General features: G+C 44.4%; 1 protein-coding gene and 1 pseudogene across 1 annotated transcript; one reads left to right on the top strand and one right to left on the bottom strand.

The window, feature by feature from the left end:
• Positions 1-21,891: 21,891 nt before the first annotated feature.
• LOC116655410 lies at positions 21,892-25,018 on the bottom strand (annotated as a pseudogene).
• Positions 25,019-37,909: 12,891 nt separating this feature from the next.
• Positions 37,910-39,619, top strand: LOC6503365 (protein phosphatase 1 regulatory subunit 36). The gene has a single exon (XM_001967613.4). The coding sequence runs from the start codon at positions 37,977-37,979 to the stop codon at positions 39,438-39,440; it is 1,464 nt and encodes a 487-aa protein (XP_001967649.1). The 5' UTR covers positions 37,910-37,976; the 3' UTR covers positions 39,441-39,619.
• The last annotated feature ends 32,470 nt before the right edge of the window (positions 39,620-72,089 follow it).

Genomic DNA, 72,089 nt, shown 5'->3' with positions numbered 1-72,089 from the left:
CATGCCTGCGATGGCGAGGGCTGCGTCGTCCGAGATGGTGCGAAAACCCGAGCAGACTCTCAGGGCGCATAATCGGTATGTGCCTTTCACACCTTTAACGTAGGATTTTGTCTTTGCGGCTTCCGCCCAGACTGGCGCTGCGTACAAGATTGTGGCTCTGCAGACGGTCTGTAGAAGGAGCCTGCGTCCTTGCTTTGGGCCTCTGCAGTTTAACATTATTCGCGCCAGGGCTCTGGCTACGTTTGCCGCTTCTTGTTGGCTTCGATCAGGTGCTCCCTGAAGCATAGCCTCGTGTCGATCATCACACCCAGGTACCTAATCGCTCTGGAGGATTTCACCACGTGCCCGCCAACCTGGATTGTGGCCGTCTCCACTCGCTTTCTGCTAGATATCAGGACGGCCTCCGTTTTTTGATGTGCCAGGTTCAAGCCGGCTTGGGTAAGCCACTCTACCACCCTTTCTATAGCCGCGTTGCAGGAGGTCTCCGCCAATTGGAGAGTCTTGGCAACCACCACTATCGCAACGTCGTCTGCGAACCCTATAATTTGTGCCCGTTCCGGCAGTTCCTTGGGTGCCAGAGTAGCCTGGTCGGAGGGACTTCACCCTGAAGGCCTCCTCCTGCGTGCTCATTTGGGCTACGATCGCTGCCACTAGTTCGTCCTTTGTGGTGAGGTCGTCCAGATCGCGGATCTCAATATTGGTCTCCTCTGTGACCGCTCGCACGCTCGCTGCCTCGCCTAACACCTGGGATAGCGTCTGCCTCAAATCCAAAACTTTGGCGTCTTTTCCTGCCGCCAGTTCTAGCAGGAGATCACCTTTTGCCGTGCGCCTGGTTTTTTTAACGTTTTGACAGACGTCGTTTAGCTTCCCATCTTGACGGCGAGTGACTAGCTTGAGAACATCCCCATACGTGCTTCCTGCGTTGCCCGTGATAATGAGCGCGTCGGGACGGCTTTTCCTGGCTAGGCTTTTCTTGGCGCCCTTAATTTCAGCGGCCTGTTTGCCTTTTTGTGGAGGAAACTTCTCCGCTGGGCCTGTCGTCCTCGCTACCTTGCTGTATGTAGCTCGCACGGGCGTGGTCTGCGTTGCTTCCTCGACGTGGGCCTTATTTCCGCCTGCTTCTCTGTTGCAGCTGCACCTATCCCCTGCTTCCTGATTTGGGGCCATGAGGGGCCTTCTGACCCTTTGCTCGTTGACCTTAGCGAGGAGGTCCAGGAGGATGGCGCCCATCTCATCGATGGGAGATAGAGGAGCTTTTAGCTTTTTCTCACGTTGGGAACTGCTGGGCGGTGAATTTGGTTCCCGATACCTTTTCGGGGTGTGGTCGCTTGCCGTCTGTCGGGGGGGGGTTCTTTTTATTTTGTTACCCCGACCGAAAGCTTGTAGCTCCTCCGCGGTCTCACTTGTAGCACATACTGAGCCACCGGCCAAGTGTGCCACCGGTGAAGCAGTTTTGATTGGAATGATGGTTAGGGCCTCCAGAATCCTTGCCCTAGCCGCGGGGATTTCCGCGGGTGGATTTCCACTATTGTGGGTGCCACCTGGAGTAATTTTGTTTTTTTCCTCCATTCCTTTTTTGGTTGTTGTTGCATTTTATACCTGCTGCCAGGCTTGCAGTTTATACCTCCTGCCAGGTACCGTAGCTGCCGGCCAATGTGGCACAGACGCAGACCACGCTGCCGCCCAGTATGGGACAGACGCAGCGTGGATTTTAGGCGGGGGAGAGGCACAAGAAGAGGTGGGACATCCATCGAAGCATCGATGGGGGATATACCGCCCCTGCTCGGTCGCCAGTGCCCCATTACCAGGGTGTACCGCCGCGGCGGTGGGGTTGGCAATCGGTCCGATCCGTGACCTTGTACACCTTGTCCGCAACCCTCTCAGGGTGTCCTCTCACTCTCCGGGCGCACAGGTGCTACCATATGTCGCGCCTAAATGTATGCTCGCATGTAGGAGACAAGAGAGCTGCTAACGGCGCCATCTGTCGGCGACGGCATTTACTCTCGCCCTCGGTTGCGCTTGATGGCGCCCTCTGCCGGTGTGTGAAGACCGTGGCAGCCGTTCGTTGCCCAGCACCGCACATCAGCTGCTTGAGCGATCCGTGCCAGCAGAAAGCGTTGCCGCGGTTTCTCCGCGGGAAAAAACAAATTTCCACCCGAAAGAGAGGGAAGTGGAAATCTAAGAGACACTGTGTGCTTACCCCTTACACCCCTGGCCTTGGACCAGACACTTGGCGAGTTGGTGACCGGGGCCGGGACGCCTGGGTACTGGACCACTCGTCTTGGATAGGTGAGCTTTGCTTGTGCCTCGCACCAGCCACCTGAAGTCTTTTTGTTCTATTTTCGCGTACAGGACAGCCGACTCGACTGGATCTACTAGGAGCTCCGGCGCGGCACTTCCACTCCGTTCGACCTCACTTCAACCTCCCCTGTCTGCCTGGCTATCTATGCCTGTGCCGCATGCCTGCTTACTAGCATCTGTTGTTATACAAAATTCTTTATTAAAATCTGGGTATTTTAATAGTATGGGTTGGACTAGTGCGTTTTTAAGATATTTAAAAGCTTCTTGACACTCAGTAGTCCAGATGAATTTTATGTTTTTCTTGCACAAATGGGTAAGGTGTCTTGAATAATACGAGAAATTTGGTATGAAACGTCTGTAGTAATTGCAAAAGGCTACGAATCTTCTAGATTCATCTGCATCGGACGGAACAGGATAATTTGTTATTACGTTAAATTTTTTATCATCGGGTAAAATTCCTTTGCTTGTGCATTTGTGTCCCAAAAATGTTACTTCGTGCATAAAGAAAGAGCATTTTTCAGGGTGTAACTTAAGGTTGTGTTTTCTACATAGATTGAATACATTAGTTAAATTTTTTATCATATGATTTTCTGAACAACCTATAACTATTAAGACGTCCATATAAAGGAAAGCTTGGGATGATTCTAATCCCGAAAATGCTAATGTCATCATTCTTTGGATTGAATTTGGTGCTATTTTTACTCCATAAGGTAGTCTTTTAAATCTGAATGACCCAGAGCTTGTAGAGAAAGAGGTAATATCTCTTGATTCCTTTTCTAGAGTAATTTGGTAATATCCAGACATTAAATCTAGACAGGAAAAAAATTTTTCTCTACCAAGTTGATCTAAGATATCTTCAATTCTTGGTAGTGGGAATTTATCAGCTAGTAGCTTTTTGTTTATTTGACGATAGTCAATAACTAGTCTCCAACGTTTTTGTTCTGAGCCAGGAAGTGACTTTTTGGATACTAACAGCAATGGGCTGTTGTATTCTGATACTGATGGTTCTACTATATCATCTTTTATTAGCTTTTCTACTTGTTTGTTTATTTCATATTTTTGGCTATGTGGTGTTGGATAGTTTTTTATGTGGACAATTTGATAATTTTCCAATGGTTCGTACCTTATTTTGGAAATGTTTATAATTTTATCTTTATCGGTCGTATTTAATATTCGGACAAATGTGTTGCTTGAATCAGTTATAGTGCTGGCTATAATGATGCCTTCATCTATACACTGATTTTTAATAAGGACTTCTTTGTGGGTGGTTATTATATTAATTTGTCTCACGACTTCGGATCGTGCTGGGATAAATAAGTTAGTATTATTTGAATGCGTAATTGAATATTTATGTCTTGATTGAAATCTGATGGTATTGCTATTAACCAATCTTGATCTATTTGAAAATCTAGTTGACAATTGAACCTTTTTATGAAATCCATTCCCAATATGCCATCACATGGTATTGGGAAGTCATTGTTTACTAAATGAAAATGAAATGGAATTATGAATTTTCCTACTTCATTATATTGATCTGAATTTATTTTTAAAATGCTAATGTCTGAGCCTGTATCTATTAACAGAGTTAGGGATGTTTTGTAACGTAATTTTTAATGGTTACATAAATATTGAGGCTGAGGTTTATTTTATACAGTTGTAAGTTTTGTGGCTTTTTCTTAAGGGAAGTCTTTAGTTTTCCGGCTGGGATTCAACAGTTCGAACTTGGGAATTGGTATTTCCACCAGTGTTATTGTTATTGTAGCCGTTATTTCCACCACGGTTGTTACCTCTAGAATTTCCACGACCTCTATAATTATTGGTGTGGTTATTATAGTTTTGGTTATACCCATTATTTTGGTTATAATCGTTGTTTTGGTGGTAATTATTGTTATAATAACCTCTTCCGTAACCTCTTCCGCGGTTGTTGAGGAACGGAATGCATTTGGGCAACTTTGTATATATTCATGTTGCTGAGATTTAGGCAACATGAATCTTATTTCCCCTTAAGAATATTGTTAGAAATTCTATATACAAATAACCGTGGCAATGCTGATCGACGCGTCGCCATTTTCTTATATACTTAATAATTTTCCTTTCTCACACATATGTAAATCCATGTATGTATACCTAAGGCGTCAATGCGCTGCGTCGCATTTAGTTTATGCTAATTCAGTTTATTCAGTTATTTCTTAACCGTCAATCAATAAACACCACAGAATTCATATACAGTCCACTGAGAAGCAGTTTCATTTCTGACCATAGTAACGTTTGGTCCTTCGAGCCGGATTGACTGGAGGAATAATTCACCACTACACGGAATATTGCCTTAAATGGAGGAATACAAGTTGCTGGTTGTAGGCCGCCGCAGACTGAAGGGTACGATCACGAGGATCGTGACCTTAGCTGAGCGTTTACCTGCAACACAAACGAAGGATGGAATCGATGTCTTGTTGGATCGACTGGATTTGGCATGGAGCGAATTCGAGAAGATTGGCGACAAGATATCGCTTCACGATGCGGTCGATGGGTACGTAGATCCAGCCAACGACTACGAGGAGTACGAAGGAAGGTACCTGAGGGCAAGGGAGTTACTTGTCTCAGGAAAGCGCTCACTGGAGCCAAAAACAAGCACTCAAAGCAATGAGTCAATGCCGGGTAATGGAGATGCACTTTTCCGGTTACTACAACAACAACAACAGATGCTAGAACGAATGGCTGTTTCTGAAGCAGCAAGTACACCTATTTCACAAGATGACGCAATGAACGCGGTAGCAACGCATAATGAACTACCGAAAATTCAAATCACACGTTTTTCGGGAGACTACAAGGAATGGCCGGCATTTTGGGATATCTATAAAAGCACTATCCATAAGAAGCGACAACTATCAGATACACAGAAGTTTCACTATTTGAAATCACTATTGACCGATGAAGCAGCGAATCTAATTGCACATTTGCCAAAAAAAGCAGCAAAAAAAAATTCATCTGGACTACTGAGTGTCAAGAAGCTTTTAAATATCTTAAAAACGCACTAGTCCAACCCATACTATTAAAATACCCAGATTTTAATAAAGAATTTTGTATAACAACAGATGCTAGTAAGCAGGCATGCGGCACAGGCATAGATAGCCAGGCAGACAGGGGAGGTTGAAGTGAGGTCGAACGGAGTGGAAGTGCCGCGCCGGAGCTCCTAGTAGATCCAGTCGAGTCGGCTGTCCTGTACGCGAAAATAGAACAAAAAGACTTCAGGTGGCTGGTGCGAGGCACAAGCAAAGCTCACCTATCCAAGACGAGTGGTCCAGTACCCAGGCGTCCCGGCCCCGGTCACCAACTCGCCAAGTGTCTGGTCCAAGGCCAGGGGTGTAAGGGGTAAGCACACAGTGTCTCTTAGATTTCCACTTCCCTCTCTTTCGGGTGGAAATTTGTTTTTTCCCGCGGAGAAACCGCGGCAACGCTTTCTGCTGGCACGGATCGCTCAAGCAGCTGATGTGCGGTGCTGGGCAACGAACGGCTGCCACGGTCTTCACACACCGGCAGAGGGCGCCATCAAGCGCAACCGAGGGCGAGAGTAAATGCCGTCGCCGACAGATGGCGCCGTTAGCAGCTCTCTTGTCTCCTACATGCGAGCATACATTTAGGCGCGACATATGGTAGCACCTGTGCGCCCGGAGAGTGAGAGGACACCCTGAGAGGGTTGCGGACAAGGTGTACAAGGTCACGGATCGGACCGATTGCCAACCCCACCGCCGCGGCGGTACACCCTGGTAATGGGGCACTGGCGACCGAGCAGGGGCGGTATATCCCCCATCGATGCTTCGATGGATGTCCCACCTCTTCTTGTGCCTCTCCCCCGCCTAAAATCCACGCTGCGTCTGTCCCATACTGGGCGGCAGCGTGGTCTGCGTCTGTGCCACATTGGCCGGCAGCTACGGTACCTGGCAGGAGGTATAAACTGCAAGCCTGGCAGTAGGTATAAAATGCAACAACAACCAAAAAAGGAATGGAGGAAAAAAACAAAATTACTCCAGGTGGCACCCACAATAGTGGAAATCCACCCGCGGAAATCCCCGCGGCTAGGGCAAGGATTCTGGAGGCCCTAACCATCATTCCAATCAAAACTGCTTCACCGGTGGCACACTTGGCCGGTGGCTCAGTATGTGCTACAAGTGAGACCGCGGAGGAGCTACAAGCTTTCGGTCGGGGTAACAAAATAAAAAGAACCCCCCCCCGACAGACGGCAAGCGACCACACCCCGAAAAGGTATCGGGAACCAAATTCACCGCCCAGCAGTTCCCAACGTGAGAAAAAGCTAAAAGCTCCTCTATCTCCCATCGATGAGATGGGCGCCATCCTCCTGGACCTCCTCGCTAAGGTCAACGAGCAAAGGGTCAGAAGGCCCCTCATGGCCCCAAATCAGGAAGCAGGGGATAGGTGCAGCTGCAACAGAGAAGCAGGCGGAAATAAGGCCCACGTCGAGGAAGCAACGCAGACCACGCCCGTGCGAGCTACATACAGCAAGGTAGCGAGGACGACAGGCCCAGCGGAGAAGTTTCCTCCACAAAAAGGCAAACAGGCCGCTGAAATTAAGGGCGCCAAGAAAAGCCTAGCCAGGAAAAGCCGTCCCGACGCGCTCATTATCACGGGCAACGCAGGAAGCACGTATGGGGATGTTCTCAAGCTAGTCACTCGCCGTCAAGATGGGAAGCTAAACGACGTCTGTCAAAACGTTAAAAAAACCAGGCGCACGGCAAAAGGTGATCTCCTGCTAGAACTGGCGGCAGGAAAAGACGCCAAAGTTTTGGATTTGAGGCAGACGCTATCCCAGGTGTTAGGCGAGGCAGCGAGCGTGCGAGCGGTCACAGAGGAGACCAATATTGAGATCCGCGATCTGGACGACCTCACCACAAAGGACGAACTAGTGGCAGCGATCGTAGCCCAAATGAGCACGCAGGAGGAGGCCTTCAGGGTGAAGTCCCTCCGACCAGGCTACTCTGGCACCCAAGGAACTGCCGGAACGGGCACAAATTATAGGGTTCGCAGACGACGTTGCGATAGTGGTGGTTGCCAAGACTCTCCAATTGGCGGAGACCTCCTGCAACGCGGCTATAGAAAGGGTGGTAGAGTGGCTTACCCAAGCCGGCTTGAACCTGGCACATCAAAAAACGGAGGCCGTCCTGATATCTAGCAGAAAGCGAGTGGAGACGGCCACAATCCAGGTTGGCGGGCACGTGGTGAAATCCTCCAGAGCGATTAGGTACCTGGGTGTGATGATCGACACGAGGCTATGCTTCAGGGAGCACCTGATCGAAGCCAACAAGAAGCGGCAAACGTAGCCAGAGCCCTGGCGCGAATAATGTTAAACTGCAGAGGCCCAAAGCAAGGACGCAGGCTCCTTCTACAGACCGTCTGCAGAGCCACAATCTTGTACGCAGCGCCAGTCTGGGCGGAAGCCGCAAAGACAAAATCCTACGTTAAAGGTGTGAAAGGCACATACCGATTATGCGCCCTGAGAGTCTGCTCGGGTTTTCGCACCATCTCGGACGACGCAGCCCTCGCCATCGCAGGCATGGTGCCAATAGACTTGCTAGCAACGGAAGCAAAAGTTGTCTACGAGGCATTGGTAGATCAAAGGGAGGAGCACCCAGCAGGCCACCGCCAGGGGCTGAAGCGAGACGCCAGGGCCGCAAGCATGGCTAGCTGGCAAAGACGCTGGGACGAATCCACCAAGGGCCGGTGGACCCACCAAATAATCCCCAACATCTCGTGCTGGATGCGGAGAAAGCATGGAGAAGTTAATTTTTGGCTAACGCAGATCTTAAGCGGCCACGGTTGCTTTAGAAGCTACCTCTACAGGTTTAGTCACGACGAGGACCCAAGGTGCCCTAGATGTGGCATTGAAGAAACGGCGGAACACATCGTCCTGAGCTGCCCGCGCTTTACCGGAGCGAGGGACGAATTTCTCGGAGGTATGACGACGGCGGAGCTTCTAGGTAGAAGAATGATCGAGGACGCCGACGCCTGGAGCAATGTGTGCAGCTTTGCCGTAACTGCAATGAAGGAGCTGCGACGACTCGAAAGACAACGAGCAGTCGCCAGATCAGCCCGAAGCGAGCCCTAGAGCGGTGACACACACCCCAAACCTGGCCCTGCGAAGCAAAGCTTCGCGGCATTACCGCAGGAAACCAGGACTCCTCCACTATCCTATCGAATTTCCACTAGCTTTCCCTTTATTTTACTTTCCCTTATTTTACCACCGTATGCCTAGTACTGAAACTTGTAAATAAACCGATTAAAAAAAAAAAAAAAAAAATAAAGGCATGCGGCGCAGTTCTAACCCAATCATATGATTTCGCCTTTTGATTTACAAAAGGCGAAAGTAATAAGTCCACAACTGAACAGGAATTGACAGCTATACATTGGGCAGTTAACTATTTTAGACCATATATATATGGAAAATATTTCACTATAAAAACAGACCACAAACCATTAACATATCTGTTTTCAATGAGAAACCCAACTTCCAAGTTAACCAGAATGAGGCTAGACTTGGAAGAATATAAATTTACCGCAGTATACCTTAAGGGAAAAAACAATTATGTGGCAGATGCCTTATCAAGAATAAGCATCGATGAACTAAAAGAAAAGAACAGACAAATACTAAAAGTCACTACTAGATCCCAAAGTAAACAGAAAAATAACTGCGCAGTTTCAACATCTAGTTCGGATTTGCAAAAGCAACCGACAGCTTCCAAGCCCAACATATTTGACGTCATTCACAACGAAGATGTTAAAAAAGTAGTGACCTTGCATTTAACAATATCGAAGTGTTCTCTCAAGAAGGGAAAACAGATATATGCAAGAATAAACGTTGATGATCTATATACCAATGGAATATTCGATTTTAATCAATTTTTCCAAAGGCTTGAAAAAATAGCCGGTATAAATAAAATTAGACAACTTAAAATGGCACCGAGTGAAAAAATCTTTGAACTCGTTTCAATAGATAAATTTAAAGATAAGGGCAATGAAATATTATTAAATTTAAGAGTAGCGCTACTCCAGCCGGTGACCATAATAGAAAATAAAAAAGAAAAGGAATCTATTCTGTTTACATTACATGACGATCCTTTACAAGGCGGACACACAGGCATAACAAAAACGCTAGCAAAAGTAAAAAGACATTACTATTGGAAAAACATGACACGTGACGTTGCAAACCACGTAAAGAAATGTCTGAAATGCCAAAAATCAAAAACCACAATCCATACAAAAACGCCTTTGACGATAACAGAAACCCCATTAAAGCGTTTGATATAGTATTAGTGGACACGATCGGTCCATTACCTAAATTAGACGAAGGTAACGAATATGCAGTCACTCTAATATGCGACTTAACAAAATATCTCGTTACAATCCCTATACAAGATAAAAGTGCTAAAACAGTAGCGAAAGCCATATTCGAATCTTTTATTCTAAAGTACGGTCCAATGAAGACGTTCATTACGGACATGGGAATTGAATATAAGAATTCAATTATTAATGATTTATGCAAATATCTCAAAATTAATAATATAACATCAACTGCACATCATCACCAAACATTGGGGACAATAGAAAGAGCCCACAGAACATTTAACGAATACGTTAGATCATACTTTTTGTCAGATAAAACAGACTGGGATATTTGGCTTATATACTTTACATATTGTTTCAATACAACACCCTCTGTTGTACATGGATACTGTCCATATGAACTAGTGTTTAGCAAAACCCCAACCTTTAACATTAAATTCAATAGCAGTGAATATATTACACCACTGTATGACGTAGAAAACTTTGCAAAAGAATCAAAACTCAGACTCGAAAACGCTTATAAAAGAGCGAGAATGATGATTGAACAAAATAAGCAAAAACAAAAAGAAACCTATGATAAAAGATCAAATTATTTAAAATAAGAAATAGGAGATAAAGTTTTATTAAATTAACGATCGGAAATGGCACAACTGCAAGGGTATATCAACTTCGGCTCCGCCCGAAGTTAGTTTTCCTTTCTTGTTATAGCTACCCTTGCTGAAGATTTTTGCAGATCAAAGCTCGAAAGATGCTTTTCTCTCTGAGAGGCTTTGTTTTCTGAAGGGAATAGATTCAGTCGGAACCTTTTACTTGAGGTGTCAGTTGACTTGGAAGGCTTTGGGTCTCAATAAATCGAGGTGACAAGAAAAAGTGAAATTTCCTGTAAAGTGGGTTCCCATTTAAGAATTGTTTGAGTTGTTTAGTTTTAATTCACTTAAAAGGAGTGAGAAAGATTTGAGTCGGGATTCTGTTTACCAAAATTTTGTTTTGGTTTTTAATCTGAAGTGACTCTTAGAAATTGGAAATCTGAAATGAGGCTGTTTTCAGCCGAATTTGAATAATTAAAGGTTTATGTTTTTACAAAAATTGGAATGAGGCTATTTGCAGCTGGGTTACGAATTTCAATACAAAAGGCTTCAGCTTCGGTTTACGCAATTTACTGATATACACTTAAAGAAATTTTGTTTATATGTTACTATATATATATTAGGGCGGTTCGATTTGTAGGGGGTCAAAAAACTCGCCTAGGCACATATGATTTTCGGATTCTAGGGATCAAAATAAGAAAATTTGCTCTAGAAACCATACCTCTAAAATGAATTCTAATTTTTTTGCGCGGTTCCCACTGCATACGTACAGCCCACCTCCCGTCCAACCGACCGAGGGACGCTGCCGCGTAACGTACGGCTCGAATCGCGGGAATAGATCCGAGATAGATAAGCGAGGATTAGGAGAAAGATATTACGAGGAAGAGTGTTGCATAGATAAGGCGGTTAATATAAGCGATTTAAGATTGTTAGTAGAGCAAAGTGATAAGATGTGGTAGAGACCATTGTAGTCCGAACATAATAACCTGAACGGATCGTGTTGGGCATATGTCGAACTACAATGGCTGAGAAGTAGAGGACGAAAGTTTCTGGTCCTTCTACTAGGAATGTTAAAGTTTAAACGTGTTAGTAAATGCTGGCTGTCTATATTTCCATAAATAAGATTATATAGAAACATGACACCCAGCATCGTTCTACGATTTGTTAATGTTGGTAAGTTGATTAGTAAAAGTCTACTATGATAAGAGGGGAGGTAAAGATTTGCATCCCAATTAAGTCCCCTAAGAGCAAAAGAAAGGAAGTTTTTTTGTACAGATTCAATGTGATCTTGGTGTACTCCATATTGAGGACTCCAGACACAAGATCCATACTCAAGAATCGGACGGACCAGTGATGTATATAACGTTTTAGTTATGTACGGGTCATTAAATTCTTTTGACCATCTTTTAATAAAACCAAGCACACCCATAGCTTTATTAACCATGGTAGATACATGGTCGGTAAAGTTAAGTTTCAAATCTAATAGGACACCTAGATCGTTAACCTGAGTTAATCGTTCTAAGGCGTTCCCATAGAGAAAGTACATAGCCTGGTGAGGACTAGATCGGTAAAAAGACATAAGTTTACATTTCGATCCATTAAGCTTTAGGTTATTTGCTAAACACCAATTTTGAAGTTTATCCAAATCGGATTGAAGTCTAGACTGGGCGCTAGTGAATTTATACTGAAGGCATAGCTTAACGTCATCAGAGTACATAAGTACAAGTGAATTAGTTAAGGCAAGGGGCAAGTCGTTAATAAACAGAGTAAAAAGTAGGGGTCCAAGATGGCTTCCTTGGGGCACCCCTGATGTGGCGCGGACTACACGCGAGGTAACATCTTTAAAGAAAACACGTTGGGTTCTCCCTGATAAGTAGCTCGAAATCCACATAAGAAGATCAGTTGGGAATCCCAAAAGACTGAGTTTACTTATAAGAAGCGAATGGTTAACAGAGTCAAATGCTTTACTGAAGTCAGTGTATATGACGTCTGTTTGTAAGCCATTCCGGAAGCCATCCGTGATAAAAGATGTTAGCTCCAATAAGTTGGTAGTGGTGGAGCGGCGCTTCATGAAGCCATGCTGGCACGGAGTTATTAATGAACTACATAGGTGTTGCAAATGTGGAGTGATAAGTATTTCAAAAAGCTTTGGAATTGCTGACAATTTAGAGATGCCTCTATAATTAGCAGCGTCGGATTTTTTCCCTTTTTTATGCAGCGGAATAATGAAGGATTCCTTCCACATAAGGGGAAAGATCGAAGTTTCCAGCGATAGATTAAAGAGTTTAACAAGCGGTTTGCGTACTGCCTCGGCGCAGTACTTCAGAACACAGCCTGGTACTCCATCAGGGCCTGGCGAATACACGGGCTTAACCTTAAGAAGATCCGATAACACAGCACTTTGATCGAAAGATGGGCAAAATATAAGGTTGGCTGATTGGATATTATAAGTGTAAGGCTGAGCTAAACTGCTGCTAGGTGAATAGGTAGTTTGAAAAAACTGTGCAAAGAGATCGGCCATTGCCTGATCGGTGTTCGCATAAGAGTTCTCAAACGTAAGCAGTGGGGGAAAAGATACAAGTTTACGCTTAGTGTTTACAAAGTTATAAAACTGCTTCGGATCCTGAGTAAACTGAATCCTGCAGCGGCGAATATAACTCCTATAACATTCTGCGTTATGCACGGTGAAATTGGACCGAGCTACTAAGTATCTTGAATAACTAACTGTACAGCCAGATAATCTATGTTTGTTTAAAAGTCTACTCATACTATTCTTTAAATTTATAAGGTGCTTGTATACCAAGGCGGATTCATTGAAGCGGACGGATATTTCCACGGCACGCAAGCGTCGAAAAATATGTTCAAAGTGTAATAAAATTTTTGTAATGCGATGTTTATATCCTCGCATGCCAGTAAATCAGACCAATCAAATTCCAAAATTAACTTGTTTAATTTCATAAAGTCAGCCTTACGAAAGAAACGAACTTTCTGAGATTTAACTGTAGACTTAAGGTCAAAAAAGTAATTATTTTCGATTGAAACCTCAAGAGTGGGATGATATGGATCCTCAGGGTTAGAAAGGGGCAAAGTTCTGGAAAGAGTAATTCCATCAGGATCAGAAACGAAACATTAGTTCAACAGCCGACCTAAAGAATTTCTAACGTGGTTAATTTGCCCGAGTGACATGTCGAACATGCCCTCAGGGAAGTCATGGTGGGAGTTAAGCTGTAAAGACGGTGAATTATCAACATTTGACCACATAAGTTCTGGGATATTAAAGTCACCCAGAGCTATCAGCTGGTCACCATCAGACAGACGATCGACAACCAAACGAATAGCGGACAAATGTTGCCAGTAAGTTGGCGGTTCGGACGAAGGTGGTATGTACGAACAGGTAACATACAAAGATTGATCGGACAAAGTGATTTTGATGCAAAGAAATTCAATGTCACCAAACTCTTGTGATTTTACCTCTTCAGAAGCGAATTTGGAGTCTACAGAAATTAGCACTCCTCCTCCCCTTCGCAAAGTTCTATCACATCTAAAAGTGGTGTACCTACTAGGAAAAACTTCGAAGCTTAAGATATCCGGCTTTAACCAAGTTTCTGTAAATACAATAATGTGGGATGCAAAAGAAGAACTATCAGAATACAGTTTGGGAAGTTTACTACGTAACCCTCTTCTATTCTGATAGGTAAGTGTTAATGAAGACATTAGTGTTTTGAGATTGAGGAAGATGAGGTGGAAGGTTGATCAGTGGCCTTAACATGTGGGAGTTTTACACCCACAGGTTTGGTTATCTTTTTTTTCACAGTACTTGGCTGATGTTCTTGGACGAAAATGTTCTCTGGCCAAAAGCTGGCGGAACAGATCGTCTTGAACATCTGCAAGGGCACACGTATTTTGAAAGATGACATGTGCCTGGTGTAAGAATATTTGAACTTTGTAATATCCACCACCTTTATGTCGGCTTTTGCTTTGGCTTTGATGTAAGCCGAGATATCAATCTCCGAAGTATCAGGGGCAAGCCGGGAAACAAAAATGTGTTTTGATGGTGGGATCACCTGCAAGGGTTTTGGTGCCGCCGTAACTAATACTGCGGCATCAGTGCGTACCGGGGGTCCGGACGGTTTATTACCCTGTTTGGTGACTGTTACAGGAGTTTGAATTATTGGGTCTGGGATCACTTGAAGCGATGCCACAGAGGACATATCGGACAATTGCTCATTGAGTCCGAGACATTCGGAAGCCGAATTTTTCTCAGGTCCGGCCCTTGGGGTGGCCAGAGATATAAGCGGCTGCATAGTTGTCGGCTGAGCAGGCTGAAGATTATTCGACCCGAGCACATCACTAAAAGCGGATTTCTTACGCTTTGGAGACTCATTTAGTAGTTGAAGACTACTAAACTGTGTATCAAGCGCACAGAGTTGGTCATTAATTTTTCGAAAACCACTAATCAACTCCTTGAAACCGCTTTTAGTCTGCCTCATGAACGACCTCATTTCGTCCTGAACAGCACGACAACCGTCACAGCAAAAGTGGAGTCCAGACCTACGCGAGATTGCATCCGACACTGAGGCCGTGAACCCGGCACACTTAGCGTGTAAAACGTTTTCACAGAGCCAGCAATGGATGGTAGGCTGGGAAGACGAGATTGTCTTATTGCAAGACTTTAATGCACAGACCAATTTAAAATCCATAATTATTAAAAATTTGAATAATTAATTTATTAAAATTTATTTAAAATTAAATAATTAATTTATTAAAAATTATTAAAAATTTAAATAATTAATTTATTAAAAATTATTAAAAAAATTAATAATTAATTTAAAAATATTATATTATTTTATTAATGAGGAACCTTGAACCACTGTACCAAGGAAACGAGAAGGGGAGATTAAAGAGAGCAGTTAGTGCAAGTTAGTAAGATTTAAAGAAATAGAGATAAGAATCTCTATTGAGCGAGAGCAGAAGCAAAAGAATAGCAACAACACCGTAGGAGATGAAGAAGCAGAGCAGGGCTATGTTTGGAAAGTAAATTAAATAAATAATTATTTTACCTCCAAATATATCACTGCACACGCGTAGCGATACGGATCTAAAAAATTGCAATTTGTTTTTATATCAGTAAAGAAATAAACACCGATTGTTTATAGAAAGTCCGTCCGCTTTAAGATAAAGAGAGGAAGTATGATGTCCCTCGTTTTAACGTGTAGGTACCCAAAAAGGTCAAATTCCAAAAAATCCTGTTTTGATCCATTTAGAGTGCCCCAATCGAGACCAAATGTATGAACGACCCACTAACTTTGGAGGGTCGACCCACCCATACAAGTGGTACCCCCTGGGACCCCCCTAGAGATTTTTCCTTACAAAAATATCACAAAATCACAGCACCTAAAAAGGATGCTATGAAAATTTAATTCAAAACCTGTTGCTCCGCCCACCGCTTTTTCTCCCCCTTTTCGTCCCTTGTGCGCCCCAGGGGGGTACCACTTGTATGGGTGGGTCGACCCTCCAAAGTTAGTGGGGGTCGTTCATACATTTGGACTCGATTGAAGCACTCTAAACGGGTCAAAACAGGATTTTTCCTTCACGTTAAAACGAGGGACATCAGAATTCATTTTAGAGGTATGGTCTCTTGAGCAAAGTTTCTTATTTTGATCCCAAGAATCCAAAAATCATATGTGCCTAAGCGATTTTTTTGACCCCCTACAAATCGAACCGCCCTAATGTATATGAATATAGCCGCGACTGATCGCTGCCGAGCTTTTGTAGGCAGCGCAGCCGCGAGCAAGAGAATATCAAATCACTCTGGATTTGACTTTCAAAGAATAAAGTTTACATGGCAAAAACCCAAAAACACAATAAAGATTATATGTTGAACTAAAGTTACAAAAGATTATATATATGTTGAACTAAAGTTACAGTAGGCTGATCCTTATGCAATTTTGTTGATAAGATAATTTGGCCAAATATAACATTGTAATATGCACATATATGCACAATTAATATCTTATATATATATATCGACCTCCCACTGTACCAAGAGTACTTAAAGGGTACACACTGTAACACTTTGTCGCAGTGTTTACGTTATTCAAGGATTCAGTCATAAACCTAAGTGCACCGAAATATGAATCGCCCGCTGTTCCTTTGCTGTACGCCGAAAAGTGCAAATGTCCGCATATACGTAACACGAGTGGACCTTATGCATGACCACACACCCCGCCTAAGCGAACATATATACTGTTCGTCCGTAGAGCGTTATGCGGCAACTACGTCAAACTTGAACTCACGGGAGTAACGGTAGGTCCCGGAGTCGTAGTCAAAACCGTAAATAGTCCTGACTAAATTTACCTGGATTCTGCAAGGGACTGCTCGGGTTGGCCAGACGCTTGCTGTGATCAGGCATGAGTTGATGTGCTTGAAGTCCTGGGGTGGTTTTCCTCAAGTACCGGTGGTATGGTGGTTCGGCTGATTCCTTATCGGCCGGTCCTACTGGCGGTCCGTTTCACGGGAGCAACACTCTAAGTAGGTTAGATAGCGCGGGGTCTGCTGGTGGTCCGTTTCACGGGAGCAACACTCGAGCTAGACTGGTATGCCGCGGGGTCTCCTCGTGGTCCGTTTCACGGGAGCAACACTTGGAGTAGTTAGGTACCGCGGGGTCTACTGGCGGTCCGTTTCACGGGAGCAACACTCGAAGTAGACTGGTATGCCGCGGGATCAACTCGTGGTCCGTTTCACGGGAGCAACACGAGAAGTAAGGAGGTGACGCGGGGTCTACTTGTGGTGCGTTTCACGGGAGCAACACTAGAAGTAGACTGGTATGCCGCGGATTCTACTTGTGAACCGTTTTACACAGGATCACTAGAAGTAGGTTGATTTTAAGTGCCGTGGTTCAGACACTGAGTAACGAGATGATTGACTCTGATTTCGGAACTGTCTTTATTTCAGAAGAATAACTCTTATATAAGATGCTAAATTATACATCATTAAATCTAAGAAAGGTCAAAGTTCTGGACGTGCTAAAACTAAGGTTAATGCCAGGGTCACCCACCTCTGAGTCTGCTGACTCAGGGTTTGTTTGTTCACGTACTGCTTTCCACACGCATTTCGGCTTAGCTGGCTGGTTTCGGTCAGTCGGTCATTTTTCCCGCTGATCACGCTGATTCTGCTTCCGGAGCCATCGACTAGTGCCGAGTTAGTAGGTTGGGTATTGGCTTATGCTTACATTATTAATAGGCTAGTAGGTCTGATGCTTGTATATCGTGACCTGCTGATGCATCTTGATTAGGTAGTAGGTCTTGGCACTAGGTGCCAACATTCTCCCCCCCCATTGAGGTACTCAATAATAGGGGCTGTGCGTTGTTGTTGGACCGTCTTAGTGAACTGATGTGTACCCTTGCGCTAGAAAATACTGTGTATCTTAAAACTAATTACTAAAAATCTGAAGTTAAAAAAAAAAAAAAATTTTTGAATCATATGGGTGAGATCTCTACCAACGATAATTCTATCCGACCTGTTGTCTCCTTCGCCTTGTTGCGCGCCCTCGTAACCATTCTCCTTGGGCATCCCATGAAGTACTACACCTTTTTTCTGGTTGGTCAGTGCGCATACAGGACTCTTGGTCCTCTCTTGACCTTGCTTCTTGCTTACTTTCGGAGATGCATGTTACCCATGCCAGATAGGAGGTGACTTCTACTCCTTGAATTTCCTTGGTTACTGGCCCTTCCACTCTGTGCTCTTCAGTTGTGAGTTGACAATCTTGGGCTTGTGGATTGGGGTCCGTCTGCGGCTCTCCTTGTTGATCTTGTCGTGGCTCGTTAGCCTCTTGTTGATCCGCAATGAGTGGGGAACTATGTACTCTTCCGGATTTTACTATTTGTCCCTTGCCGATGCATGCAATCAAACTTTGTCGTGGCTCGTTAGCTTCCGGTGTCCAAGCCGTCGTATTACCGACGACTTGTTCTGCCTTGCTATTAGGAGCTGATTCCGGTCGCACTGGCCCCATCACAATCCATCCAAGCGCGGTATTTTTTAGTAGTGGTTGTCCTTCTCCCAAATATGTCTGTTGTGGCCTCATAAGCTGGGAGATGATTTCGGCGCCCAACAACAGATCAATATTCTGGGGCTGCGTAAATTCAGGATCGGCTAAGCGCAACTGAGGTGCGATATTTCTTGGCGCTTGAATAGGGTGGGATGGTTGATTGGGCATTATTTCCGGTAGTAGATCCGGTAGATCTTCGAAGTCAGTGGTTAATGATGATAGGGTCACCACAGCCTTTTTTCGTAATCTTGTTGTTGTGCCTCCCAGTGCAGCGATGTTCAGGGTTGATGGCTCCAACTGTAGTCCAAGTGTGTCAGCCATCCTTCTGGTGATTATGTTAATCTGTGATCCAGAATCTAGGAGTGTGCGGCATTGCTGATGGGTTCGGGCTGGGCCATGTATTGCCACTTGGGCGGTTGGTACCAGAACGGTGGGCTTATCTGTAAGCAGGGCTGTGGCTGAACACACCCATCGTGATGAACTGGATCGAAGTGGAGCAGCCGACGTATTTTTCTGCATTGTTACTTGACTGGTTGCCTGACGTTCAAGGTTTTCTAACATCTGCTTCAGAGATTGTCGATTGGTTGGATCGGTGACGGCTAGCTCTAGAGCTGACAGCGTGTGTGGATCCAATCTTTCCTCAATGATGTGTATAAAGATTGGGTCCCAGTTGTCTGTTGACACTTTGAGTGCGTCGAGAGTGGCGACCGTTCGGAGCACGGTATCATGTAAGCTGCGCAGCTGGTCCGCTGATCCATTTGTTCTGGGGTGTCCGAAAAGCTCTTGAATCGCGGGTTTGATCAACAGCCGTTCATTGTGGTATCGATTCTTTAGTCGTTGCCATGCATCCTGGTAACTGGTCTGCCCGCCAATCGACGTTGCGATTAGGTTTTGTGCTTCACCTGTTACATGATTCTCCAAATGACGGAATTTTACTGCATCACTGTAGTCTTGATCGTGGATGCATTCCGTAAAAATTTCGTAGAATCGTAGCCAATGCCGGTAGTCTCCGTCAAACTTTGGAATTTCTACTGGTGGTATTACAAACGGAGGTGCAATCGCGAGTTTTTGTGTTGATGCTGAAGTTGATTTCGATTCTTCGCTCAAAAACGAAAAATATTCTGCTCGTACAACCTGAAATCTGTCATCGGTGTGTCCATCATTTTTTATGGCTGGTTCCAGGTCGATGAGATCATGGTATCCCGTGACGATTTCCTTCCATAGCTCCTTCATGTGTTGTCTGACGTGTGTGGACACTTCCCGTCCTTCGGTGCGGTTGCACAGGAAGTCTTCCATATCGTCTAATCGTCCTTCATGTCTTCGTTTTAATGATGTTAATCGAAGGTCTTCTCCTTCGATTCCTCGTGATGATTGTGCCTTTGGCTCGAGATTTTCGCCTGTTTTGCGGGGCCTTTGTGACGGGCCTGACACTGATGGGATTCCATCCGAAAATATTGCTTCATATTTTTTCACAAGCTCTTCTAGCGCTTTGGCCTTTGTGAAATACTCATTCTCAGGACTTAGTGCTAGCTCCTGGAGCTTGGCATCGTTTTTTTTAAACTGGGTCCATGAGTGAGTGAGCTGTCTGAGTTTCTCTTCGAAGTATCCTCCCTTGAGTTTACACTCTGCGGAGTCCTTAGTGAAGTTTCTTATTAGCCTTTGGATGACTATGTTGCTTTCAATTTGCTCATCAATGAGAATTTGGATTACGGGGTCTGATTCTGATCCCATTGTTGCAATGTATCTCTCCTCTCTCTTTTTTTTTTTTTTTTTTTCTCGTTGAGTTAAATTGCGTTGAGGTTTGTGTTCAAGTTGTGATCCTAAAAGATCACGTCGGGGTCACCAAACGTTCGTCCGTAGAGCGTTATGCGGCAACTACGTCAAACTTGAACTCACGGGAGTAACGGTAGGTCCCGGAGTCGTAGTCAAAACCGTAAATAGTCCTGACTAAATTTACCTGGATTCTGCAAGGGACTGCTCGGGTTGGCCAGACGCTTGCTGTGATCAGGCATGAGTTGATGTGCTTGAAGTCCTGGGGTGGTTTTCCTCAAGTACCGGTGGTATGGTGGTTCGGCTGATTCCTTATCGGCCGGTCCTACTGGCGGTCCGTTTCACGGGAGCAACACTCTAAGTAGGTTAGATAGCGCGGGGTCTGCTGGTGGTTTCACGGGAGCAACACTCGAGCTAGACTGGTATGCCGCGGGGTCTCCTCGTGGTCCGTTTCACGGGAGCAACACTTGGAGTAGTTAGGTACCGCGGGGTCTACTGGCGGTCCGTTTCACGGGAGCAACACTCGAAGTAGACTGGTATGCCGCGGGATCAACTCGTGGTCCGTTTCACGGGAGCAACACGAGAAGTAAGGAGGTGACGCGGGGTCTACTTGTGGTGCGTTTCACGGGAGCAACACTAGAAGTAGACTGGTATGCCGCGGATTCTACTTGTGAACCGTTTTACACAGGATCACTAGAAGTAGGTTGATTTTAAGTGCCGTGGTTCAGACACTGAGTAACGAGATGATTGACTCTGATTTCGGAACTGTCTTTATTTCAGAAGAATAACTCTTATATAAGATGCTAAATTATACATCATTAAATCTAAGAAAGGTCAAAGTTCTGGACGTGCTAAAACTAAGGTTAATGCCAGGGTCACCCACCTCTGAGTCTGCTGACTCAGGGTTTGTTTGTTCACGTACTGCTTTCCACACGCATTTCGGCTTCGCTGGCTGGTTTCGGTCAGTCGGTCATTCTTCCCGCTGATCACGCTGATTCTGCTTCCGGAGCCATCGACTAGTGCCGAGTTAGTAGGTTGGGTATTGGCTTATGCTTACATTATTAATAGGCTAGTAGGTCTGATGCTTGTATATCGTGACCTGCTGATGCATCTTGATTAGGTAGTAGGTCTTGGCACTAGGTGCCAACATATACATAACATAAATATATATATAAATATAAATATTTAAGAATACATAACCGTCTCTCCATCTCAGCTACGAGACTTAGACCTCCTTTAACTCCTAAGTAAATTTGTAAAATCAGAAACTCCTATGAGCTCGGAGCGGCAGCAACAGCTGCTCCTGACCCAAATAAAGTAAAGAAGATCAACCTAAAACTCTGGCTACTTATTACATATAAAAGTCAATGGGACCTTCGATGGAACAAACTACAACATGTGTGAAAAGTCCGAACCCTTTAACTTAAAAAACAGCAAAGTTATGGCATTTCCGATTAATCAGTTATATGGGCAGCTATGGGATATAGCCGCCCGATCCTTATGAAATTTGGCAGATCGGATTATGTTGCCCAAATGGAATCTGTACCAAGTCCCATCTTTCTAACTTAAAAAACACCAAAATTATGCCAATTCCGATCCTTCTATGACATATATAGGATATAGTTGGCCGATCCTTATGAAATTTTTTAGATAAGATATTTTTTGTCAAATATAACTTAAAAAACACAAAAGTTATAGCATTTGCGATCAATCAGTTATATGGCAGCTATAGGATATAGTCGACCGATCCCGGCCGTTTCGACTTATGTACTGCCTGCAACAGAAAGAAGGGTGTGGGCAAAGTTTCAACTCGATAGCTTTAAAACTGAGAGACTAGTTTGCGTAGAAACAGACAAATAGACGGGTACAGATTCTATTTTGGGAAAAAAAGTCTGATTTGTCGAATTTTATAAGGATCGGCCAACTATATCCTATAGCTGTCATATAACTGATTGTTAAAGTTTCAAGTTTTTCAAGTTAGAAGCATGGGAGTTTCAATGGATTCCTCTTTTGGCAAAATAATTCGATATGCCAAATTTCATAAGGATCGGGCGACTATATACGATCCGCTATATATCTAATAACATAAGATGCGTGGCGCCACCTAGCGGACTGCGACTCAACTGCAAGGGTATATCAACTTCGGCTCCGCCCGAAGTTAGCTTTCCTTTCTTGTTCTAACTTAAAAAACACCAAAGTTATGCCGATTCCGATCGTTCTATGACAGCTATAGGATATAGTCGGCCGATCCCTATTTGTACATAAGATTTTGTACAAAAGATATTTTGGTCAAATATAACATGTGCATAAAGTCCCAACCCTCTAACTTAAAAAACACCAAAGTTATGGCATTTCCAATCAATCAATTATATGGCAGCTATAGTATATAGTCGACCGATCCCGGCCGTTCCGACTTATATACTACCTGCAAGGAAAAAAAGGATGTGTGCAAAGTTACAACTCGATAGCTCCAAAACTGAGAGACTAGTTTGCGTAGAAACCGACAGACAGACAGACAGACAGACGGACAGACGGACAGACGGACATGCTCATATCGACTCAGGAGGTGATCCTGATCAAGAATATATATAATTTATAGGGTCGGAGATGTCTCCTTCACTGCGTTGCACACTTTTGACCAAAATTATAATACCCTCTGCAAGGGTATAAAAACAAATTAGCCAGAATAGCCAGCAGCCTGTTGGGGATTTGAGAGGAATGCGGGCGTGTCGACAGTCACATAGGTATGCAGAGCCGGCATAATGTCGATGAAGTAGTCGATGCCGTCCTTCTTGAACACCTGGTAGATCAGTTCCAGCATCTGCCACATCTCGGGCGAGATGGTCGTCAAATCGTAGACAAGAGAGAAGGTCTCCTCATAGAAGTCTAAAAATAAAATTAAAATTTAATATATAGACCTTCATTGGGAGAAAATCCCAACCCACCAGTAATGTTGTGCTGGAAAATGTGTCCCACCACAGTGATAACAATCGGATGAAGATTGAGGAGGACGTCGGGATGCTCCTCCATCACACTGAGCAGAGTCGTATGGCGGTGATGGCCTTCTCGTCGGATCCCTCCTCCGACTCCAACACGTGCTGGTGGTTGCCAAGTGCTTGCAAATGTCGGTGGCCACCGGCAACAGTTGCTCCGTAAAGGTGGACACGATCTTCTGCATTTTTACGAATAATGGTGAGCAACTCCTTGGTGATCGCCTTAATCTGACCCTCAACGTACTGGGGCGCCTCGTCCTGGGATGAGAGGAACATTTGCAGGCCAAAGGCCGTCTCCACTTTAATGGCCGGCGGGATTCTGGAACTCCACTTGGTCCCGGTATTGAGCCTTCTTCAGCAGGCCATCCGCTAATGTTCCAATCATGTGCAGAGCACCATCCTTTTGCTTGTTGTCCGCATTTGGCGACGTGATGACCTGCATAATTGTGTTCATGGCCTTGGGCAGAAGGCCCTTGCGTTTCTTGCACATGGAATGAAGCATCGATTGGACAGCCAGAACTGGCTTGGCATAGTCCACAAATATATCTGAAAATTAGGGAATTAAGTAGGTTCCTATTACTTACTATTACTTCCTATTACTTACCAAACTTCAGGCGGATATACTCGTAGGGATCGTTCTCCCACAGGTCCTGATCGGAGTCGGTGAATGACATGATGGGGAATATCATATCCTGGATAACTGCCACCATGTGCGTCTTGATTAGCTTCCAGGTATAGGCGTAGCTTACACTAAAAAAAGTAATAACATAAATAATATAGTACAATTAGGGATAAAGTGGCAAGTACTTTAGCATTCTTCAGATAGTTGAGCACATTCGTGAGGACACGCGGCGGCGCGTAGATACGATTACAGTACTGGTCGAGGATCTTGAGATACAACACCAGGACACCTTGGCTGAGCGTTGCCCACCACTCAGCCAATTTTTTGGTAATTTTCACTAACTACGTTGCTGGGACTTCCATACCTAAAAAAACACAGAAAAAACACAAATTTATGTTTTCGGCAAACAATTTGTGATTCTTTTGGAAACTTACCTCTCGAACATGCGAACCATGATGTGAAGAGCCCACTTCTTGGTCTTCCAGTAGGGGAATTCGGTGTGCTCATCATGGTCCAAATGGGAGCTATCGGGCACATCCCGATCAGCAATTTGGGGACAAATCAGGAGGCGCACCAACATAGGGAGCAAGAGGTTTATGGCCTCGTTCAGGGGCGTTCGCTCCTTGCTCCGCTTGTACTCGTAGGTCTTTACCGGCACCAGGTACATAAGCATCAGGGCGCCATTCCAGCCGTTGACATCATGATTCTGCAGATAGATAGCTGATGTTGTCGACCACCTGGGGTCATAGTCCCGGGAAGTCCCTCTTGATGATGTGATTCACACAGACAAGAGTTTAATTCTAAAATGAAAGTAACATTAGATGAAGTCGAAGTGGAATCTACTAATCTTACCTGACCAAGCCGACTACACGGCAATGTTGTAAAAGGGCGTAATAAGGGGCCTCATTCTCCTCCGCTCCGTCGGGACTGGCTCCTTTCGAGATGGCCGTAGCACTGACCTTTACCCGTAGTCCCATGGCACAGATGTCCAAAGAGCCAAAGCTGAGTTTCTATAAGATTGCGAGAATTATGATATGAGTTATTTCAAAATTTCATGTAGTACCCACATTATTGGCCAACTCCGACAGATAGAGCTGACGTAGTGGCTCCTGCAACCACTGCAGGCTCGTCCCTTGTCTTTCAGCGGTGGTGATCCCAGGCAGGTGACATCGAAGCTACAAATGGCGTCCTTGGCCACGACCGTGAAGAACTGCTCGATCTGGGCCTGCACAATGTTGCTGATCCGCAAGCCACGCCCCTTTGAGCGCCCACAGTAGAGACGAAGAATAGTTCGAATCACTGCTACCAAACTGGGATTCCGAGTTGCCGGATCGGCAAGACACATGTGGCTGTTAACATTCTGCTGTTAACACCTGTAAAGCATGTACAAAATTCAAGACATGATTCCATCGAATCGTAGGGAGCGATTTTAATGAAACTGCCGGTATTTGATTAAGCATAAAATTAGCTTTCACGTGATATACCGTGCAAAATGGGGCATCCTCTATAAGGGGAGATAATGGTTAAATTCAAATTCAATCATGGCTGCCGCCGTGTTGGGCAGCGTTAAAACATGCGATGCGGTTATGGGGACAGTATTGGTAAAATAGGTTTAGAAATGTTCAGAGGATGATTACATCAAATCATAGGGAGTGATTTTGATAGAAACAATCTCATTCGATTCAGAAAAAAATTAGCTTTAAAATGGTACATGTTGGCACCTAGTGCCAAGACCTGCTACCCATTCAAGATACATCAGCAGGTCGCGATATACAAGCATCAGACCTACTAGCCTATTAATAATGTAACTCTAAGCATAAGCCAATACCCAACCTACTAACTCGGCACTAGTCGATGGCTCCGGAATCAGAATCAGCGTGATCAGCGGGAAGAATGACCGACTGCCCGAGTCAAGCCGAAACCAGCCAGCGAAGCCGAAATGCGTGTGGAAAGCAGTACGTGAACAAACAACCCCTGAGTCAGCAGACTCAGAAGTGGGTGACCCTGGCATTAACCTTAGTTTAGCACGTCTAGAACTTTGACCTTTCTTAGATTTAATGATGTATAATTTAGCATCTTATATAAGAGTTATTCTTCTGAAACAAAGACAGTTGCGAAATCAGACTCAATTATCTCGTTACTCAGTGTTGAACCTCCGGCACTTAAACTCAACCTACATCACATGATCCTGTGTAAAACGATTCACAAGAAGGACCCGCGGCATACCAGTTTACTTCGAGTGTTGCTCCAGTGAAACGGACCGCCAGTAAACCCCGCGTTACCTAACTACTCCGAGTGTTGCTCCCGTGAAACGGACCACGAAGAGATCTCGCGGCATTCCAGTCTAGCTCGAGTGTTGCTACCGTAAAACGGACCACCAGCCGACCCCGCACTATCTAACCTACTTCGAGTGTTGCTCCCGTGAAACGTACCGCCAGTAGGATCGGCCGATAAGGAATCAGCCGAATCACCATCCCAACGGTGCTTGAGGAAAACCCTACCCAGGACTTCAAGCACGCAACCGCAATTCCAGCCTGATCACAGCAAGCGCCTGGCCAACCCAAGCAGTCCCAGCAGAAATCAGGTAAATTTAGTCAGACTATTTACGTTCTTTGACTACGACTCCGGGACCTACCGCTACTCCCGCGAGTTCAAGTTTGACGTAGTTGCCGCATAACGCTCTACGGACGAACAGTACACCTCCATAAAAAAAGCATGTGGGGCCATTCAAATTCAACATTGGCGCGATTTGTGTTGGGAACAAGGTATGGGTAAAGAATGTTCAGAAATTTTTAAAGATAAATTTCGTCAAATCGTAGGGACCAATTTTAATGCAAATAGTCTTAATACATTATATGAAAAATTAGCTTTGCAACGGCATACCGTGCATAATGGGGCATCCTCTATAAAGGACTCAATAATCATATTCGTGCCTAACAGAGGCGGTCTGTTGATTTGGATCTTGTGGAACGAACTTGTTCGTGGACTGGTTCCGGTTCACAAGTTGGCGCTTCACTTATCAATTAAAATCAATGGGGAACTGTAAATCGGTTTTCTTAAAATTGTAGGGAGCGATTTGAATGATTTTTGCTCCAGATATACTAGAAAAGGTGATACATCGCCTCAACTACCGTGCATATGGGGCATCCTCTTAGAGCTTCACAATATTAAAAACAATTTTTGGTGGTCATTTTTGTATGGGCTGTTAACGAGATTTTCCCTCTTTTATCCGATTTTCTCCAAAACGTAGGCAACGATTTTTATGAAATTTTCAGGTATTATCCTCAATATTTTCACTTATTACCTGCAATATCGGGCTTTTTTGGTCCTCCCCTTATTTCTGAGATAGGACCCAAAACAGTGTGGGGCCAATTTTTGAAATGTATTTTAATGGTATTTTAAGGATGTAGATCCCGCCCAAAAGTAAGAGAAAACTATAAATTCTTCAATTTTTAACAATTCTAAACTTTATTTAAATCAATTTAGTGGCTAAACTGTTATGACTAACTTCTGGTCCGACGGTCCGCCAATCCCGTCCCGACCAGGGCCGTGGTTTCCCTGACCCATCTAGACCGCTAACAATAATAAACATCCAACATATACTAAGAAATGTTTGACATTTCACAACACTAAATTCCCCACAAAATTTAAATTCAAATTCTAACATACCGAGACAAACAAACTTCTAACACTCATCCTCACCTGATCAACATGGGATCTCTATCCTACTCCTGCTGACATGGAGTAGTTGGGCCTGCCCTCCCTTCCGTAGCGGAACGCTGGCCACTTCTTGCGTCCGCCCCTATTCTTTCCTCTCAATCCCCTCTTACTTTCCCATTATCCTAAATTCAAATTCTAACATACCGAGACAAACAAACTTCTAACACTCATCCTCACCTGATCAACATGGGATCTCTATCCTACTCCTGCTGACATGGAGTAGTTGGGCCTGCCCTCCCTTCCGTAGCGGAACGCTGGCCACTTCTTGCGTCCGCCCCTATTCTTTCCTCTCAATCCCCTCTTACTTTCCCATTATCCTATCCTTAACCCGTATTTTAACCTCTACTCAGTCTTCATTCTTTCATTCAAATTTTTATTAAATAATCTATACAAATTATGCTTAATCAGTTTTCTATCTTCATCCTTTACTTTTTCTTACTCTTATTTATTTCTACTCTAAGTCCTATCTATTTACCACAGTAATTATCACAGTTCATTCCTTGTTGCGCAATCGGCCATTGGTCTATTCATGCCCGATATCGCATATGGAATTCCAATTCAACCGTGAACTGTACTGCCATAAATTGACTCTATTTCCTTTCTTCTTTCGCAGTCCAGAAACATACTAATTGAGGACCTCTCGAGCGGTTCTCTATTTAGCTTTATTGACCGACGAAAGTAGAGGTTCCTCTTGTGGAGGCTATAGCGTTGGTTTCAAAAATTGGGCGCCATATTGTTAAGACCAACTTCTGGTCCAACGGTCCGCCAATCGGCATGGGTCTTGCTCCGGCTAGCTCATCCAGGGCCGTGGTTTCCCTGACCCTTCCCATATAGACCGATAACAATAATAAACATCAAACATATACTAAACAGCACATGTTAGACGTTTCACAACACTAAATTCCCCACAACATTTAAGTTCTAATTCAAACATACCTAGACAAAAAAACTTCTAACACTCATCCTCACCTGATCAACACGGGATCTCTATCCTACTCCTGCTGACATGGAGTAGTTGGGTCTGCCCTCCCTTCCGTAGCGGAACGCTGGCCACTTCTTGCGTCCGCTCCTATTCTTTCCTCTCAATCCTCTCTTACTTTCCCATTATCCTATCCCTAACCCCCACTTTATCCTCTACTCAGACTTCATTCTTTTGTATAGATTAAATAATCTTTACAAATTATGCATAATCAGTTTTCTATCTTTATCCTTTACTTTTTCTTATTCTGACGCTTTACTCATAATAATACGGCAACTATCATAATATTATAAAAAACGCACTTTCCGCCCGTGTTTATATCCCTACCTAAGAGAGCTCTCCTTAAGACGTAGGGACTACCGCCAAAACAAAAAGGAAATTTATTTAATTTCCTTGGGAAATTGTCAACCGTTAGCTTCTACGGCCGCGATCGGAACTCACATTTAAATGTACAAATAAAAAGAAAATTAAATATATATAAAATAAGAGTAGGAAAAGGTTAGGATTAAGGAGAAGGAGGAAATACAACGCCTATATCTTAAACAGCAAAGGATACATAGGCGTTGATAGAAGAATAGGTTAAAAAAAAACAAAAAAGAATATTTTTTTTTATTTGTAGGGGTTCTGAACGAAAAACGGAAGTCCCAAACGGCTAAACGGGTATAGTCGACAATGCCGCTAATAACACTCACCCGGTGATCAAGGAAAACACGGTTCAGATGGAAAAGCCTCAATCCAGAACCCCCAAAACATGCTTTCTGATAGCCCCCAGATAGGAAACCAGATATAGTTGTGTTACTGAGAGAAATTTTATAGAAGTGTATTAGTCCAAAATTTAAGTGAGGGAGCGTGTTTATGTAATTATGTATTTATGTATTTCGACATTTATTAATTCATTAATTTGTTCATTTGTTTATTTTGGTTTAATAGTGTTCATTTATTGTTTTTTTTTTGAAAATCAATTATTTATTTATTTATTCACTTATTTAATTTGTTTATTGATACATTTCTTTTATTTATTTATCTATTTATTTATTTATTTAATTAATTGGGTTATCGGGGACTCATTCTGGTGGTACCAGCCGGTATTGAAATTAATTAATTCAGTCAGTCAGCGCCTGCATATAAATAGATTGGATAATTGCTTATTGGAAAACTTGAGTAAAATAAATCAAGGCTCGAAGAAGGGGAAAGAGATTTGGACATGGAGTGAGGAGCACAGGGCGGTACCGAGCAAAGCAGAGAGACCACTCGACTTAGCGCACATCAAAGGGGGGCAATCCCGAGGAACCTCAGCATGGAACAAGCATCAACTCCATTCGGGACGTACTCTCATGTCCAATTAGATCCCATTCAGGAGCAGTATAGCCTGGAAAACGCAGAGGCCTATGCATCCTTCAATCGACGAGAGATGCAGGCCCTCATTCACACCTCCCAAGAGCAGCTAAGGGTAGATCTTAGCCAACTGGTGGATCGAAGGGTCGACCTGTGCATGAGGACGGGATTTGAACAAATACTTCGGAAGCTGGAACGGCACACCGGAAAAGTTCCTTCCTCGAGGTCATCAGAATCCTCCATGGCCCCCCAGGTGGAGAATCCACGGCCTAATGGTTCAGCTGGCGGATATCCTAATTCGGGAAAGCAACAGGGAGAAAAACAAAAGTCAGAGAAAGCTACGGTTTTCCTTGCCCCACCATGTTCGGGGACAGGAAACAACAGAAGCCAAGGAGACGCATTAGGAACGGTCGGAACGAACCGGGTGCCGGGAACGGCCTTGCTGAACCGGGTACTAGCGGAAAGCAGTCAAAGAGCGGAGCGAAGCGGAAATTGGGCGTTTCCACCACCGCCGAATAATTGGAGGCACCGGAGCTCGAGCAGGAATAGAAGTTTCCAAGGATCACAAATGGACGGGCCCAAAAGCACCAATATGGCTGGAACATATATGGTACCGCAGGAACAGGGGGCACAACAGAGGAGCCGGCAGTATGTTCCGATAGATAAATGGGGTTTCCAATTTTCCGGTCGTCCAGGAATGATGAGGGCTGAAGATTTTCTGTTCCGGGTGGAACATCTTCAGAAACAATATGGGATGCCGTGGGTTGAACTGCTTCGAGACTTCCACCGGTTGTTGACGGAAGAGGCATCCGAATGGTACTGGCTGCTAATAAGGACCAAGCCGCCCCAAGACTGAAGAGAGTTAAAAGAAGCCCTGCAACGCAGATATTGCGATAATAGAGGCGACTACGATCGCATCCAGGATATCGCGGAGAGGAAGCAACGGCAAGGGGAGTCACTGGAGGAGTATTTTATGGCCCTAAGTAGACTGGTAGCTTCGGTGAAATCAGGAGTGGAAAACGATTGGGTCATCTAGACAAAAAAAAGAAATCTCCTAGAACCAATGAGGCAGTGGATTTATCCAATGCGAGTCTACACCCTAGAACACCTGCACGATGAGTGCAAGGAAGTAGAACGAGTTCTAAATCTGGAGCGAGGAGCAGGACATAGGCATCGCGTGAACGCCGGATTCAAGCCCCAGGATGAGCAACGAGTTTGAAGACTGGAAGACTGGTTCACCCCTACTGGACAGGAGGACCAGCCGAAATGAACTGTCAGCAGGAGGGTCATGTCTACATGGACTGCGAAGCGGCTCAGCGTAGGCTTTTCTGCTACAAATGTGGATTGGCAAACACTGTAACGCCCAAATGCCCAAATTGCAGGCAGGGAAACGCCTGCAAGCATGCGAAGCATAGCATCGAGCTGACGGAAGGGGCAACCCCGATCAAGGTTCGGCACTATCCAGTGTCACTAGCGGTGCAGACACTCATTTACCAGGAAATAGATGAGATGCTACGCCTGGGAAGAGTATAGGAGAGAGTGACAGCGCATGGAGTAACTCCATCACGTTAGTCCGAAAGCCAGGAAAGAATAGCCTCTGCCTTGATGCCCGAAAGCTGAACAGGAAAACCGTCAAGGACGCGTATCCGCAGCAGAACATCGAGGGGATCTTGAGTCGCATAGAAACGACAAGGTATATCTCGAGTATGGAGCTGGAGTATGGAGCTGGACGAAGCCTGCAAGGGCGTTTACGGTCCCGGGACGCCCGTTGTACCATTTCGAGGTGATGCCATTCGGGTTGACAAACGCAGCCCAAAGGCTGTGTCGGCGGATGGACAAAGTCATACCGCAGAGGCTCATGGAAAGCGTCTTCGTGTACCTGGACGACCTATTAGTAGTGTCAGAAAATTTTCAGGAACACATGGGAATGATGGAAGCTTCGTTACCTAGGATATGTGATCGGCGGAGGAATTGTGAGGACGGACCCAGAGAAAGTGGAGGCGATAAAAAAGGTGACGATGCCGAAAAGTGCCAAGGAGGTTCGACGGTTTCTCGGGATGGCTGGGTGGTATCGAAAGTTCATACGGAACTTTGCAGAACTAGCGGCGCTGTTTACGGATACCTTAAAAAAAGGCAAATGCGCTATGACTGAGGAGGCGGAGAGATCCGTAAGGACGCTGAAGGAGGCGCTGAGTGCATCACCGGTTCTAAGGCACCTGGATTTTAAAAGGATGTTTTATGCTTCAGATACCGGAGTAGGAGCGGTACTGTTCCAAATAGAGGAGGACAAAAGCGGACGTCCCATAGCCTTCTGTTGGACTAAGCAGCCACCAGATAGGCGAATTAGAATATTGATAATTTATCTGCAGCGGCATTTAATCTTCTCTTTTGTCTCCCAAATTCGCATGCACTTTGTTGTCATTTTGTAGCGCATGCGCTTTTGCGAGCTTTGGAAGAGCTTCTGCGCCAAAGCGGTTCTTCTGCTTGTTGTATTTTGGGAGTTGTTATTGACGGGCCACTATTTGTTTTATTGTGCGGAATTAGCTCAATAAATTTAATGTAAACAATTGAATATCGTCTTTAATTCGGTCGCTATCAAAACGCTGATCGCTCAATATTGGTGACCCCGACGTGGTCGCCTCCGAAGTTCAATCAGTTTAATTGCCCGAGAAACTGAAAAAACTGCGGAACAAAAAACACAAAGACAAAAAAAACAAACATCTCTTGTTTTTCGATTGCATCACTCCCGCTGGAGATTTGCGGGATGGAGTCTGGATGTGGAACTATTGGATCATCTGCCGCAAGCCGGGAAAGGATGCTGCGGAGAAGAGCAGAGGTGACCTGCCAGGAGATGGAGGCGCTGCATCAGAAGGTGAAGGCTGCAGCGCGGAATGAAGATGGCACCATTATGGCGCTGGAGTCAGTGGAGAAGCGTTGACGTGAGCGGTTCACCGCGCTTCAAGAGGAGTTGGCGGAGCTTAACTTCAGCGAGATCGGGAGTGAGCTTTATTGGAGATTCTCGCAGCTGGCGACTGATGTGCAGGTGGACATTCAGGTGGAGGTTGCCAAGCACTCCATGAGAATCGCTGCCCACTCCACACTTCTCGACGGTGCCGGTGTCTCACCCATGCCATACAAGCCGTCCCCCTCCTTACCACCGTTGCCGATGCCAACATTTAGCGGGGGCTATGTTGACTGGCCGGATTTCTTCGCCCTTTTTAAGACCACGATTGACAGCCATCCTCATCTAACAAAAATGGAAAAGCTCCGGTGGCTCATTCATGCCTGCGCGAGTCAACTTTGGAGACGGTGAGAGCGCTGGAAATTACTGACGCGAACTACGATGTGGCTCTTGACCTTTTGCGCAATCGATTTAGTAATAGTCGATTAATTTTCCAGTCTCACATCAACGAGATCCTGCATCTTCGTGTGGTCGAGCCAGGTTCTGTTGCTACGTTGCGGGAGCTGTCGGATCGGTTCAATGGGCATATGCGGGCTCTCATGAGTTCTGTATCAGCTGCCGATATCCAAGGATGCTTGCTCATCCAGATTGTCCTACATAAGTTGGATCCTGCCACAAAAGCCAAGTGGGAAGACACTCTTGGTTTCCGCCGTTGGTGTTTCCGTTGGTACCTTACCTTCCCAGTCAATCAACACGGTCTTGACGCAGGATCGAACTTCTGAAGTGCTTCTGCCAACCGCCAATATCCTCATCCGTGGTCGATCAGGTTCCTTCACAAGTTCACCTTATCTCATCGCGGCTGGCATGTTAACTTCAGCTTCGTCGCACCAAAAGCTGTGTAGCGGTCGCCGGTCTCGGCGGCACTGAGTTTGCTACGGATGGATCCTCCGTTAATGTGTGTGTGAAGTCTCGACTAACCACTTATTGTACGAACCTAGAGGCGGTTATAGTGTCTCATATTGCGGACTGTCAGCCCAGCCTTAAAATTGATATTTCGAAATGAAAGATTCCTCACGGCATAGCGCTGGCTGATCCCAACTTCCACAGACCGCAGGGTGTGGACCTGCTAATTAGAGCCAACCTTTTCTTCAACCTATTGTCAGTTGGCCAAATCCAATTAGGTCACTGCCTCCCAGTTGCCCAAAATACACTATTCCGATGGGTGGTTTCTGGACGCAATGGACTATCGCTTGAGGCTGGATTGCCCTATGCAGAAGGAAAAGAGGAGAGGAATAAACGTTTCGGACCCCCTGCACTCGTTAGGAGAACTTGATTCCCGCATTGGTCTATTGGGAGGAGCAATGCATGGTCAAGGGTTTGAAAGAAGTTGGTGTGCCTTTTTCGGCCTGTGAGTTCTTAATCTTCTTAATGAAACTACCCAACCCGTGGAATATCCCTTAAAAGATGTGTCTGCTGCCCTTCCAAAATTGTTATTGAAAGCCCACCCTTCAATAGGGGGAAGGATGTTGGGCTAAGCAGCCACCAGATAGGCTAATTAGAATATTGATAATTTGTTTATCTGCAGCGGCATTTAATCTTCTGTTTTGTCTCCCAGATTCGCATGCACTTTATTGTCATTTTGTAGCGCATGCGCTTTTGGGAGCTTTGGAAGAGCTTCTGCGCTAAAGCGGTTTTTCTTCTTTTTGTATTTTGGGAGTTGTTATTGACGGGCCGCTATTTGTTTTATTGTGCGGAATTAGCTCAATAAATTTAATATAAACAATTGAATATCGTCTTTAATTCGGTCGCTATCAAAACGCTGATCGCTCTACACCTTCTTTTCGCAGAAACTGAACCCAGCGCACCGCAACTACAGCGTGACGGAGAAAGAATGTTTAGCAGCCGTGCTGGCGGTGGAACGTTTTCGAGCCTACAATGGATCATGTCCGTCAAGAACCTGGCCGGAAGGATAGCGAGGTGGTCGTTCAAACTGCAACCATATCAGATGGCAGTCGAGCACTGTAAAGGATCAGAGAAAGTGGTGGCAGACACGCTCTCCAGGATGGTGGAAGCCGTCGAGGAACCAGAGGAAGACTGGATGCTCGGATTCCAAACCACGGAATTTGAATCTCAAGAGTACATGGAGTTAAAGCAGTTTCTCGAGGCGGAAAAGGATAGGATTCCTGATGTAAATATAGTGGATGGCTTCGTGTTCAAAAGGACAGAGTGTAAAAGCGCGGTGGAGTTGGAGGAGAACACCTGGAAGTTGTGGGTACCGGCCTCGCTGAGCGCGGCCATGATGGACCAGGCGCATTCCCCGCCGGATTAGGCTCATGGAGGGATGGCAAAGACCCTGCATCACTTAAGGCAGCGATTTTATTGGCCAAGAATGTTGGCTCAGGTTCGGGCTTTTGTGAGGGAATGTCGGACTCTTTCCATTATCATTTGACGCTAAAAAGCGTAAAATGCGTGGCCGATGTAAATAATCGGGGCAGGGCTGCCACCTAGGGGAGATAAAAGGGCGCAGGGCTGCCACCTAGTTCCGAGCAGGGAAATTTTGGGATAAGAGGGTTGATGACCTGGGACGGATCGGGTCTGGACGGTCCGATCCGAATGATTATGCCAGGGAAAGATTAAGGAGAAGGTGATTTGAAAGGCAGCGGTCAAGCGGTGCGGTCGTATATATATAAAATAAAATAAAAAAAAAAAGAAGAAAGACAAAAAAAAAATAAGTAACTTCTTCTTGTTTTGTGGCGTAAAGGAATTGTGATTTTGCCGTATCAAAAGAAATTGAAGGAGACATAGCGGGAACCAGGATCGGCAGGAAGCTAAGGTAAGAGATCGGTCAGGAAGGAGAGCCGTAATAAATGGGCTTCTTCATTCCAGGACCGTCCATACTCGCATCTCCTGGGGAAGAAGCCAGGCCGTGGAAAAAAAGCTAGGCCTGGCGTGTTTTTTTTTTGCGGAGTTTAAAAAATCTCAAAAATCAAAAACCCAACGGTCATTTGACCTCCCCCCCCCCCCCTTTTTTCCTTTCAATTTTGGCGCCGCAGTTTTTTTGGCGCCTTGCTAAGGATTAAAGCCGGACCTGAAATGTCTTGGTGAAGGGCGGCCGAAGGTGTTGATATGACCCACCGAGGACGGACCGCAGGCTAGGAGGCTCTTTTTTTCTATATATGACTGGTTGGCCATAATCCTGAGAATTGCCCCACCTTCTCGGGGCCGGAATCCACCCACGAAGGAAAGAAGCCTGGAAGAAAGCCGATCGTGATTAGAAATCCGATATACGTTAGAAGAGAACCGTTTTGCGCTATTGATTATTTATTTCTATTTTATAATTATTTATTATTTAATTTTAATACCTATTTATTTATGTGTTGGTGTATATGTATTTCATTGTTTTTTAATTATTCCGTTTTTTTTATTCTGGTTTGTTTTTTTTTATATTATATATATTTATTTTTTCTTTTTATTTGTACATTTAAATATGAGTTCCGATCGCGGCCGTAGAAGCTACCGGTTGACAATTTCCCAAGGAAATTAAATAAATTTCCTTTTTGTTTTGGCGGTAGTCCCTACGTCTAAGGAGAGCTCTCTTAGGTAGGGATATATCCCGGGTTTATAGACCCGGGCGGAAAGTGAGTTTGTTATAATATTATGATAGTTGCCGTATTATTATGAGTTAAGCGCAGAGCGAAAAAAAAGCGTCGGAATAAGAAAAAGTAAAGGATTAAGATAGAAAACTGATTATGCATAATTTGTATAGATTATTTAATAAAATTTTGAATGAAAGAATGAAGTCTGAGTAGAGGATAAAGTGGGGGTTAGGGATAGGACAATGGGAAAGTAGAAGGGGATTGAGAGGAAAGAATAGGGGCGGACGCAAGAAGTGCCAGCGTTCCGCTACGGAAGGGAGGGCACGCCCAACTACTCCATGTCAGCAGGAGTAGGATAGAGATCCCGTGTTGATCGGGTGAGGATGAGTGTTAAAAGTTTGTTTGTCTCGGTATGTTAGAATTTGATTTATTATTGTTAGCTGTCTATATGGGAAGGGTCAGGGAAACCACGTCCCTGGATGAGCTAGCCGGAGCCAGACCCATGCCGATTGGCTTACCGTCGGACCAGAAGTTGGTCTTAACAAAACAGTAAAATAATTGAAAATAAAGAAGTGCTTTGGTGTGTTCCGATTCCACCTAGGCGACGCTAATTTGACGGAAATACTTTGATGTGTGTTGAAATTTGTGTGTTCAAATATGCAAAAGTCACATTGACAATCTCTCGCCTGTTCGTTGTTATCTTGCCCTATCGATATTCTCATTCACTTCTTCTGTTCGTTGTTCGCTTGTCCTATCGATATTCTCGTTCACTTCCTTTCTGGCATTGAGAGCGTGTGGTTAATAAAAATCTAATTTTGCGTTATTGTTTGTTCATTGAGGTTAATTGAGATTAATTTTATTACTTATTTATTAACAAAAACAATAGTATGAAAGCCGTCTCATCTGTGTTCCACGTTGTTGGACATACAAGGTGCATTCCAAAGTAAACAGGACTTCCTGAATCGTACACCCCTGCTGACGACATCTATATGTCGACTGGTGCGAGAGATTGTGCCATTTATTTCAATGATTCAGTGAGAATTTCATGACATTTGTTTCATTAGAATTAAAACACTTTTTTTAAAACGCGTTTTTAGTATATTTTTGTTATCAGTGCGAACAATGAGCCGGATTTTTTAAAATTGGTACAACTTTTTCAAAACGTTTCAATTAATGAAATAATGCAATTCGATTCAATTGATTTCTTATCCCATAACATAGTGCCATAGCGAGTGATTCCAACTTTTTCCAATTGGTCGTGAGCATATAAATGAATATCAACATGTGGGCTAATCAAAATTCGGCATCACCAAAAATTGCACCGGATTTGTGAGTACATTCATTACAAATAAGCCGAAATCATCATTGAAATTCATGGAAAGAACATCTTCAAAACACAATACATTGCACTTTGACCGATAATTTTGTCCTAGGAACGGTTCACGATCCAACATCAAACATCATTCAATCATATTTTAACCAATCCCCGTGTTTACCCCTCCCTATGGCATCCTGCGGCTTCTTCCAAGAAGGTTTCAAAAGAAGAACCAGCTCAGCTGGGACTCCATCTTAAATTGCCGGTTGTCCCGCTAATTCAGCCACAGCGGAAAATTTTAATCGAAATTGCGTTCAGCTGAATCAACTCAGCGATTTCCGTGGCACACACCCTTTATTTATATTTTAAAATCAAAATCACATATTCGTTTCAAATTTTTTCATTATTTCGATTAATTGTAAACTTGTGTCACTCTTACGAACTAAAAAAATATTTATGAAGCGAGTTCATGTAGATAATTATACTCCCAAGTACTACAGCGGTAAGTGGTCTTGGGATACAAAAAAAGACAGCCTTCATTTTGAGCCTCATAGTGATCTTGAGGATGCGCGTGAGCGCTACATAATTACAAATGGGTATAAGTTTCTACGAACAATCAATCAAGAGGAAGAGCTGATCTTCCGACAAGCGTATGTTAGAGACGACAGCACCTATGACTGCGACACAGTAGTTATCAATGACATACGTGATCTGGTGCTTTTTCTTATGCCTAGTGAATTTCTTACCCACCGGTTTGTGGAGTTCATGCACCGTCCAGCAGTCCACCGATTGATTCATGCTCTAATAATATATTTTGAGTACTTTCTTCGCCTTGTTGAGTTTGTACTCATACGAAGGGATGAACTAGCCGGACAAATACAGAGTCAGCAAACAATTGAAATGAAAAAGACATTTTCGATCTATTTAAGCCAATATAGAATTTTGGTTGCACGCAACTATAGTGTTATTTTAAAAGGAGAAGGAGACATGGCAGATTATTATCACTTAAAAGAGATAGTAAACATTTCGGATACTGGTAGAGACAAAATTTTCCATGAACAATTTCTGGCTGTAATTACTCAGATGGTTTGGATATGTATGCATCGCCGTGCTTACAACATTATTGAAATGGAAATGAATCGGCTTTTTCGTTCTGACCACTTTGTTATGGCAAGACCTGAATACCTAAGATTTACTCCAGCAGAAAGAAGTTTACTTTATGGCGGTAATAATAAGATTGTTAACTATCGAACTCAGGTGTCCCCTCTTATTCAAGAACTGGAGCATGTTTCAGATGAGGATATGCCTATATTATGGATAGGGGAACGAAAGTATCGCGGGACGGATGTAAGAATAGCCGAAATGGAACTAGAGTACATTGTACCCGGTCCTCAACTACGCATGATTGATGTAGCTCATGGCATACTAGGACACCCCAAGCGTCTTTACAACACCATTCTTGACTTGGACTGGCCAACTGTTCGCTATTCCAACTTCTCTATTCAATACGATCCTTATCACATAGTAAGGCAGCCTCATTTGGATATCCCGAAAATTGATGCTGATAGAATGAGGAAGATGAACGACCACTATGAACACTTTTATAAGGTATATCGCATCTATGAGCCGCATAGCATGCAGATTCTGAACAAGTGGCTTAAACGGGACAAATTAATTCAGTTTTACCGATCCGGAGGTCTACTCCTTACTAATGTAGTATCACGATGCGAGAAAGAGCTCTCTTGTTCAACTTCAGGTCCCAAGGTTGATCAAATTATCTCCAGCTACTTCAAAGTCAAATCACGGCTGCGAAAGGGGTCACCTTACGCGGAGGACAATGTCAGCATTACGACTTCCAGAATAGGGGGCTTCTCTTCACCACGCCAAAAAAAGGGTCCCACGGACTACTTTTTCGATTAATCGACATGAATTACCGACAAAATATAAATGCACTAAAATAGTTTCTAATTGGAGCACGATTTGAGTTAAAATATTTGGGCCATAGAAAACACAAATTTTAAGTTAATATGAAAAATACGACATGAATTTCTCTAGCATGTATAATTATTGTAAAAGGTGAAATAAACAAATATAATATATAGTGTTAAAGTGTTGAGCGATTTAAAAACGAAACCTTCGCAAATGCTTTACAAACTTATAAGTCCCATAAATAGTCCCTGATCTCAGAATCAGCACGGGCACGCGCATTTTCAAAGATGACGTATGCCTGGGCCGGGTACAGGATCACCTGTAAGGGTTTTGGTGTCGCAGTTATTAAAACTGGTGGTATAACTTGGTGCGATGGCATAGAGAGCTTACTAGACAATTGCTCGTGTACACTGAGCCTTTGGAGTGGTCAGAGATATGAGCGCCTGCATAATTGTCGGATGAGCAGGCTAAAGATTAAATGCCACAAGCACATGAGGTCGTGAACCCGGCACACTTAGCGTGTACAACTTTTTCACAGAGCCAGCGGTGGATGGTAGGCTGGGATGAAGAGAGCGATTCGTTAACATCCTTGGAGAATTGGACGCTACCAACTTTAAACTCTTAAAGTTAAATGTGACTCTGCGGTCGTCTTACTGATACTTCGCATACTGATACTTCTATAAGTATGGGGAAATGATAAGAAAGCAGATCAACTGCAGAGTAGTTGAGAAGTCTGTCACAGATGTAGTGGTACGCAGTGGTACGCAGTGTAACGCAGACGGTTGTTATATATTACATTAGGCGTAAGAGTTCTCTCTTTCTAAAGGACTACATTTGCCCTATCGTTTTATGAGTATCTGAAGTCAGCCATGGCACTAATCCATTTTGTAGCAACCGAACTCGGAAATGTCGTGCTTCCTTTTTAACCAAACTGTCAACCTGCGCGGATGTATTTCTGCCATATATATCCGGCAAAGATACACGATAAAGGTGTACACCGAACTCTCAGGGGTAAGTCCAAGTCTGTGGGGTGAAGTACGGGTTCAGAAGCCCTCATTCAGACGTTTATTTTTTTATAGGGGACGGCAGTTTTTATAAACCATTGTCGAGTACCCCAGCTTTAGAGCCGAAAGAGGCGATCATAGAAGCACAAATTGCTGCCCTAAGAGGGTAGCTGAATCCGACCCTGTGAAGCTTTGCAGTTTTGTTTTCCATGTCTTATGATCGCCACAGAGAAAAGAGTAGGCGAAGAATATTGTTTGGTTCAGTCTGCGCGTTGCTGACAGACAGCTCGGAGTGAATTTCTCCTAAACCAATACGTCCAGGTCCCTTGCGATGATGACTAAGGGGACATCCCTCCTTATTAACAAGAGTCGGTTATATAAAAAATTTAAATTAATCTACAATAAAATATGACATAAAGTTAAAAGGTAAAAGAAAAGCCCGAATACCTACTTTATAGCCCCACTACCGAATAAAAAGTTAAAATCTACGTTAAATGTTAAAAGAAAACCCCAGAAAAGCAAAGCCGCCGGAAAGTAATTTGGCCGGCAATAATTTCATGCGCTAGCGTTTGTCTCGCTCTCTCGCGGGATCTCTCGGCCGCTCCGCAGCATCAAGCGTTGAGCCGCGCTCCCGCGTCATTCTTCTAATTCGGTCGTCAACCCTACTCAGTCACATATGTACATATATCATTTGCAGAAACCCCATAAAATTTAAATAAATTGTATCAATATCTATATATCGAACTGTGCTTGTTTTTATTAAAGCCAATAACTAGAACACAAAAAATAAAGCTCCCGAAACTAAACATTTGGTGACCCCGACGTGATCGTGTTACTTGTTAAATTATTTTCCGCTGTAAAAAATATATAAACATAAACAAAATTGGAATGGAAATTAAGAAACATTATTCGGTTTGTGATTTGAGCGCGAAATGCAGGGTGGGCCAATTAAAAATCACCTTTTAAAATGGCTATAAAATGAAAACGCGTCAATATTTTTCAATTCTGATTTTTTATTTTTTTATGGTGAAACACAACATCATTCATGTGGCTGCCGCAGTAGTCGCTGCGATCAGACAAATTTTCGACGACATTCTCGATGCTGTATCAGCGTCTTTGGAAGTAAAATTTTACCATTTCCCAGCGTTGTTCGTTCGAGAAGCGTTCCATTTCGTGAACCTGAGTTGATATACTGAACCACTATTAATATGCTACTGACTGATGTGGTGACGTTCTCAAAATAACTATTAGTTCAAAAAGTGACCGCTACGTGGCCCATCCTGTATTAGCATCTCACATACATACATACGCCGTACGAGTGCTACAATCGCTCATACATATAGAAGTTGCACAGTGGGTCGTGAGCTGACAATAAATAAACGAACTAAACGAACTTCGATTGTGCCTCTCCTGGACGAAAAGAATTCCTGAGCCAAAGTCCAGTTGTCCTTTTTGAGGATCTCAAGGATTGCTGTCCTCCTTGAAAGCAGTGGAGAAATTTTGGTAGGCGATGATAAATGTGCGGCTTAGCGAATTGGAAGGCATTTCAAGGCACACAAGGAACTGGCCGTGCTGGATGTTTCTGAACTCAGGAGCGATCTGCGCTTCAACTTCAACGATGCGGCGAGGGAGGCCCGATTCATCCTGGACCCGGAGATTATGCGGCGCTCCAGTTTGTTGCCGGCGAGTTCGACGCTGATCAACGGTACTGCTGCCTACAATTTTGATGCGTCGTTCGGCAGATCTTTCCAGGCTTTGCCGCCACTGCCACTTCCCACTTTTAGAAGAAGTTATGCGGAGTGGCTTAAATTTCGGTCACAATTCTCGACCATGGTGGACACAAACCCATTCATATGTCGGGTCGAGAAGCTTCAACGGTTGCGGTCCTGCATTCGTGAATCTGCCTTGGAGCCCTTTCGATCGTTGGAGCTCACGGACAACAATTATGACGTCGCATTGGAGCTGCTAAAGAAAAGGTTTACTAATCGCTGGCTTATTTTTCAAGCTCATGTTAATGAGGTAATGCATCTGAGGGCCTTAGAATCTGCATCGGCTACGAGGCTGCGCATGCTGACTTGCACAGAAAACCCATCTGTAGAGAACCCTGCGCCTCCTATACCGGATACAGAAACCGGAGACCTTATCTTCCTTAGCTGCAGCTGGTCTAGATGCACCTGCGAGCCAGAATCGAGCAGCGCTCGGCAGGGCAGTAGAACTCCGTAGCGGTTCCTAACCAGAATATAGGCTAGTGGCTAGCAACAACCTGAACCAGAAACAGCGTCGCTAGATGTGGAAACCTCGGGGGAGGGGTGTTGGCCTTGAGCTGACCAAAATGCAGCAGACTGTGATGTCTGCGTCCACACGCACGACAGCATTGACGCATTGCAATGCCGAGATAGGGCCAGATCCAAGGCACTTGCTTAAGAGCGACAAGCTTAAAAACCTTGGGCAGGAGTTTATGACGTGAGAATGGCCATCACAGATCATGCATGCGGAAGAGTTTGTGATCACAAATGCAAACTTACCTGGATGAAGAGATCTACGTCGTCCTACCACAAATTTTGGTGCATGTGATGACGCCGGCATCTTTAATCAAGAAAACAGGCGATGGACTCCCAAATTGGAATGGAATCCAAGGAATCCGAGTAGCTAGCAATCTGCTTCGTTGTGCTCATCCTTGACAGGGTTATATGCAAATTAAATTCGCGAAGCCTCGTCGCCGATGCAGATTCTATGGCCCTCATATGCATTATTTCATTAACATAAGCTTGAAAAAACAGCCTGCGATTAGTAAACCTATTGTTTAGCAGCTCCAATGCGACGTCATAATTTTTGTTCGTGAGCTCCAACGATCGAACAGTCTCCAAGGCAGATTCACGATGGAAGGACCGCAACGGTTGAAACTACTCGACCCGACATATAAATGGGTTTGTCCACCATGGTCGAGAATAGTGGCCGAAATTCAAGCCACTCTGCATAACATCCACTAAAAGTGAGTAAAGGAAGTGGCTGCAAAGCCTGGGAAGATCTGCCGAACGCCGCATCCAAATTGGTGGCAGCAGTACCGTTGATCAGAGTCAAACTCGCCAGCAACAAACTGGAGCGCCGCATAAACTCCTGGTCCAAGATGAATATTTTGTTAAATTAAGCACAATCGCGTCGGGATCACCAAATGTTCAGTTAACGAGCATTTTCGGGAGCTTTATTTTTGTGTTCTTAATATTGGCTTTAATAAAAACAAGCACAATTCGATTTATAGATATTAATACAATTTATTTAATTGTTTTGGCATTTCTATAAATGATATATGTAGAAGGGAGGGATCAAACGCTAGCGCATGGCGGTAGATGCAGGTGGCCGATCGAATGCACAAGAGCGGGCGACGAGAATAAAGTGGGACCCTCGAACAAAAATATAAAAGAAAGTGACGTCACGAATTCAATAAATTATTGCCGGCCAAACTTCTTTCCGGGCTGCTTGACCCGACACCGAGCCTTTTCGGAGCTGGAGAGAGCTGCCGCTTCTTCCTCGCTTATAACCCTATTATCCAATAGAAGAGAAAGAATAACTAAAAGTTCATTCCCCTTAGTTTCAGGAGCGGAAAGTGTAATAAAAAACTTTGGCAACCCGAATTGTCGAATCATGGCGATCACTTTCTTTTTCAAAGCCTCCCAATAAGCTGGTTCAGACCGTAAGCCTTTCAGGATGTGGTAGCCATTGTTGCACAAATCTATTTACAAAAGACTCATCTCGCAGATTACCAGCGGTAACTGCTCCACATTTTTTGCGTAAATCAATGGAAATAGAATTTTGTATACGCTGCATTTCGTAAAATTTATACATATATAATACTTTAGGAACCATAGCGCAAAGATGGTCATTAAAAAGGATTTGGGATCTGGATTTTTTCGCATAGGTTGTATTTTCTCCGCAAGAAATAGTTGGAAATTAAAGTTCTTCTGCTTGTTGGGCGGCGACCTTCTCCCGGTGCTAATGCTATGCGTTGAATTGCAGTGTCATTATTTTCCAATAATGTTTCATGGCCTCCGGGACTTAAATTGTCTTCAAGCTCTGCAGCATTTTGGGATAGGTGCTGCTGCTGAAGAAGTGCCTCTACCGCTTTCCGATCAGATTCATCCGCAATAAAAGGAAATTCATTACTCTCTTGAAGTTGTGCTAGCCATGACTCGTTAAGTGAAATGTTGTGCTTTCTGTAGAGCTCGGTATTCACTAAGTTCCTTACAGCTTCAATGACCCGAGCGGGTCGTATAGTTTCAGTCATGAAATTGTGAGCGTACTCTAGCCTCCTTTTTAAATGGACTTGGACGACATAAATAGAGTCGAAAGAGCACGGAAGCGCTATCACAAAGTCAGGAACTGAAATTGGAACGTTCTCTACTGCGCCTCAGATACCGCATTGCCTTTCATAGCCGAATAATCCTCATGAAAGGAATTCTCGGTGAAATATGGCGCTCTTTGATGCAGGTGAGTCCATTTAAGCACTTGGGGATTTTTGGAAAGTCAAAACCATTTGAAAGCCAGATTGATGGGAGTTTGCCTAAAGAGATGGCACGACGGCAGGTGTTGCAAAAATTATATTTGCCGGACAGACTGGGAAACTTTCTCGACAAATAGAAAGCGTTGCCAACGTTTAGGAAGGGAAATTTAGAAGAGATCGCCAGTAAGAAAGATCCCTCGCCGATTATTAATAATTCCTTCAATTTACTGATTAATACCTTCTCGATATAATATTTTCTGAAATTCAATTTTATTAACTTTACATAAAGAATTTAAAACTTTATTAGGACCTTCAGGACATAATGGTTCAACATTTATTCGCCGATCAAAACCTGTGACGCTGTAGGGCACGTTCCTGATCCATCTCATCCTCCGAAAGTTGTGCTCTTCCGTCCATATTCCTTTGTGACTGCCTTTGGGAGGCATCCCGTTCTCGCTGCCAGTCTTCCGGATTCCTTCGTCGTTGTCGGTGTTCCTCAGTGTTTCTCTCCTGTTCCCTTGCATATGCCTCTGAATCCTGCCGATGATCAGCGCGCGCTGCGGCATCCCGAATCCGTTTAAGAAATCGGTATTCCGGATCGGTCCTCCGAGCGGCATGGTCAGCAGTATTTTGTACCTGCTCTCGTCGGCGCTCCTCGGGGTCCTCTCGGCGGATCGCGTGTTCCTCCATATCCCGAATCCGTTTGGGGATTCGATAGTCCGGATCGGCCCTCCGATAGCGTGGTCAGCAGTATTTTTTACCTGCTCTAGTCGGCGCTCTTTGGAGTCCTCTCGGCGGATCGGGTGTGCCTCCATATCCAGAATCCGTTCGGGAATTTGATAGTCCGGAATGGTCCTTCGAGTCGCATGGTCAGCAGTGCTCCTCGGGGTCCTCTCGGCGGGAGTAATTCTGGGTTATGGTCGCGAACATTGGCGATGTGCTGAGAATTCCACACCCTTACTTGTGAACTATTTTGTTCATAGCGAGCCCTGCTTGGATTTAAAGCAGCTTGTCGGCGTAGCTCCTGTGATAATCGTGAAACACGTGGTATCTTTTTTCCGTGCTAGTTGAAAAATTATAAATTATGAAAATGGACAATTGTGGAAATTAATTATTTGGAAACGTAAATAATATGAAATGATATGAAATGATAGGAAATAAGAATAATGGGTGATTAGACTTAGCAAATTTTTGTTTCAAATGTAATTTGAAAACTATTTTTGAAACACACTTACACTTTTTATCACTTTTATACAGACGTTTTTTCATGGCAATGTTTTATATCTGCCTGATCTACATGTTGTCCAATTTCGGGGTTATAAATATTTGCAGTCAAAATTTGTTTCCAACTCAACCAATCAGAAATAACCTACTATCTGTTATTATAGGTGCCAAAGTTCCGTTGTATGTTACGGTTCGTACCCATGATACCTGTTATGCAATTTGCCCCTTGCACGTGTCCTTGCAATGATCCTTGCACTTATTCATTGAAGCAAGGGAATGGGATTTATCCCCTATAAATAATATATATTTAATAAAAAATAATATATATTTAATAAATAATATATAATTAAATATTATATAGAAATTATAGTTTCTATATAATAAAAACCCCTTTATCTAAAATTTTAAGGGCTGTAGACCCTAAATGAAATGTAGTTAAATTTTATGTAAACCTACAAAATCCCATTATTCGATATCAATATTTTGAAAGTGTCACGTGAAACCCTACTATGGGTGTGTTTGACTGAATGGGCTAAAATGCTTTTTTTTTTTTTCTTTTAATGGTTGATGATATGAAAAATTTTGCCATATGAACTTTTTAGAAAATTCTGCGTTTCCTTTCTTGTTTTCTTATTGAAAACAGTAGATCATACCATGTTTTAATTTTGGATTTAAGGGAAAACTCGAAATAATTCCATCCATCCATCTTTTTCCCAATATCACTTACGTTGATAAGCTTTTTCTGGACTAGATTTACCATTTCTTCATCGGCCTGTATAGATTAAGTCTGGGATTTCTTCTGGGGTGGCTGATTTCGCGGCAGGTTGCTAAGTGCAGGTTAGTTTGGCTTGTTTTGTGTTTTCTAGAAAGTACAAAGGTTTGTAAATTTTTTAAGAGCGAGTTGGTCTCCTAAAAGTTTTGTTTGGAATTGATTTAGGTGCGTTTCAGCAGGGTTTTTTTGAGATTTGTCGGAAAGAGTTTCGTCTATTGGGAGAATGGTAAGCTGTGGAAGGATGGTGGCCTGCACACTTGAGGCAACCTAAATACCGGTGGCTGAAATTTTTTATGTCGCCATAACGTTTGCAACGGTGGCACAAAAAAGTGGAAGAGTCCTTATCCTTTTGCTGCAGGTGAATGACGATTTCGGGAGGCTCTCAGGCTATTGTAGGTAGGGGTCCGTTTTGCATTTTACTGAACTTTGGCCAGTACCAACTATCTCGTAATGGCTACTTGAATTTATCAAGATTGGATTTAAAACAATGGGGCTAGCGTGCGCATCCAGATTAGAGTCAAAGAAATCCATGTGACTCCTTTATTATTGTCAATAGAAGTTATAGAACTACAGATGGATATAGGCGATGAATCGGTGTTAAGGTTAGGTGGGTCATCTTCAGAGCTGGTATTTGTTTGCAAATGGCCGCCATATTCACACGCACAAAGTAGGTTTGGTTTTGTTAACTTGGGTACGGAACTGAATCCTTAAATTTTTTGGATTAAAGCAAACAGAATATGATACTCACAAAGGCCACCCAAATATGCGGTGTTTGCCGTTTGTTCACGAGCATCCGGTTAAAAGCTATATAAGTAATTTCCCCTGTGGTCAGCAAGACCGGATTATTCTAGGTAACTACTTCCTCCTTAAGACGTCACTCCTTGGCGTCGCATTAGGGCGCAAGATACGATTGATGGAATTAAATTAATTTTTGGTCCGTGGAGAAAATGTCTATCTCAGTTGTTTCTCAGAACAGTACGAAAGTGTGTCAGTGTCTGCGCATGATTGCGCGTCTAACTCTTCTATATCGATACTTGTTGACATTAAGGGCACTCTCGTTAGGGGCGTAATTAAGTTTCCTTGGCAACAATGTCCTTGATTTCATTGATATTGCACAATTTCTTTTGTTGCTTTTCACTGAATTGGGCACTTTGCGATTTATGTCTACTGATGCAACCATTTCCCCCCTTTAGGATGTCATTAATGGGGTTCGCTATTGACTCGAAGCCCTTGTGAAGCATATATAGAAGCTTGGTAGGCCAAGGAATGACCGTACCTCAAAAACATTTTTCGGCTTTGGAAATTCATTAATGGCAATAAACCCCAAGAAGTTTTCGCTAATCTTGAAGAAGTTTTTTACCGATACCTTTATGTTAGAGTCGCAAATGATCTTTAGAATTTAAAAGTAGCAAAATTTGCAAATTACGACTCATTGCGAAAATGGTGGATGATTTGATGACGGTGATGACGCTCAAAAATCGCTGCTCGGTAGTAAATCGCAGTGGCTGTCGCAAATTTGTTTTCTTTGTATGATCTGGTCGCAATTCCGAGAATTGTTCATGTAGCGCTACGAAGGCAACAATCAGAAGAAATTATTAACTTTCTGGAATTGAGGGCCCCAAAGAGAAGAGGTTCAAAATGCCGAATATCGCATCAGAAGGACATACGAGCAAAACGAGACTAGACCAGGCCATAGCAACAACAGAACGACTATGGTTCGAGAGAGATCCACTATGACTTTATTTAAGTGCGGCAGCGTTGGACATATCGCGTCAGTGTGTATGACGTGACCAGCAACAGCAAGCAGAAGAAGCAACCAAAGAATAGTGGGCGTGTCTCTGGGATCTCTGGTAAAAGAGACAGTGACCGAACCCTTACCATTAAAATCAGACCAAACAGATCGCCAGCAAGGCGGAAAATACTTCTCTGGCCTGGAATTTCATTTGCGACCCCAGTGGGTCAATATGAATTTGTTGCCCTGACTTTCGGGCTCAAAAATGCTTCGTCCGTCTTTTAGGGTCAGTAGTCCGCGCTTTATCTTGCGCGGTTCCCACTGCATACGTACAGCCCACCTCCCGCCCAACCGACCGAGGGGCGCCTGCCGCATAACGTACGGCTCGAATCGCGGGAAGAAATTCGAGTTAGTAAATATAAGTTTAAATAGAAGGATTATAAAGAAAACGAGGAAGAATTTGTATGCTCTTAAAGGTAATTTAAAATGGAGGTTTTCATATTTGACAGGGATGAAAGATAAATAATATGATACAGACGATTATAGTTCAAACATAAAATCCTAAGGGGATCATGCTGTGCATATGTCGATCTACAATGGCTTAAGAACGAAGGACTAAAGTTTCTGGTCCTTCTATTCGGAACGTTAAACTGTAAGCGTGTTAGTAAGTGCGGCTATCTACATCACTATTAATAAGGTTGTGTAAGAAAACGATACCCAGCATTGTTCTACGATTTGTTAAGGAGGGTAAGTTTATTAGTAGGAGTCTACTATTATACGAAGGTAGTTGAAGATTTGCGTCCCAGTAAGAGCCAATAATAAAAAGTTCTTTTGTACGGATTCTATGCGGTCTTGATGAACACCGTATTGGGGACACCAGACACATGAACCGTACTCCAGTTTCGGACGGACCAAAGATATAAATAAGCTTTTAGTAATATAAGGGTCGTTAAATTCTTTAGCCCATCTTTTAATAAAATCGAGAACACCTTTATCCTTATTAACCATTGAAGAAATATAGTCGGAAAATTTAAGTTTTATTACTAAAAGGACACCAAAATCATTAACCTGAGTTAATTTTTCTAAGGCAATCCCAGAGAGATAGTACGAAGTTTGGTGAGGACTAGTACGATAAAAAGACATAAGTTTGCATTTTGATCCATTAAGTATTAGCATTAGCTAAACACCATTTTTGAAAATTATCGAGATCGAACTGGAGTCTGTTTTGGGCAGACGGGAACTTATATTGCAGACAAAGCTTGACATCGTCTGCGTAAATTAGTACCATCGCGTTCGTTAAGGATGGGGGTTATTTATAAATAGAGTGAACAGTAATGGGCCAAGATGGCTTCCTTGAGGGACTCCAGTTAGTTTATATTTAGTTTACTCAACAAGAGTGAGTGATTAACTGAATCAAATGCTTTACTAAAGTCTGTGTAAATAACATCAGTTTGAAGTCCCTTTTGGAAGCCATCTAAAACAAAGGATGTCAACTCCAATAAATTAGTGGTGGTAGAGCGACGCTTAATGAAACCGTGCTAACATGGAGAAATTATTGATGAGCGTAGGTTTTGCAAATGAGGAGTTATTAATTTTTCGAATAACTTTGGAATAGCTGACAATTTTGAGATGCCTCTGTAGTTGACAGCATCGGATTTTTTTCCCTTTTTGTGCAGAGGAATTATGAAAGATCCCTTCCATTTAAGAGGGAAAATCAAAGATTCCTAAGATAAGTTGAAAAGTTTTTGAAGAGGTTTGCACAGAGCCCAGTATTTTAGCACACAGCCTGGTACTCCATCGGGGCCTGGCGAATAAACTGGTTTTACCTTTTGAAGATCTAATAATAAATTGTTTTCAGAAAGAAATGGAACTAATATACGATTAGTTGGTTAAATGTTGTAAGCGTATGGCTGATCTGAAGTTTTAGGAGGTGAATACGTTGTTTGGAAAAATTTTGCGAATAAATCAGCAATGGCCTGATCTGAAGTCGCTGATAAATTTTTATACGTAAGTAGGGAAGGAAAAGATACATGTTTACGCTTCGTGTTTACAAAGTTATAAAACTGCTTTGGATCCTGAGTGAACTGAATCCGACAGCGGTGAATATAATTTTCATAACATTAGGCGTTATGCACGGTGAAATTTTGCCGAGCTATGAAGTATCTTGAGAAATCTATGCTGCTACAGGTTCTTTTATATTTATTTAAAAGCCTGTCTTTATCTGTTTTTCATTTTGTTAGGCACCTTGTAAACCAAGGAGGATTATTTGTAGCGGACGGATATTTCCACGGGACACTTAAGTCAAAGAATGTGTTTAATGTCAAATAAAATGTATCTAGGATGATATTTATATCAGTGCATTCCAGAATATCGGACCAGTCAAAAGTATCGATTAACAAATTAAGTTTACGAAAATCAGCCTTACTGAATTGCTTTCAATTGAAACTTCAAGCGTAGGATGGTATGGATCTTCAGGGGTTGAGAGGGGCAAAGCTCTGGAAAGTGTGGTACTATCTGGATCAGATACAAAACATAAGTCAAGAAGCTGACCTAACGAATTTCTAACATGGTTGATCTGGCCTAGGGACAAGTCAAAAATGCCAGCCGTGAAATCATGATGGGTGGAAAGTGATAAGAAAGTTACATTTTCAGTAATTGAACAATTGAGTTCTGGTAAATTAAAGTCGCCAAGAACTACCAGAAGGTCAATATCTGACATAAGATTGGTAACAGACTGTATAGCCGACAAGTGATGCCAGTATGTAGGCGGCTCGGAAGATGTTGGAATGTAAGAACATGTAATAAACAATGATTGAGCAGACAATATGACTTTAACGCAAATAAATTCGAAATCACCAAACTCTGGTAACTTTACCTCTTCAGAAACGAAATTGGAGTCAATAGAAATTAAGACTCCTCCTCCTCTTCGCAGAGGTCGGTCACGTCTAAAAGTGGTGTACCTACTTGGAAAAACTTCGGAGCAAAAGATCCCCGGCTTTAACCAAGTTTCAGTAAAGACTATAATATGGGACGCAAAGGAAAGACTATCAGAATAAAGTCTAGGGAGCTTGCTACGTAGGCCCCGACAATTCTGATAGGTAAGATTGATAAAAGAAGTTAGTTTTTTGAAGAGTCGGATTGGACAGATGTTGGGAGCTTGACTCCAACAGGCTTCGAATTTTTTTCTTTACCTTCCTCGGCTTATGCTCTTGTACAAATATGTCCTCTGGCCAGAAGCCACGCGAATATGTCGTCACAAACATCGGCACTGGCACACGTATCATGAAGGATGACATGCGTCTCGACTAGGAGTATTTAAATTTCCTAATGTCTTCCACTCTAATAACGGCCTTGGTTTTGGCTTTGATATAAGCCGATATATCAATCCCGAGGTATCGGGGGCTAGCCGTAAGACAAATATTTGTCTAACAGGTGGGATTACCTGCAATGGTTTTGGTGCCACGGTCGGTTATACCGCGTCATCAGTCCGTTCCGGGGGTCCGGGCGGCGGGTTACCATTTGCAGTGGAAGCTATGGGGGTTAATTCTATGGTATTCCTGGGAATCACTTGGAGTGATGCCATGGAGGACGAAGCAGACAAGTTATGTTCTGCTACGGTAATTTCGGGTGCTGACTTTTCATTTACCGTCTCTGCTCTTGGAGTAGCAAGGGAAATGGATCCAGCGTCCCGCAATCTCTGGAGCTGCATCTTCCCTAGTAGCAGATTTTTTCCGCTTAGGAGATTCATTCAACAGCTGAAGGCTATTGAATTGCACATCCAGCGCACTGAGTTGATCGTTGATTTTTCGGAAACCAACGATCAAATCTTTAAACCCACTCTTGGTCTGTCGCATGAATGATCTCATTTCATCTTGGACAGCCCGGCACCCACTGCAGCAATAATGGAGGCCAACTCGGCGGGATATGGCATCCGAGACAGATGCAGTAAGGCCAGTGAGCCACTTTCGCACAGCCAACAATAGATGCTACCCTGGGATGAAGATATCGGCTTATTGCCCGATTTTAATGAGCAGACAACATTGTATTCCATTTTAAAATATTTCAAATTACCAAAAATGAATATATAATTTTTTAAAGTTTCTATTATTTTTTTTATTACCCTTCAACCACTGTACCAACTAAGGTTAATAAAATGTAGGAGGGAGTTAGTAAAGAGAGAGCTACGGGAGAGCGCAAGTGTAAAGAAATGCGCGCGAAAAGATAAAAGCAGAATTAACTGAAAAAATTAAAAAGGCAGAGAATGAAAAAGAAGCAGACCTATATTTGGATTGCGACTTTTTAATTTTATTAAATGCTCACCCAAATATGACACTGCACAAGCGCGTAGCGATACGGGTATAACTTTAATATTAAGACACAATATTAGTATTAAAAACCAAGTGTTTAAATTAATATTTCAAACCCGCGTTTGGCAAGAATAGAATTTATCGCAAGCGCAAAAAATAATCACAGCATCAAAGCAGTCACTGAATCCAGAAGTTCAAGTAAGTTAGCTACTATTGGCAACTATAACTCAAAGTGGCTTGTATCCAAAAAGAAGTATGATCAAAACATATCGCAAATCATGACCGAGTTGAATAGAGATAAAATGCAGAAAGATATAGAAAATTCTTATGAAATCAGAAGCAGATGGCTGCATCGTATATTTCAAAGGAATGGGAATTATACGATACTTTCTAGTCGTAACCATGGGAATTAGAAACGAGAAGGAATTTGTCATTATTCAAACCGATGCCTTCACCAAATTTGTTTATCTACACCACACCTGAAATTTGGACACGGTGAACTGCATACAGTCATTAAGTCTGCTCAGTATTCCAAAAAAAGATAGGTAACAAATATTATTTGTTATGAGTCAGCTTGAATCCCTCCTGGCTCATAAAACCAATCATTCTCCTGCACTCCGTGCAAGTCATGCAAGTCAGCACTGCAGCGTCGGATGGGCCAGCGCTGCTGTGTTTAGAAATACGGAAGAAGAGAAAGGTATCAAGGGAGAGCACAGACGGCATGCGGGGGCAGCAGCGGGGGCAAGAGGAACCAGCACGGCATCGCGCACGGAAGATTGCGAAAGAGGAGTCACCGTGGAACGTATTGGTCCCGGCCGGGCCTCCGCAGCCGCGCTCGAAGGTCATAGGAAACAGCGGGGACGGCGGGGAACGAAGCGGCCGGCGACCGCGCAGCTGTGTTTACAAAATGCACAAAAACACAGAAATGCATTTGAATGTCCAGGGGGGGATCGCGGGGTATCGGGACGAAGTCCGATGACCGGCACAAAATAATGCGGATCGGAGGCCCGAACGGGGCAATCGGGGGGGAACAATAAAGAAAGCCCGCCGATAGAAAGACGGCGGGCTTGGAGAAAGCTAACGGAGAAAGTGAAGGAGCGGAGGATTAACGGCAGGAAGTGGATTCGCAAGGATTAACGGGCGCCTCTGGCACTATACAAGGAGGGCCCCTGGAGCGAATCGGGGCCGAGTCTTCTAGGGAAGCTGGGAGAGTGAGTGACTGCCATTCAAGTTGGAAAGCTTCCTTGAAGAGTTAGGAGTACAGGCTGAAGGACCCCCCGTGGGTAAGTCCGACAGTCTTCAGTGCGGGCTATTAAAGCGAGTGAGCAAGGATATACGAAAATAGCTTAAGGACCCCCCGTGGGTAAGTCCGGCGGCGGTACGCGCATCGAATCGAGCAAGGAGTCAGGGGAAAAGGATCAAGGATCCGCGGCAAAGCTGAGGCCCAAGGGTAAAAGAGTCGGGTGGAGTTATTCCCGGACACGACAGGTATCCTGGTGTAGTGGCGGCAACGACGGATCAGCCTGGCGTACGCCTTGTCTGCTCCTGACCGTTCGATCCAGGTGTGATCCTGTAACGCGAGGGATAGCCAACCCGGGAACTCAAGCCCACTAGTGAAACCAGGCAGGGACACCCCGGGAAGTCAAGAGAATCCTGATCCAGGCGCTGGAGCGTATGCACAGCGATCCACCTGGAGTCAAAGGAGACGCGACGCCCAAACCTCTGGCCTACCATAGATCCTGCGGGGCGTAGGCACGCAGGTGTTTGGAGGCGAGTGGCGAACGCGACCGGGGGCGTGTCCTGTAGGGTAGGAAGGCCCTTCGTGCCCTGATCCGGCCGCTAAGCAGCGAGGAGCATATCCTGCCCGGCGTATGCCTGGGAGGTGAGCCACTCGGTCTGTTAACACGGATTAGGTGCCGGCCACGGCGAAAGGGCAAATCCAGGCAGGCCAAAGGTTCCGAGTCCACGGCACCCCAAGCGGAGATACAGCAACGGCAGAGGCGACGACGAGGGAGCAGCGGCAACAGGAGAGCCGCGACGACGAGGGAGCAGCGGCAACAGGAGAGCAGCGACGACGAGGGAGCAGCGGCAGCAGCCTAGCCGCGACGACGAGGGAGCAGCTGCAACCGTAGAGCAGCGACGACGAGGGAGCAGCAGCGACGGACAGGCAGCGGCAGTGGAAGACGACAAGCAGCAACACAGGCCCCGCAACCAGAGTCCGTGAGTCCAAACGAAGGGAACCGAGAGCCGTTTCGGCGCCAGGCACCAAGACCGCACGACCTGCCGGGCGCAAGCTTTGGGAGGGCGTGCGTATTGGCACCAACCCGAAGCGGGGATCGGGGATCGACGGGAGGACGAGCGGTCGGTCGGCTGAGCCAGACAGCCGGTGAGATTCTCTTTATTGCTTTGTAAATTAATTACAATAAAGGGGATTTATTTGAAAAGAAGCAATACCGTGTTATTTCTGGGCTCGGGCAATCACGTCGAATCAATAAATTCGGTGGAACGTACCCTCAACCTCTGTGAGCTAGCCGCGGCGTTTGTTGCGAGCAAAACATAGCAAAACAGTTCGTTACACCTGGCGCCCAAACTACGTGATTGCTTTAGAGTCTAGGAGTAACACTGCTTCAAGATGGGGAGGAAAAACTGGATCTACGCGCTTCGCAAAGAAGAGTTGTGCGAAGTGTGCAGAGAGCTTGGTCTCGCAGCGGATGGAACCGGGGAGAGCATGAGGGCACTGGTGGCAAGGTGGGCCGAAGAAAGAAAGGAGGATGAAGTGATGGTGGTCGCGCGGGGATTCGAGGAGAAGTTCGCGCAGAGGACCACGCCGAGGCAGAGAGCGGTGAGCGAATCGGAAAAGCTCATCCAAAGTCTGGCAGTGCCGGAAATGAAGAGCATGAGGAGCATGGAACAAGCGCGGAAGCCAGTCCCGGTACAGGTGGACTATGCGAAGGTGGCGAGACAAGTCCGAGAGTGGTCGTTCCGATTCGACGGAACAGGGGATCCTCTCGAGTTCGTGGACCGAGTAGCACGGTCTGCCAAAACATACGGGATGGATATAAACACAATCCCGCGAGCGATGCCCGAACTACTCCAGGGCAGAGCGCAAAAATGGTTCCTAATGAACGGCGAGGAGTGGCTCACATGGAAGGAGTTCAGAAGGAGCTTCGAGGCCTTTTTCCTGCCAAAAGGATACTTCGAGAAATTGGCAGACCAGGTAAAGCAGAGGAAGCAACAGTGAGGAGAGCCTTTCAAAGAGTACATGGTGGACCTTCAGGCGCTGATGAAGCCGTTAGGAAAGTCCACAAAGGAGGTCATCGATAGGCTCGTGGAGAACTGCATGCCACGCATGAAGATGTTCATGAGACCCTACGCATGTGCATCACTTGAGGAGGTCATGGGTCTAGCCGAAGAATTCGAAGAGCTGGCTTTGGAGGAGGAAGTCTTCAATAGACAGTCCCCAGCGGTAGACAGAAGATGGCCAAAGGAGGAGTTGGCCAACGGGAGCCACATAGAAACTCAAAGTCCTAACAACTGTAAGCTTTGGCAACAAGAAAAAGGATATGAATATGATAGTGTTGCCAGGCATGGGAGACAGCGCGGTGCTTGGATGGGATTTCCTCGCAGAATTCGGCACAACAATCAACTGCGCAGGCCACCAAGTCACGATCCCGAAGAGAGAGAGGTGGAGCGGATGCCTGGAGGATAGGCTGTCCATAGCGATAGCGGGACCCTCGGAGGAATGGGATCGCGAGCGGGACAAAAGGTTCATCGAAGAAGAGCTGGATGCATCGAACCGTCAAACAGCGCCTACAGCTCACCCATTGTCATGGTGAAGAAGAAGACGGGCCAGTGGAGGATGTGCGTAGACTTTCGGCAGATAAACGCAAAGTCAGTGAAGGATGCGTACCCGATGCCCAGAATAAACTTCATTTTGGAGCAATTGAGGGAGGCAAAATTTTTCAGCAGCCTCGACCTTAAGGATGGCTATTGGCAAATCCCCATTAAGGAAGAGAGCCGGAAATACACGGTCTTTACTGTACCAGGAAAAGGTCTGTACCAGTGGAAGGTGATGCCGTTCGGACTACACTCGGCCTCGGCAACATTTCAAAGGGCCTTAGACCAGGTCATAGGCCCGGACATGGCTCCCCACGCATTCGCGTACCAGGACGATATAATAGTGATCGGACGCACGAGGGAGGAGCACATGGCAAATTTGAAGGAAGTGTTCCGAAGACTGAAGGCGGCGAACCTAAGGATAAACACAGAGAAGTGTCATTTCTTCAGGGAAGAGCTTTTGTACCTAGGCCACCGGATAACGAGTCACGGAATTGGTATGGATCCGGGAAAAGTCGCAGCGATCACGGAATTGGAACCACCAAAGAATGTGAAAGGGGTACGGCAGTTCATAGGAATGGCGTCGTGGTATCGACGGTTCGTTCCCGATTTCGCGGGGGGTCGCAAAACCTTTGAACGATCTCCTGCGAAAGGGAACAAAGTGGGAGTGGACGTCGAGACAGCAAGAAGCGTTCGAAAAGTTAAAGTCACGTTTAGCAGAGGACCCGGTGCTGGCATGCCCAGACTTCACGAAGAAGTTTGTACTGCAAACGGACGCCAGCGATTACGGCGTAGGCGCAGTGCTGACGCCAGCCGAACGCTAATAGGCGCGGAGAAGAACTACTCGGCAACAGAGAAAGAGTGTCTTGCAATAATCTGGGCAATTCGGCAAATGAGACCATACCTGGAGGGATACCAGTTCGACGTGATAACGGATCACATGGCGCTGAAGTGGTTAAACAATATAGAGAGCCCACTTGGAAGGATCGCGAGATGGGTTTTCGAGCTGCAGCAATACGATTACGTAATCAGCTACAGGAAAGGCAAGCTGAACGTAGTCGCGGATGCACTTTCCCGCCAGCCGATCGTGGAGAAGCTGAGGAGTGCCACAGCAACGGAAGACGCGGAATGCGTTTGGGTGGGCTCGCTGAAGAAGAAACTAAAAGAAAACCCACAGAAGTATCCGGAATACGTCGAGGAGGCAGGCCTGATTTACCGACATGTTCCACACAGAGCCGGAAGCGAGGAAGTGGCATCGTAGAAATTATGTGTGCCAATGTACATGAGGCAACAGGTGCTGAAGGAGAACCACGACGCACCAACAGCAGGACATTTAGGCGGAAGGAAAACAATTGCAAAGGTAGCAGCAAGGTACTTCTGGCCAGGGATGCAGAGGGACGTGAGGAAATACGTCAGGAAATGCGAGACATGCCTGCGCTATAAACCGAGCCAGATGCAGGCCGCGGGGAAGATGTTAACACAGGTCCCAGAGGAGCCGTGGGCGACGGTATGTGCAGAATTCGTGGGACCGTTGCCGAGGTCCAAGCATGGGAACACCATGCTACTAGTGATGATCGATCGGTTCTCAAAATGGACAGAAATGGTCCCAATGCGAAAAGCCACAACAGAGACGCTGCAGAAGGCAATTCGTGAAAGGATCATCGCTAGGTACGGGGTGCCAAAGGTAATGGTGACGGACAATGGTGTTCAATTCACCAGCCAGAGCTTCAAAAAATTCCTCGAGGAGCTCGGAGTTCGCCACCAGTTTACTGCACCATACACGCCTCAGGAAAACCCGACGGAAAGGGCAAACCGGACGGTGAAGACGATGATCGCCCAGTTTGCAGGAAAAGACCAAAGGACGTGGGACGAGCACTGGCCAGAATTGATGCTGGCGGTGAACTCGAGCGTGTCGGACTCCACGGGATACTCTCCGTGCTTCATCACCCAAGGCAGAGAGCCAAGAATGCCGAAAGCAATTTTCGACCAGGGGGCATTGGGGACAGGAGAAGCCCAAGCCACTCCCTCAGAAAATGCGGAAAAATTAAAAGAAGTGTTCGAGCTGGTGCGGAGAAACATGGAGCGCGCGGCGCAGGAGCAAGCTCGGCACTACAACCTGAGGAGACGGGAGTGGAGCCCGAAGATCGGCGATACAGTATGGGCAAAAGAGCACCATTTGTCCAAGGCGGCCGAAGGATTCGCGGCAAAGTTAGCGCCAAAATACGACGGGCCGTACACGGTGGTGAACTTTGTGTCACCAGTGATTGCTGTGCTACGGCACGCTGGCACAAGGAAGGAAAAGAGGCGCAGGCATAAACCACAGAAAAAAACAAAAAAAAAAAAGTAAAAAAAAAAAAAAAAAAAAATTAAAAATAAATAAAAAATATTATTAAAAAAAAAATGGGAAAAAAATATTAGAAGAAAAATGAAAAGAAAGCAAAAAAAAAAATACATATTAAAAATATATAAAATAAGAAAAAATATTAGAAAAAAAATAAAATATGAAAAAATGTTATAAGAAAGGAAAAAAAATAGGATAAAAAAAAAAAAAACAAAAATGAAAAGGAAAATACAAGGAAAAAAATAGAAAAGAAATATAAAAAAAAAAAGATAAAGAAATTATTATTATGAAAAAAATATATAATGGAAAAATATAAAAATGGAAAATATATAAGAGTACATATATATAGCTATATATATACAAAAAAAAAAGAAAAAAAAAAAAGAAAAGGCGGTACTCACAACAAAATACGGAAATGGAAGGGGAACGACCCTAGAGTCACCCGAAGAAGGGGGGAAGTGGATAAGGGTATCCACACACAAAATATCCACACGAAAAAAAAAGGAAAAAAAATCAAAAACAAAAAAAAAACACTATGTTGCAAAAACAAACATGAAGCTGGAACCACAAAGCTTCTGTCGTTCCCGAAGAAGGGGGGAAGTGTGAGGAGATTAGATCTCCCACACACCACACACCAAGACAGGTGGCAAGATGGGCAACAGCGGGGGGGGGGGGGGGACATGGGGGGGTCGGATGGGCCAGCGCTGCTGTGTTTAGAAATACGGAAGAAGAGAAAGGTATCAAGGAAGAAATGCATCGAGCACAGACGGCATGCGGGGGCAGCAGCGGGGGCAAGAGGAACCAGCACGGCATCGCGCACGGAAGAGGACGAAAGAGGAGTCACCGTGGAACGTAACGGTGCCGGCCGGGCCTCCGCGGCCGCGCTCGAAGGTCATAGGAAACAGCGGGGACGGCGGGGAACGAAGCGGCCGGCGACCGCGCAGCTGTGTTTACAAAATGCACAAAAACACAGAAATGCATTTGAATGTCCAGGGGGGGATCGCGGGGTATCGGGACGAAGTCCGATGACCGGCACAAAATAATGCGGATCGGAGGCCCGAACGGGGCAATCGGGGGGGAACAATAAAGAAAGCCCGCCGATAGAAAGACGGCGGGCTTGGAGAAAGCTAACGGAGAAAGTGAAGGAGCGGAGGATTAACGGCAGGAAGTGGATTCGCAAGGATTAACGTGCGCCTCTGGCACTATACAAGGAGGGCCCCTGGAGCGAATCGGGGCCGAGTCTTCTAGGGAAGCTGGGAGAGTGAGTGACTGCCATTCAAGTTGGAAAGCTTCCTTGAAGAGTTAGGAGTACAGGCTGAAGGACCCCCCGTGGGTAAGTCCGACAGTCTTCAGTGCGGGCTATTAAAGCGAGTGAGCAAGGATATACGAAAATAGCTTAAGGACCCCCTGTGGGTAAGTCCGGCGGCGGTACGCGCATCGAATCGAGCAAGGAGTCAGGGGAAAAGGATCAAGGATCCGCGGCAAAGCTGAGGCCCAAGGGTAAAAGAGTCGGGTGGAGTTATTCCCGGACACGACAGGTATCCTGGTGTAGTGGCGGCAACGACGGATCAGCCTGGCGTACGCCTTGTCTGCTCCTGACCGTTCGATCCAGGTGTGATCCTGTAACGCGAGGGATAGCCAACCCGGGAACTCAAGCCCACTAGTGAAACCAGGCAGGGACACCCCGGGAAGTCAAGAGAATCCTGATCCAGGCGCTGGAGCGTATGCACAGCGATCCACCTGGAGTCAAAGGAGACGCGACGCCCAAACCTCTGGCCTACCATAGATCCTGTGGGGCGTAGGCACGCAGGTGTTTGGAGGCGAGTGGCGAACGCGACCGGGGGCGTGTCCTGTAGGGTAGGAAGGCCCTTCGTGCCCTGATCCGGCCGCTAAGCAGCGAGGAGCATATCCTGCCCGGCGTATGCCTGGGAGGTGAGCCACTCGGTCTGTTAACACGGATTAGGTGCCGGCCACGGCGAAAGGGCAAATCCAGGCAGGCCAAAGGTTCCGAGTCCACGGCACCCCAAGCGGAGATACAGCAACGGCAGAGGCGACGACGAGGGAGCAGCGGCAACAGGAGAGCCGCGACGACGAGGGAGCAGCGGCAACAGGAGAGCAGCGACGACGAGGGAGCAGCGGCAGCAGCATAGCCGCGACGACGAGGGAGCAGCGGCAACCGTAGAGCAGCGACGACGAGGGAGCAGCAGCGACGGACAGGCAGCGGCAGTGGAAGACGACAAGCAGCAACACAGGCCCCGCAACCAGAGTCCGTGAGTCCAAACGAAGGGAACCGAGAGCCGTTTCGGCGCCAGGCACCAAGACCGCACGACCTGCCGGGCGCAAGCTTTGGGAGGGCGTGCGTATTGGCACCAACCCGAAGCGGGGATCGGGGATCGACGGGAGGACGAGCGGTCGGTCGGCTGAGCCAGACAGCCGGTGAGATTCTCTTTATTGCTTTGTAAATTAATTACAATAAAGGGGATTTATTTGAAAAGAAGCAATACCGTGTTATTTCTGGGCTCGGGCAATCACGTCGAATCAATAAATTCGGTGGAACGTACCCTCAACCTCTGTGAGCTAGCCGCGGCGTTTGTTGCGAGCAAAACATAGCAAAACAGTTCGTTACAATGGTCAATTATGGAAATTAATTATTTGGAAACGTAAATAATAAGAAATGATAGGAAATAAGAAGAATGGGTGATTAGACTTACCAAATTTTTGTTTCATTTTTTGAAAACTATTTTTGAAACACATTTGCACTTTTTATCATTTTTATACAGACGTATTTTTAGGGCAATGTTTTATATCTACCTGATCTACCTGTTGTCCAATTTCCCCTTGCCCGTGATTTGTCCCTTGCCCGTGTCCTTGCAATGGCCCTTGCACGTATTCATTGAAGCAAGGGATAAATCCCATGGGCTTTAAAACCCCTTTATCTAAAATTTTAAGGGCTGTAGACCCTTTTTTGTTTTTTTAAGCTTGAATTTTATTTATTGGATCTTTATGAGTCTAACAATAAGGTTGCAAATCTTAAAATAATACGTTATCTAGCAGTTTAATTTTACTGAATAGAGACTACATGGTCCTAATAATTAGCCCTGGATTGGAAGGTCGTTGCGGTGTAGGCGGAAACTGATAGCATGTTGTAAGACTTTGTTGTGATTTGTGCTATCTCTTCTCTGACGAGTGGTCCCTGTGAATGTTTGCATTTCCAACGTACCACGGTGCCCCGGTGATGGTTCTGAGAGTTTTTGACTGTGTTCTTTGCATTATATCCAAACTGCTGTTACTGGTATTCCCCCACAACTGAGAGCCGTACATCCAGATTGGTTTCAGAACGGTTTTGTATAGAAATACCTTTTAGTCTAGGCTAAGGGGCGAGCGAATATTGATAAGCAAGTGGAGGTAGCTGGCTTTTAGCTTTAAATGAGTTCTTTTGGCTTCAATGTAGCTGCGCCAAGTAAGACGTCTTTCGAGGTGTACGCCAAGATATGTCACTTAATTTGCTACCGGAACCACTGTGTTGTTTAGAATAAGTGGGGGGAGTCTTGCCTGTTAATTGTGAACGTTACGCGTTTTCATTTTTGTTCGTTAACTTTGATTCGCCAGTCGGATAGCCATTTCTCCACTGCCACCAGGTGATTAGCAAGTTGCGCCGTTGCTTGCTTAAGGCATCTCGAGCGGCATAGGATCGCTGTGACATCAGCAAAAGTGGATGTGGTGAGTTGCATGCTCTTTAGGATGTTGGGATTCTGCAAATCTCTCGGCTCGATCTCCGTCGCTGCGCGCCCAGTCGCCTGTGGATGTCCTAATTGGTATTGCAGGTTCTATTGGTGCGCTGAGTGAGGAGTGTGCTCTCCAAAGTGGGAACTTGGAGCTCGTTGGGGATAACTGCTCCATGAAAAGTTTTTGGGACCTTTCTTCTTCTTGATGGAGTGCAGCTGTGAGTCTTCGTGTAGCATCTTTTAACCTTTGTTTTGCAGATGGTGATTTGATGGATGGCCAGTCTCGCTTTGCTTGAACAAGCTGTTCTATTTCAACGTTCGTGTATCTATGATTGTACGAGGTTTCTTGCGTTTGTGGGGTTGACATGCGAGCTGCTGCGACCAAGACGGATTCAAGGGCGTTTGTGGATAAGTTGATATCAGCTTCGTCATTCAAACGTGGACTCAACTCGATGTGAGAACTTACATATTTTATGTACTTGACCCAGTTGGTTTTATTCGTTGTTAGTCTGAATGGTTTATCTACCGCAACTGGATGTAGATTTAGTTGGAGGAGTACAGGCGAGTGGTCAGACGATAGATCTGGTAAGGAGTTGGCGCTTATCAGGTTGCGTGGAATGTTTTTTGTGACTGCAAAGTCTATTAAGTCTGACAATTTTCTGGGATCTGTTGGCCAATACGTAGGTGTCCCAGGTGACACACAGTCTAACTTGTTGCTTGGTTTTATTATTGCGTTGCACAACTGCCTTCCCTTTGGAGTCACCAGTCGAGATCCCCAGTGCGTATTCTTAGCATTAAAGTCTCCTGCTGCTATAAATTGTTTGAATCCCGGTGCCTCCGTGTGCTTTCTCGTCTGTGTGATTCGTGTCTCGAATTTGGAAAATGTATTTATTTGTAAGATGAGTTTCTGGGAGTAACATTACATCGATGTGGTTGTTATTAAGGAAATGAGCTAACTCAAGTTTGCGCTGTGAGACGCCGTTGGCGTTCCACAGTGATATACGAAGTGGAGCCATTGATTACTTTGTCTGGTTTTGAGCAACAAGCAGCTCAATTAAAACATTCTGGTTTCGCACAAGATCTTGTATAGTTGTCTGCATGAGTGACATGAAATCTATGATACTTTGTTGAAGAGTACATATCATTGCTTCAAATTTGTTCGTAGACTGTTCTCCTGGTTGGTGAGGGGAAACTAATGATCGTGGCCTGGTGGGGGCGGTGCTTTTCAGGCCCATTTCGGTGAACTCATTATAAGATGAAGGTTTCACGGCTGTAGGGGGGAAGACATCACGCGTAGATTTCATAGGTGTAATGTGTGAGCGAGCAGTGGTCACTCTTTGGTGTGTACGACTTTTCAGTTCCTTGTAGACTGGACAGCCCCTGTAATTAGCCGTGGGGTTGCCTTCACAGTTTCCACACTTTTTGCTGCTGGGAGCCTTTTTTGTTTTTTGAAAATTTGTGGGAGTCATGAAGTTTTCCACAAACAACGCATACTGGACGGAGCGTGCATTAAGATCTTGTGTGGCCATATTCCTGACAATTATTACACTGCACCGGCCCATTTCTCTTATGCGGCTCTTCTACGGTTATTCTGCGGTGAAGTAGGAACTGGAGAGTAAAAATTGAATGCACTTAATTTTTTTCAGAGGCATGGATTTGGTTTCGTGTTCAAGTTCTACCTTGCACCTTGTAACATTTTTTACATTAAAACCTTTTTCCTTCAGTGCGCCTGTAACTTCGGCTGGTGTAACTTCCGGTTCAATACCTTTAAGTACTACTTGCTGGCCTTTACTGCTTTTTAATTGGTACGTGTAGAAGTTTTTATTGTTGTCGTTTAAATACTTCGACAAAATTTTGTAATTTACTTCCGCATTAGTCTAAATTTTTGTTTCGTGAATATTTCCCTTTGTTAGTGAAATTATGTGGAAATTGTCTGGTCCGATTAGATTTAGTATTGAGCTTACGAGAGCATAAGAACTTTTCTCTCGAATGTAAATTATTTTGGCAGAATTACCAAGTCTAGAGTTCTGCGGGATGAGCTTACGTTTTATTTGTATGATCCAGGCCAGTCTGTACGGCCGAACGTTGTTTAGAGGAGAGCGCGCTGGTGTAAGGTGCTGCATTTTTTGCTTGCACAGCAGATTTCGTTGCTGCGGTAGATGGTATTGCGCGAGCAGTTGATACTATTGTAGTTGTTGTAGAAGTAGCCGTTGCAGTTGCTAGTGACGTCATTGTACTGGTGACCGTGGCTAAGCAGGTTGGCATGAGGGAGGGGTATGAGGTTTTGTCCAACAAGAGCGCTGGAGAGCAAGAGCGCGCCCTGCCTAGCGATGTTGGATTAAGTTCATTACTCGGGCTTGGAGTTATTGATCGCGGTTGGGTAGTTTTTGTTGGGTTAGCGGTCGCGTTGTTTTGGGCTGACACGATTGAGTGGTATGCGTTGTTTCGTTGCAGAGAGAGCCGGCGATCGTCTTGCTAACGTTGGAGCACCGTAAGAGTGTCGAATTCACTCATAGCTTAATGTTTTGGATTTTCTTCTTATTTATTTACACAAACTGTACGAAGTTCATCGCACTAAGCGTCTTTTTGCCCACTGTGGGTTGTTGTTTATAGCTTGGACTGCTTTTATTTAAATTACTTGTTGACGATAAAAAGATATGAAAAAAAGAAAAATAAACACGTCTGCACTCGCCGACGATCCGGGCTGTAAATGAAATTTATTTACGTGAAACGTTACTATGGGTGTGTTTGACTGAATGGGCTAAATATGTTTTTTTTTTTAAATGGATGATGATATGAAAAATTTTACCATATGAATATTTAATTTTATAGAAAATTCTGCAATTCTGCATTTCCTTTCTTGTTTTCTTATTGAAAACAGTAGATCATACTATGTTTTAATTTTGGATTTAAGGGAAAACTAGAAATAATTCCATCCATCCATCTTTTTCCCAATATTACTGACGTTGAAAGCTGTTATTTTTACTAAATTTACCATTTCTTCACTGCAGGTAATTTTGATAACTGCAGGTGATTTTGGCTTGTACACTTGCACACTTGAAGCAACCTGAATACCGGTGGCAGAAATTTTTTATGTGGCCATAACGTTGGCAACGGTGGCACATACAATTGGAAGAGTCCTTATCCTTTTATGGGAAAATGGCCGCCATATTCAACGCACAAAGTAGGTTTGGTTTTGATGACTTGGGTACGGAACTGAATCCTTATTAAATTTTTTGGATTAAAGCAAACAGAATTATTTTTTTTATTTTAAGCCTTCAACCACTGTACCAACTAAGGTTAATAAAAGGTAGGTAAAGGAGGGAGTTAGTAAAGAGAGAGCTACGGGAGAGCGCAAGTGTAAAGAAATGCGCGCAAAAAGATAAAAGCAGAATTAACTGAAAAAATTAAAAAGGCAGAGAATGAAAAAGAAGCAGACCTATATTTGGATTGCGACTTTTTAATTTTATTAAATGCTCACCCAAATATGACACTGCACAAGCGCGTAGCGATACGGGTATAACTTTAATATTAAGACACAATATTAGTATTAAAAACCAAGTGTTTAAATTAATATTTCAAACCCGCGTTTGGCAAGAATAGAATTTATCGCAAGCGCAAAAAGTAATCACGACCGTTCGCTATGAAGTAAAGGAAGAGAGTTATAGGGGAGTTATATGGTTAAAGGAATCATTTGACAGATTGGAGGCAGTGTTAGGCGTATTATCAAAGTCAGGTTTTTCCGTTAATGTTAAAAAGTATCAGTTTTTGCGAACAGAGATAGAGTACTTAGATTTTCTTATAAAAAATGACAAGCTAAAACAAAATACTCAAAAAATGCAAGCACTGACCCAACTGCCCAAACCAGTCTGACAAATTAGACTGCTCATAGATCTAGCATCCTATGAACTTCAAAACTAAACGAATTTGATTGGAAAAAAAAAATGTGGACATTCGCAAAAAATCATTAAGATGCTAAATAATGACACCGTATTGATTATATTTGATCCCAAGCGCCAATGGGTGTGGCGCTATGCTATTACGCAAGGTAGATTGAAAACGCCTGTTAGTATACTACTACGGCAAATGCACCACGATATCCGAAACAAAATATTATTCGTATGAGATCGAGACATTAACAGTACACAAAGCGAACAGACATTTCCGACATTATTCAAGCGGTGCAAAGCTTACAGTATATAGGGATCGCAAATCAGTTAGGACGAGTCAAGAGATTGTATGCTGTATTGACACAGCGGTATTGACACCGCGGGTGCATCGTTGGTGGTCATTTATGCAGCCCTTTGAATTTGAGGTAGAACACAAGAAAGGGAGACACCTGGCTCATGTGGATTGCTTATCCAGAAAAGCAGTCACTGAATCCAGAAGTTCAAGTAAGTTAGCTACTATTGGCAACTATAACTCAAAGTGGCTTGTATCCAAAAAGAAGTATGATCAAAACATATCGCAAATCATGACCGAGTTGAATAGAGATAAAATGCAGAAAGATATAGAAAATTCTTATGAAATCAGAAGCAGATGGCTGCATCGTATATTTCAAAGGAATGGGAATTATACGATACTTTCTAGTCGTAACCATGGGAATTAGAAACGAGAAGGAATTTGTCATTATTCAAACCGATGCCTTCACCAAATTTGTTTATCTACACCACACCTGAAATTTGGACACGGTGAACTGCATACAGTCATTAAGTCTGCTCAGTATTCCAAAAAAAGATAGGTAACAAATATTATTTGTTATGAGTCAGCTTGAATCCCTCCTGGCTCATAAAACCAATCATTCTCCTGCACTCCGTTCGCCTTCCTTGCTTTTCGACTTCTTTAATCTTCTTCATTAAGACTTATAGGCTCACAAACGGGAAACATACAAGTAAAATTTCACAAAAATTACAGGTAGAATCTCGGTAGATTCTAAGAAAGAAGGAGCGGAAAATGATTCAGAGGGTGGGAGTAGGTGTCCGCTGCCAGTCTTCCGGATTCCTTCGTCATTGTCGGTGTTCCTCAGTGTTTCTCTTCTGTTCTCTTGCTTGTGCCTTTGAATCCTGCCGATGATCTCGCGCGCTGCGGCATCCCGAATCCGTTTAAGAATTCGGTATTCTGGATCGGCCCTCCGAGCGGCATGGTCAGCAGAATTTTGAACCTGCTCTCGTCGGCGCTCCTCGGGGGCCTCTCGGGGGTTCGCGTGTGCCTCCATATCCCGAATCCGTTTGGGGATTCGATAGTCCGGATCGGTCCTCCGATAGCATGCTCAGCAGTATTTTGGAAGAATAACTAAAAGTTCATTCCCCTTAGTTTCAGCAGCGGAAAGTGTAATAAAAAACTTTGGCAACCCGAATCATGGCGATCACTTTCTTTTTCTCAGCCTCCCAATAAGCTGTTGCGGACCGTAAGCCTTTCAGGATGTGGTAGCCATCATCATGTTGCACAAATCTATTTACAAAAGACTCATCTCGCAGATTACCAGCGGTAACTGCTCCAGATTTTTTGCGTAAACCAATGGAAATAGAATTTTGTATACGCTGCATTTCGTAAAATTTATAAATATATAAAACTTTAGGAACCTCAGCGCAACGATGGTCATAAAAACGAATATGGGATCTGGCTTTTTTTGCATAGGTTGTATTTTCTTTAAATATTTCTCCGCAAGAAATAGTTGGAAATTAAAGTTCTTCTTCATCTTTGTCAAGCGTTAAGCTTTTTGGGCGGCGACCTTCTCCCGGTGCTAATGCAATGCGTTGAATTGCAGTGTCATTATTTTCCAATAATGTTTCATGGCCTCCGGGACTTAAATTGTCTTCAAGCTCTACAGCATTTTGGGATAGGTGCGGGTCGAATAGTTTCAGTCATGAAATGAGCGTACTCACTTCCGGATTCCTTCGTCGTTGTCGGTGTTCCTCAGTGTTTCTCTCCTGTTCCCTTTCGTGTGCCTCTGAAGCCTGCCGATAAGCGCCCGCTGCGGCATCCCGAATCCCTTCAAGAATTCGGTATTCCGGATCGGTCCTCCGAGCGGCATGGTCAGTAGTATTTTGTACTTGCTCTCGTCGGCGCTCCTCGGGGTCCTCTCGGCGGATCGCGTAGGCGTCCATATACCGAATATGTTCGGGGATTCGATAGTCCGGAATGGTCCCTCGAGTCGCATGGTCAGCAGTGTTTTGCACCTGCTCTCGTCGTCGCTCCACGGGGTCCTCTCGGCGGGAATAATTCTGGGTTATTGTAAATAATAAGAAATGATAGGAAATAAGAAGAATGGGTGATTAGACTTACCAAATTTTTGTTTCATTTTTTGAAAACTATTTTTGAAACACATTTGCACTTTTTATCATTTTTATACAGACGTATTTTTAGGGCAATGTTTTATATCTACCTGATCTACCTGTTGTCCAATTTCGGGGTTATTTGCAGTCAAAATGTTTGGCATCGACCAATCAGAAATAAGCTACTACCTGTAAGCTAATACCTGTTATTATAGGTGCCAAAGTGCCGTGTTATGTTACGGTTCGTACCTGTGATACCTGTTGTGTAATTTGGCCCTTGCACGTATTCATTGAAGCAAGGGATAAATCCCATGGGCAAAAAAAAACCCCTTTATCTAAAATTTTAAAGGCTGTAGACCCTTTTTTGTTTTTTTAAGCTTGAATTTTATTTATTGGATCTTTATGAGTCTAACAATAAGGTTGCAAATCTTAAAATAATACGTTATCTAGCAGTTTAATTTTACTGAATAGAGACTACATGGTCCTAATAATTAGCCCTGGATTGGAAGGTCGTTGCGGTGTAGGCGGAAACTGATCTCTTCTCTGACGAGTGGTCCCTGTGAATGTTTGCATTTCCAACGTACCACGGTGCCCCGGTGATGGTTCTGAGAGTTTTTGACTGTGTTCTTTGTATTATATCCAAACTGCTGTTACTGGTATTCCCCCACAACTGAGAGCCGTACATCCAGATTGGTTTCAGAACGGTTTTGTATAGAAATACCTTATAGTCTAGGCTAAGGGGCGAGCGAATATTGATAAGCAAGTGGAGGTAGCTGGCTTTTAGCTTTAAATGAGTTCTTTTGGCTTCAATGTAGCTGCGCCAAGTAAGACGTCTTTCGAGGTGTACGCCAAGATATGTCACTTAATTTGCTACCGGAACCACTGTGTTGTTTAGAATAAGTGGGGGGAGTCTTGCCTGTTAATTGTGAACGTTACGCGTTTTCATTTTTGTTCGTTAACTTTGATTCGCCAGTCGGATAGCCATTTCTCCACTGCCACCAGGTGATTAGCAAGTTGCGCCGTTGCTTGCTTAAGGCATCTCGAGCGGCATAGGATCGCTGTGACATCAGCAAAAGTGGATGTGGTGAGTTGCATGCTCTTTGGGATGTTGGGATTCTGCAAATCTCTCGGCTCGATCTCCGTCGCTGCGCGCCCAGTTGCCTGTGGATGTCCTAATTGGTATTGCAGGTTCTATTGGTGCGCTGAGTGAGGAGTGTGCTCTCCAAAGTGGGAACTTGGAGCTCGTTGGGGATAACTGCTCCATGAAAAGTTTTTGGGACCTTTCTTCTTCTTGATGGAGTGCAGCTGTGAGTCTTCGTGTAGCATCTTTTAACCTTTGATTTGCAGATGGTTGCTTGCAGTCTCGCTTGCTTGAACAAGCTGTTCTATTTCAACGTTCGTGTATCTATGATTGTACGAGGTTTCTTGCGTTTGTGGGGTTGACATGCGAGCTGCTGCGACCAAGACGGATTCAAGGGCGTTTGTGGATAAGTTGAAATCAGCTTCGTCATTCAAACGTGGACTCAACTCGATGTGAGAACTTACATATTTTATGTACTTGAGCCAGTTGGTTTTATTCGTTGTTAGTCTGAAAGGTTTATCTACCGCAACTGGATGTAGATTTAGTTGGAGGAGTACAGGCGAGTGGTCAGACGATAGATCTGGTAAGGAGTTGGCGCTTATCAGGTGGCGTGGAATGTTTTTTGTGACTGCAAAGTCTATTAAGTCTGGCAATTTTGGTGACACACAGTCTAACTTGTTGCTTGGTTTTATTATTGCGTTGCACAATTGCCTTCCCTTTGGAGTCACCAGTCGAGATCCCCAGTGCGTATTCTTAGCATTAAAGTCTCCTGCTGCTATTAATTGTTTGAATCCCGGTGCCTCCGTGTGCTTTCTCGTCTGTGTGATTCGTGTCTCGAATTTGGAAAATGTATTTATTTGTAAGATGAGTTTCTGGGAGTAACATTACATCGATGTGGTTGTTATTAAGGAAATGAGCTAACTCAACAGGACATACTGGACGGAGCGTGCATTAAGATCTTGTGTGGCCATATTCCTGACAATTATTACACTGCACCGGCCCATTTCTCTTATGCGGCTCTTCTACGGTTATTCTGCGGTGAAGTAGGAACTGGAGAGTAAAAATTGGATGCACTTAATTTTTTTCAGAGGCATGGATTTGGTTTCGTGTTCAAGTTCTACCTTGCACCTTGTAACATTTTTTACATTAAAACCTTTTTCCTTCAGTGCGCCTGTAACTTCGGCTGGTGTAACTTCCGGTTCAATACCTTTAAGTACAACTTGCTGGCCTTTACTGCTTTTTAATTGGTACGTGTAGAAGTTTTTATTGTTGTCGTTTAAATACTTCGACAAAATTTTGTAATTTACTTCCGCATTAGTCTAAATTTTTGTTTCATGAATATTTCCCTTTGTTAGTGAAATTATGTGGAAATTGTCTGGTCCGATTAGATTTAGTATTGAGCTTACGAGAGCATAAGAACTTTTCTCTCGAATGTAAATTATTTTGGCAGAATTACCAAGTCTAGAGTTCTGCGGGATGAGCTTACGTTTTATTTGTATGATCCAGGCCAGTCTGTACGGCCGAACGTTGTTTAGAGGAGAGCGCGCTGGTGTAAGGTGCTGCATTTTTTGCTTGCACAGCAGATTTCGTTGCTGCGGTAGATGGTATTGCGCGAGCAGTTGATACTATTGTAGTTGTTGTAGAAGTAGCCGTTGCAGTTGCTAGTGACGTCATTGTACTGGTGACCGTGGCTAAGCAGGTTGGCATGAGGGAGGGGTATGAGGTTTTGTCCAACAAGAGCGCTGGAGAGCAAGAGCGCGCCCTGCCTAGCGATGTTGGATTAAGTTCATTACTCGGGCTTGGAGTTATTGATCGCGGTTGGGTAGTTTTTGTTGGGTTAGCGG

The sequence above is a fragment of the Drosophila ananassae genome (genome assembly GCF_017639315.1).
Source record: "Drosophila ananassae strain 14024-0371.13 chromosome Y unlocalized genomic scaffold, ASM1763931v2 tig00000144, whole genome shotgun sequence".
NCBI lineage: Eukaryota > Metazoa > Arthropoda > Insecta > Diptera > Drosophilidae > Drosophila > Drosophila ananassae.
This window is presented reverse-complemented; position numbering and strand designations above follow the sequence as displayed.

Bases quoted from the DNA above. Each gene is read 5' to 3' on its own strand.
- LOC6503365 (XM_001967613.4), top strand. From the start codon at position 37,977: ATGAAGCGAGTTCATGTAGATAATTATACTCCCAAGTACTACAGCGGT.